At 46.0% G+C, this 53,071-nt stretch overlaps 1 protein-coding gene across 1 annotated transcript; it reads right to left on the reverse strand.

The window, feature by feature from the left end:
* Positions 1 to 37,033: 37,033 nt before the first annotated feature.
* LOC116198760 (vacuolar iron transporter 1) lies at positions 37,034 to 41,080 on the reverse strand. The gene is made up of 4 exons (XM_031528991.1): positions 40,721 to 41,080; positions 39,652 to 39,737; positions 39,303 to 39,417; positions 37,034 to 37,459 (listed from the first exon to the last, which is right to left on the reverse strand). Exons 1-4 carry the CDS (start codon positions 40,957 to 40,959, stop codon positions 37,165 to 37,167), a joined length of 735 nt encoding a protein of 244 aa, XP_031384851.1. The 5' UTR covers positions 40,960 to 41,080; the 3' UTR covers positions 37,034 to 37,164.
* Positions 41,081 to 53,071: the final 11,991 nt, after the last annotated feature.

The following is a 53,071-nucleotide window of genomic DNA, read 5'->3' on the forward strand; positions in this document are numbered from 1 at the left end:
ATCCCCGGACTTCGCGTCCGCATTTACTGCTTCAGGGACTCGAGTCCACGGACTTCGTGTCCGCATATACTGCTTTAGGACTTCGGGTCCCGGACTTCGTGTCCGCATGTAGTCCTTCAGGGATCCTCCGCATGTACTCCTTCAGGGACTTCGGGTCCCCGGACTTCGCGTCCGCATTTACTACTTCAGGGACTTCGAGTCCCCGGATTTCGCGTCCGCATTTACTGCTTCAGGGACTTCGGGTCCCCGGACTTCGGGTCCGCATTTACTGCTTGAGGGACTTCCGGTCCCCGGACTTCGCGTCCGCATTTACTGCTTCAGGGACTTCGGGTCCCCGGACTTCGCGTCCGCATTTACTCCTTCAGGGACTTCGAGTCCCCAGACTTCTTGTCCGCATTTACTACTTTGGGGACTTCGCTTCCGCATTTACTGCTTGAGGGTCTTCCGGTCCCCGGACTTCGCGTCCGCATTTACTGCTTGAGGGTCTTCCGGTCCCCGGACTTCGCGTCCGCATTTACTCCTTGAGGGACTTCACGTCCCCGGACTTCGCGTTCGCATTTACTGCTTCAGGGACTTCGGGTCCCCGGACTTCGTGTCCGCATGTACTGCTTTAGGGACTTCGGGTCCCCGGACTTCGTGTCCGCATGTACTCCTTCAGGGACCCTCCGCATGTACTCCTTCAAGGACTTCGGGTCCCCGGACTTCGCGTCCGCATTTACTGCTTCAGGGACTTCGCGTCCCCGGACTTCGGGTCCGCATTTACTGCTTGAGGGACTTCCGGTCCCCGGACTTCGAGTCCGCATTTACTGCTTCAGGGACTTCGGGTCCCCGGACTTCGCGTCCGCATTTACTGCTTCAGGGACTTCGGGTCCCCGGACTTCGCGTCCGCATTTACTCTTTTAGGGACATCGGGTTCCCGGACTTCGTGTCCGCATGTACTGCTTTAGGGACTTCGTGTCCCCGGACTTCTAATCCGCATGTACTGCTTTAGGGACTTCGGGTCCCCGGACTTCATGTCCGCATGTACTCCTTCAGAGACCCTCCGCATGTACTACTTCAGGGACTTCGGGTCCCCGGATTTCGCGTCCGCATTTACTGCTTCAGGGACTTCGAGTCCCCGGACTTCGTGTCCGCATTTACTGCTTAAGGGACTTCGGGTCCTCGGACTTCGAGTCCGCATTTACTGCTTGAGGGACTTCCCGTACCCGGACTTCGCGTCCGCATTTACTGCTTCAGGGACTTCGGGTTCCCGGACTTCGTGTCCGCATGTACTGCTTTAGGGACTTCGGGTCCTCGGACTTCGTGTCCGCATGTACTCCTTCAGGGACCCTCCGCATGTACTCCTTCAGGGACTTCGGGTCCCCGGACTTCGCGTCCGCATTTACTGCTTCAGGGACTTCGGGTCCCCGGACTTCGGGTCCGCATTTACTGCTTGAGGGACTTCCGGTCCCCGGACTTCGAGTCCGCATTTACTGCTTCAGGGACTTCGGGTCCCCGGACTTCACGTCCGCATTTACTGCTTCAGGGACTTCGGGTCCCCGGACTTCGCGTCCGCATTTACTCCTTTAGGGACTTCGGGTTCCCGGACTTCGGGTCCGCATGTACTGCTTTAGGGACTTCGTGTTCCCGGACTTCGACTCCGCATGTACTGCTTTAGGGACTTCGGGTCCCCGGACTTCATGTCCGCATGTACTCCTTCAGAGACCCTCCGCATGTACTCCTTCAGGGACTTCGGGTCCCCGGATTTCGCGTCCGCATTTACTGCTTCAGGGACTTCGAGTCCCCGGACTTCGTGTCCGCATTTACTGCTTTAGGGACTTCGGGTCCTCGGACTTCGAGTCCGCATTTACTGCTTGAGGGACTTCCGGTACCCGGATTTCGCGTCCGCATTTACTGCTTTTAGGGACTTCGGGTTCCCGGACTTCGTGTCCGCATGTACTGCTTTAGGGACTTCATGTCCCCGGACTTCGTGTCCGCATGTACTGCTTTAGGGACTTCGGGTCCCTGGACTTCGTGTCCGCATGTACTCCTTCAGGGACCCTCCGCATGTACTCCTTCAGGGACTTCGGATCCCCGGACTTCGCGTCCACATTTACTGCTTCAGGGACTTCGAGTCCACGGACTTCGTGTCCGCATATACTGCTTTAGGGACTTCGGGTCCCCGGACTTCGTGTCCGCATGTAGTCCTTCAGGGACCCTCCGCATGTACTCCTTCAGGAACTTCGGGTCCCCGGACTTCGCGTCCGCATTTACTACTTCAGGGACTTCGAGTCCCCGGATTTCGCGTCCGCATTTACTGCTTCAGGGACTTCGGGTCCCCGGACTTCGGGTCCGCATTTACTGCTTGAGGGTTTTCCAGTCCCCGAACTTCGCGTCCGCATTTACTGCTTCAGGGACTTCGGGTCCCCGGACTTCGCGTCCGCATTTACTGCTTCAGGGACTTCGAGTCCCCAGACTTCTTGTCCGCATTTACTACTTCAGGGACTTCGGGTCCCCGGACTTCGCGTCCGCATTTACTGCTTTGGGGACTTCGGGTCCCCGGACTTCGCGTCCGCATTTACTGCTTGAGGGTCTTCCGGTCCCCGGACTTCATGTCCGCATGTACCCCTTCAGAGACCCTCCGCATGTACTCCTTCTGGGACTTCGGGTCCCCGGATTTCGCGTCCGCGTTTACTGCTTCAGGGACTTCGAGTCCCCGGACTTCGTGTCCGCATTTACTGCTTTAGGGACTTCGGGTCCTCGGACTTCGAGTCCGCATTTACTACTTGAGGGACTTCCGGTACCCGGACTTCGCGTCCGCATTTACTGCTTTTAGGGACTTCGGGTTCCCGGACTTCGTGTCCGCATGTACTGCTTTAGGGACTTCATGTCCCCGGACTTCGTGTCCGCATGTACTGCTTTAGGGACTTCGGGTCCCCGGACTTCGTGTCCGCATGTACTCCTTCAGGGACCCTCCGCATGTACTCCTTCAGGGACTTCGGATCCCCGGACTTCGCGTCCGCATTTACTGCTTCAGGGACTTTGAGTCCACGGACTTCGTGTCCGCATATACTGCTTTAGGGACTTCGGGTCCCCGGACTTCGTGTCCGCATGTAGTCCTTCAGGGACCCTCCGCATGTACTCCTTCAGGGACTTCGGGTCCCCGGACTTCGCGTCCGCATTTACTACTTCTGGGACTTCGAGTCCCCGGATTTCGCGTCCGCATTTACTGCTTCAGGGACTTCGGGTCCCCGGACTTCGGGTCCGCATTTACTGCTTGAGGGTTTTCCGGTCCCCGGACTTCGCGTCCGCATTTACTGCTTCAGGGACTTCGGGTCCCCGGACTTCGCGTCCCCATTTACTGCTTCATGGACTTCGAGTCCCCAGACTTCTTGTCCGCATTTACTACTTCAGGGACTTCGGGTCCCCGGACTTCGCGTCCGCATTTACTGCTTTGGGGACTTCGGGTCCCCGGACTTCGCGTCCGCATTTACTGCTTGAGGGTCTTCCGGTCCCCGGACTTCGCGTCCGCATTTACTACTTGAGGGACTTCACGTCCTCGGACTTCGCGTTCGCATTTACTGCTTCAGGGACTTCGGGTCCCCGGACTTCGTGTCCGCATTTACTGTTTCAGGGACTTCAAGTTCCCGGACTTCGTGTCCGCATGTACTGCTTTAGGGACTTCGGGTCCCCGGACTTCGTGTCCGCATGTACTCCTTCAGGGACCCTCCGCATGTACTCCTTCAAGGACTTCGGGTCCCCGGACTTCGCGTCCGCATTTACTGCTTCAGGGACTTCGGGTCCTCGGACTTCGGGTCCGCATTTACTGCTTCAGGGACTTCGGGTCCCCGGACTTCGCGTCCGCATTTACTGCTTCAGGGACTTCGCGTCCCCGGACTTCGCGTCCGCATTTACTCTTTTAGGGACTTCGGGTTCCCGGACTTCGTGTCCGCATGTACTGCTTTAGGGACTTCGTGTCCCCGGACTTCGAATCCGCATGTACTGCTTTAGGGACTTCGGGTCCCCGGACTTCATGTCCGCATGTACTCCTTCAGAGACCCTCCGCATGTACTACTTCAGGGACTTCGGGTCCCCGGATTTCGCGTCCGCATTTACTGCTTCAGGGACTTCGAGTCCCCGGACTTCGTGTCCGCATTTACTGCTTTAGGGACTTCGGGTCCTCGGACTTCGAGTCCGCATTTACTGCTTGAGGGACTTCCCGTACCCGGACTTCGCGTCCGCATTTACTGCTTCAGGGACTTCGGGTTCCCGGACTTCGTGTCCGCATGTACTGCTTTAGGGACTTCATGTCCCCGGACTTCGTGTCCGCATGTACTGCTTTAGGGACTTCGGGTCCCCGGACTTCGTGTCCGCATGTACTCCTTCAGGGACCCTCCGCATGTACTCCTTCAGGGACTTCGGATCCCCGGACTTCGCGTCCGCATTTACTGCTTCAGGGACTTCGAGTCCCCGGACTTCGTGTCCGCATTTACTGCTTTAGGGACTTCGGGTCCTCGGACTTCGAGTCCGCATTTACTGCTTGAGGGACTTCCCGTACCCGGACTTCGCGTCCGCATTTACTGCTTCAGGGACTTCGGGTTCCCGGACTTCGTGTCCGCATGTACTGCTTTAGGGACTTCATGTCCCCGGACTTCGTGTCCGCATATACTGCTTTAGGGACTTCGGGTCCCCGGACTTCGTGTCCGCATGTACTCCTTCAGGGACCCTCCGCATGTACTCCTTCAGGGACTTCGGGTCCCCGGACTTCGCGTCCGCATTTACTGCTTCAGGGACTTCGAGTCCCCGGATTTCGTGTCCGCATTTACTGCTTCAGGGACTTCGGGTCCCCGGACTTCGGGTCCGCATTTACTGCTTGAGGGACTTCCGGTCCCCGGACTTCGCGTCCGCATTTACTGCTTCAGGGACTTCGGGTCCCCGGACTTCGCGTCCGCATTTACTGCTTCAGGGACTTCGAGTCCCCAGACTTCTTGTCCGCATTTACTGCTTTGGGGACTTCGGGTCCCCGGACTTCGCGTCCGCATTTACTGCTTGAGGGTCTTCCGGTCCCCGGACTTCGCGTCCGCATTTACTCCTTGAGGGACTTCACGTCCCCGGACTTCGCGTTCGCATTTACTGCTTCAGGGACTTCGGGTCCCCGGACTTCGTGTCCGCATTTACTGCTTCAGGGACTTCAAGTTCCCGGACTTCGTGTCCGCATGTACTGCTTTAGGGACTTCGGGTCCCCGGACTTCGTGTCCGCATGTACTCCTTCAGGGACCCTCCGCATGTACTCCTTCAAGGACTTCGGGTCCCCGGACTTCGCGTCCGCATTTACTGCATCAGGGACTTCGGGTCCCCGGACATCGGGTCCGCATTTACTGCTTGAGGGACTTCCGGTCCCCGGACTTCGAGTCCGCATTTACTGCTTCAGGGACTTCGGGTCCCCGGACTTCGCGTCCGCATTTACTGCTTCAGGGACTTCGGGTCCCCGGACTTCGCGTCCGCATTTACTCTTTTAGGGACTTCGGGTTCCCGGACTTCGTGTCCGCATGTACTGCTTTAGGGACTTCGTGTCCCCGGACTTCGAATCCGCATGTACTCCTTTAGGGACTTCGGGTCCCCGGACTTCATGTCCGCATGTACTCCTTTAGAGACCCTCCGCATGTACTACTTCAGGGACTTCGGGTCCCCGGATTTCGCGTCCGCATTTACTGCTTCAGGGACTTCGAGTCCCCGGACTTCGTGTCCGCATTTACTGCTTTAGGGACTTCGGGTCCTCGGACTTCGAGTCCGCATTTACTGCTTGAGGGACTTCCCGTACCCGGACTTCGCGTCCGTATTTACTGCTTCAGGGACTTCGGGTTCCCGGACTTCGTGTCCGCATGTACTGCTTTAAGGACTTCATGTCCCCGGACTTCGTGTCCGCATGTACTGCTTTAGGGTCTTCGGGTCCCCGGACTTCGTGTCCGCATGTACTCCTTCAGGGACCCTTCGCATATACTCCTTCAGGGACTTCGGATCCCCGGACTTCGCGTCCGCATTTACTGCTTCAGGGACTTCGAGTCCACGGACTTCGTGTCCGCATTTACTGCTTCAGGGACTTCGAGTCCACGGACTTCGGGTCCCCGGACTTCGCGTCCGCATTCACTGCTTGAGGGATTTCGGATTCCCGGACTTCGCGTCCGCATTTACTGCTTTAGGGACTTCGTGTCCCCGGATTTCGTGTCCGCATATACTGCTTTAGGGACTTCGGGTCCCCGGACTTCGTGTCCGCATGTACTCCTTCAGGGACCCTCCGCATGTACTCCTTCAGGGACTTCGGGTCCCCGGACTTCGCGTCCGCATTTACTGCTTCAGGGACTTCGAGTCCCCGGATTTCGTGTCCGCATTTACTGCTTCAGGGACTTCGGGTCCCCGGACTTCGGGTCCGCATTTACTGCTTCAGGGACTTCGGGTCCCCGGACTTCGCGTCCGCATTTACTGCTTCAGGGACTTCGAGTCCCCAGACTTCTTGTCCGCATTTACTACTTTGGGGACTTCGGGTCCCCGGACTTCGCGCCCACATTTACTGCTTGAGGGTCTTCCGGTCCCCGGACTTCGCGTCCGCATTTACTCCTTGAGGGACTTCACGTCCCCGGACTTCGCGTTCGCATATACTGCTTCAGGGACTTCGGGTCCCCGGACTTCGTGTCCGCATTTACTACTTCAGGGACTTCGGGTTCCCGGACTTCGTGTCCGCATGTACTGCTTTAGGGACTTCGGGTCCCCGGACTTCGTGTCCGCATGTACTCCTTCAGGGACCCTCCGCAAGTACTCCTTCAAGGACTTCGGGTCCCCGGACTTCGGGTCCGCATTTACTGCTTGAGGGACTTCCGGTCCCCGGACTTCGAGTCCACATTTACTGCTTCAGGGACTTCGGGTCCCCGGACTTCGCGTCCGCATTTACTCCTTTAGGGACTTCGGTTCCCGGACTTCGTGTCCGCATGTACTGCTTTAGGGACTTGGTGTCCCCGGACTTCGAATCCGCATGTACTGCTTTAGGGACTTCGGGTCCCCGGACTACATGTCCGCATGTACTCCTTCAGAGACCCTCCGCATGTACTCCTTCAGGGACTTCGGGTCCCCGGATTTCGCGTCCGCATTTACTGCTTCAGGGACTTCGAGTCCCCGGACTTCGTGTCCGCATTTACTACTTTAGGGACTTCGGGTCCTCGGACTTCGAGTCCGCATTTACTGCTTGAGGGACTTCCGGTACCCGGACTTCGCGTCCGCATTTACTGCTTCAGGGACTTCGGGTTCCCGGACTTCGTGTCCGCATGTACTGCTTTAGGGACTTCATGTCCCCGGACTTCGTGTCCGCATGTACTGCTTTAGGGACTTCGGGTCCCCGGACTTCGTGTCCGCATGTACTCCTTCAGGGACCCTCCGCATGTAATCCTTCAGGGACTTCGGATCCCCGGACTTCGCGTCCGCATTTACTGCTTCAGGGACTTCGAGTCCACGGACTTCGTGTCCGCATTTACTGCTTCAGGGACTTCGAGTCCACGGACTTCGGGTCCCCGGACTTCGCGTCCGCATTCACTGCTTGAGGGATTTCGGATTCCCGGACTTCGCGTCCGCATTTACTGCTTTAGGGACTTCGTGTCCCCGGATTTCGTGTCCGCATATACTGCTTCAGGGACTTCGGGTCCCCGGACTTCGCGTCCGCATTTACTCCTTTAGGGACTTCGGGTTCCCGGACTTCGTGTCCGCATGTACTGCTTTAGGGACTTCGTGTCCCCGGACTTCGACTCCGCATGTACTGCTTTAGGGACTTCGGGTCCCCGGACTTCATGTCCGCATGTACTCCTTCAGAGACCCTCCGCATGTACTCCTTCAGGGACTTCGGGTCCCCGGATTTCGCGTCCGCATTTACTGCTTCAGGGACTTCGAGTCCCCGGACTTCGTGTCCGCATTTACTGCTTTAGGGACTTCGGGTCCTCGGACTTCGAGTCCGCATTTACTGCTTGAGGGACTTCCGGTACCCGGACTTCGCGTCCGCATTTACTACTTTTAGGGACTTCGGGTTCCCGGACTTCGTGTCCGCATGTACTGCTTTAGGGACTTCATGTCCCCGGACTTCGTGTCCGCATGTACTGCTTTAGGGACTTCGGGTCCTCGGACTTCGTGTCCGCACGTACTCCTTCAGGGACCCTCCGCATGTACTCATTCAGGGACTTCGGATCCCCGGACTTCGCGTCCGCATTTACTGCTTCAGGGACTTCGAGTCCACGGACTTCGTGTCCGCATATACTGCTTTAGGGACTTCGGGTCCCCGGACTTCGTGTCCGCATGTAGTCCTTCAGGGACCCTCCGCATGTACTCCTTCAGGGACTTCGGGTCCCCGGACTTCGCGTCCGCATTTACTACTTCAGGGACTTCGAGTCCCCGGATTTCGTGTCCGCATTTACTGCTTCAGGGACTTCGGGTCCCCGGACTTCGGGTCCGCATTTACTGCTTGAGGGACTTCCGGTCCCCGGACTTCGCGTCCGCATTTACTGCTTCAGGGACTTCGGGTCCCCGGACTTCGCGTCCGCATTTACTGCTTCAGGGACTTCGGGTCCCCGGACTTCGCGTCCGCATTTACTGCTTCAGGGACTTCGAGTCCCCAGACTTCTTGTCCGCATTTACTACTTTGGGGACTTCGGGTCCCCGGACTTCGCGTCCGCATTTACTGCTTGAGGGTCTTCCGGTCCCCGGACTTCGCGTCCGCATTTACTACTTGAGGGACTTCACGTCCCCGGACTTCGCGTTCGCATTTACTGCTTCAGGGACTTCGGGTCCCCGGACTTCGTGTCCGCATTTACTGCTTCAGGGACCCTCCGCATGTACTCCTTCAGGGACTTCGGATCCCCGGACTTCGCGTCCGCATTTACTGCTTCAGGGACTTCGGGTCCCCGGACTTCGCGTCCGCATTTACTCCTTCAGGGACTTCGAGTCCCCAGACTTCTTGTCCGCATTTACTACTTGGGGACTTCGGGTCCCCGGACTTCGCGTCCGCATTTACTGCTTGAGGGTCTTCCGGTCCCCGGACTTCGCGTCCGCATTTACTACTTGAGGGACTTCACGTCCCCGGACTTCGCGTTCGCATTTACTGCTTCAGGGACTTCGGGTCCCCGGACTTCGTGTCCGCATTTACTGCTTCAGGGACTTCGGGTTCCCGGACTTCGTGTCCGCATGTACTGCTTTAGGGACTTCGGGTCCCCGGACTTCGTGTCCGCATGTACTCCTTCAGGGACCCTCCGCATGTACTCCTTCAGGGACTTCGGGTCCCCGGACTTCGCGTCCGCATTTACTGCTTTAGGGACTTCGGGTCCCCGGACTTCGGGTCCGCATTTACTGCTTGAGGGACTTCCGGTCCCCGGACTTCGAGTCCGCATTTACTGCTTCAGGGACTTCGGGTCCCCGGACTTCGCGTCCGCATTTACTGCTTCAGGGACTTCGGGTCCCCGGACTTCGCGTCCGCATTTACTCCTTTAGGGACTTCGGGTTCCCGGACTTCGTGTCCGCATGTACTGCTTTAGGGACTTCGTGTCCCCGGACTTCGAATCCGCATGTACTGCTTTAGGGACTTCGGGTCCCCGGACTTCATGTCCGCATGTACTCCTTCAGAGACCCTCCGCATGTACTCCTTCGGGGACTTCGGGTCCCCGGATTTCGCGTCCGCATTTACTGCTTCAGGGACTTCGAGTTCCCGGACTTCGTGTCCGCATGTACTGCTTTAGGGACTTCATGTCCCCGGACTTCGTGTCCGCATGTACTGCTTTAGGGACTTCGGGTCCCCGGACTTCGTGTCCGCATGTACTCCTTCAGGGACCCTCCGCATGTACTCCTTCAGGGACTTCGGATCCCCGGACTTCGCGTCCGCATTTACTGCTTCAGGGACTTCGAGTCCACGGACTTCGTGTCCGCATTTACTGCTTTAGGGACTTCGGGTCCCCGGACTTCGGGTCCGCATTTTCTGCTTGAGGGACTTCCGGTCCCCGGACTTCGCGTCCGCATTTACTGCTTCAGGGACTTCGGTTCTCCGGACTTCGCGTCCGCATTTACTGCTTCAGGGACTTCGGTTCCTCGGACTTCGCGTCTGGATTTACTGCTTCAGGGACTTCGGGTCCCCGGACTTCGCGTCCGCATTTACTGCTTCTGGGACTTCGGGTTCCCGGACTTCGTGTCCGCATGTACTGCTTCAGGGACTTCGGGTCCCCGGACTTCGTGTCCGCATTTACTGCTTTAGGGACTTCGCGTCCGCTTTACTGCTTTCCGGACTTCTCGTCCACGGACTTCGCGTCCGCTTTACTGCTTCTCGGACTTCGCGTCCGCTTTACTGCTTTCCGCGGGCTTCGGCCCTTCGCCTACCACTTCACATTCCCCAAATCCCAATCATGCTACTATCTCATGACAGGAGGGGCGAGCTACCACGGAGGAAGACGATAGAAGCGGTCGCCGGGACCAAAATAGGGTGCCTCTCATGGTCTTTGGCTACATCCTCTAACCGAGCATGCAACCAAAGAGGAGCAAGCTGTCAGCACCCCGTTTTGGCCCACCGGCTTCTCACACGAGGATTCCCAACCAAAGCTCGAGACGCTATTCACTATCCGGCAATCAGAGGTAAATGGGCGGGCACGGAGTCATGAACAATGGGAGAAGAGCTGGGTCGATTAGAAAAGCCGAAGAGAGCAGTCAGAAGAACGAACGAACAAGGAATCCCGAAAACGACGGAGCTGGCACTGTGCCACTATTCATCACCGAGTCACCGAAGCACCGAAAGGTTCCCGATATGGGACTCCAAAAATCCCTCTCAGTGCCAAAGTAACCAATGACACATCCGGGCGTGTTTCCGGGGCATGCCGCACAAGCCGGGACACCCCGATCTCTCACGGACGCCTTTTCTGACAGAGCTCTCGGGGCCCGCTCCACTGACAAGCAGACGACCCCCTAAAACGGGCCTACAGGCACCCAAGGACCATCAAGGTCATGGGACAAGCCTCATACGATCATTCGGAACTCTACGGGGCTTCCCGAAGGACGTTTCAATGGTAGCGAACGCCCCCGACGAACCTTCGGGGCACGTCCACGGAAAACAGAGACCGCAACGATCCCCGAGCACCTCAAGACATTCTGGGAATACTGAGAAAGCCCCGGTCAAAAGTCCCTAGGTCTTCCCAGGCCAGCGGCCTTCAGCCGGGGACGACGAGCCAACTGTCCCCAAAACGAACATTAAGATGCACGAAGAGCAATCGGGGACCGGGGACGCTCAATTCCACTCCGAATGTCCGAACAGGGCAAAACCGACCCTCGAAACGCCGAGTCGCCCGAACGTCCGTTCACACGACGCATGGCGATATTAGGCTCATTCAAATCCTCTTCGTTCAAGCATTCCAAATCAATAAATTAATTGGACATCGGAGATCGAATGCGAGCTCGATCAAGTCTCAAGCGTTTTCCGGCTTTTCTCTTAATCGAATGGGACCCACAGCTCAGCCAAGCCAAGCCACCAAGCCGCGGCTCAACCCCAAGCCACGGCTCAACCCCTCAAGACTCGGCTGGCCGCAATTAGCCGCGGCTTCCCCCCCATGGCCGGCGGCTCAAGGCTCCTTCCACCACAAATTTGAATTTCTCTCACATCCATCACTTCCCATCATCCATCCATCACTCCCATCACTCTTACCCTTGCTTCCCCTACACTCTAAGTGACTATTTCCCCTCCCTAATTGCCTTAAAATTTCGGCAGCCCTTGCTTAAGCCCCTAAGCCGTGATTAACTTCTCCTAATCGAGCCGTTAGCCACTCCTATAAAGCCCCATTCATCATTAACCTTAATCACTTCTTCATTCTCACTCTCTCTCAAGCCAATCTCTCTCAAGAATCCTCTCAAACTCCAGCCTACTCCCACTCATTCGTCCAGCCCGTCCCAAGGCCAAAACCGTCGGAAAACCACCCTGTTTTCCGGTAACCACCCGACCCGACTTAAGCCAAAAATCACCAAACTCCCTAGCCTACATATTTTCCATCCCCTAAGTCCATTTTCGGGCTTAGATTTCTCATTTGAAGCCTCCATCAACGCGTTTTGGCCGTGAGAAGAATCGGCTCCCTAGGACGTTATACGCGTGGACCGAACTTCAACAACGTGCCATTTCGCTCCACGACTTTGCCGAGTCGTGCCATCACGTTCCAAGGGTTCCTCACAACCCTCACCCTCCCTCGTGAAGAGGTGGTCACGATCCGAGAGCCGATCCACCGTGCACAACCACCGTTTCATCGTTTCTTCTCTTACCGGGTTATTTGCTTTCACACCGAACTTTCTCTCTCTGTTTCGGGTTCATCTAGGGCTTGGCACGTTCGGGTCTGTCCTCGGACGTCTAGATCTACCTCTTAGGAGTCCAACGAGCCCAACCTCGCACCGTGCCGTGGCCGGAGCTAGCGTGCGAACCTCGTTTTCCCCGACCTGCCGCGACTGCCTCCTCTCGGGTCCCTCAACCCGTAACGCCCAAGCCGAGTCTTACGACCCTCAAGGCCACTTCCCCGACTCTTTTCCTCGTGCATCGAGACTAGGTAACATCTCTTTACAACTTAGAGAAACTAGGATCCTTGATCTTTGCTTATATGAAACGTTGACATGATTTAGAGAACCTGAATGCATGAAAGTTTTTTTTCTTTCTTTCGGATCCGTGATGCCATGCACTCCCATACAACGTACGTTCTTTATTCCCATTAATATGTCCATGTCATGTATGTATGATGCTCGAGCTTGCGTACCATGACGGGACACGGCTCGGATCCGGAATGGGAGAGATCCTTTGGGCCATGGGTTGAGCCATAGGACTCACGGCCAAGTCTCTAGGGAGAGACCCGTGAGTCTCCTTGGTCCACCCGAGGCTAGGGCGGTCTCCCCCTTCCCGAAAAGGGTCGATTCCTATGTCTTTTTATCGCTAATCATATGTAACACGTTAACGTGACGGGAAATGTTCCGAATCGGAGCCGAAGAAAACTCTCCCGACTAGTGTGAGCCATGAAAGCTCACGGCCCTCCTTGATGGAGTATGGCCGAGAGCTTCCTTGGACCACACGAGTCCGGGAAGCATTCTTCCACCTCGAGACGGACCGGTTCCCGTGTTTTTGTCCATCTCCCTATTATTTGAGTCGATGCCGTCTTATTGCTTTCGTTTAAATATCTCGTGCGTGTGTATTTGTATGATTTTATGTGATTGTGGTCACGGCGGTATCGAGATGAGTAAAACACGTATTATTAACACGCTTGGTGTATTATGCATGCAAGGAATAGCCCGAACCAACGTGGGATACTACCCACGACCCAAGGCGGGTCAAGGAGGCCTCTCGGCCTAATCCCTCGGAAAGGGACCGAGTGCTCCTTGACCCCTCCCGGGTCTAGGGTGGTCTCCTTCGTCGTTTCGTGTTAGATCCTTGGAATTGAGTGCATTCATATTCGTGTTCCGTCACTAGATGCGTGTTAATCTCATGATAGGCGAATGGATTTCGGACCATTACCCATTAAACCAACAGTGCCGGTAACGTAAGGTCACCACCACTGAATAATCCCACGAACGGGATAAACGGGGCACATCATCCGGCTAATTGAATCACTTGGACTAAATAATTGGGTTAATCGATCCTTAATTCGTAAACGCATCGATGGTTCACGGAACGGCGAGAATGCCCTTTTCCATTAGAAGTTCACAATTTCAAAACACCGAGATACGTAACACGAGTGGATTTGAGGTCTAATGAGTACTCGCGTACCATGACTCGAGTCCGGGCCCGATTTGAGGCGACTCGAGTCGAGATGTGCGAGTCCTCCTTAGACTACTTCTTGTGACGTGGTCTCCAATTTGCATATGAACACCACAATTTTATTCCATGGGCATAATCGTCATTCCGTGACACACCGATACCCTAGGCGTTAGGGGGTTGGAAACACCTAGAGTTGTGGACGAGAAAGGGGCAACCCGTTTGGGTGCGAGTTTCATTCGCGTAACCCATTTCGTTCATTTTCGGTGTTTCCTTCTTCCTATCGTAGATTCGGTGGGGAGCATTTTTACTTCAGTTACAAAAACGCGAACAACCGGATTAATCGTACATTCGGCCTAATCAAACAATAGATAATAGATAGGCGGAATGATAAATTCCATTCTAGAGTCAAAATACGAGTTGGGCTAATTCGGTGAAACCGCAGTGTCACCTAACCGAATAAGAGTCCTAAAACAAATACACACATGTAATTGGCTTAGAACCGCACCCTAGCCCGTCCTCTATGCTTGCCTAGGTTAGATGCATTGTCTGCTAATCAACCCCGGTTAATAACCGATTAAATCACGTACATTCGACTTAATACACCACTTGTCCGTATTCATCGACAGTTGTCAGTTATTGTCTGTATTATGTCAATTTTATCAGTTTTCTTCTGTTTTTCCCTTGCCCATGATAATTTGTTGCGGTTCGGGCCCGAGCCCATAGGTTACGTGTTGCACGGGGTCCAACGCCCCAAACCGCCGAACACGAGGTCCAACGCCTCTTAACTCACCGAGAGCGTGCAACCCGAGTGCGGAATGGGATCTAGCCTCGAGTCACCATCGCACTCCAAATATGGCCTATGTGGAAGGCAATTTGGATTGGATGTGTGAAACGTGTTTAGATATCACCCGGGAGCTTGATCGATCCAACGGTTACGGTGGGAACTAATCGGTTCTCCCGCAAACCGTCGGTTCGATTGGACCCGGCCCCCGGCTCTTTGAGCCCGCGTTGCCTTAATTTACTTATCGGTTATTCAAAATACACGGTGAGCCGAAGCGGAATATTGGCCTAATGCAAACCGATCGGGATCCATTTACTTATTCAGTTATATCTTGTAATTAGTTGAGAGAATATTGCGAGAATTCTATTTGTATGTTCATACGTATAATTGTAAGGATCCCGATCGGTGAGCGAGAGGTCCGAGCGTCGAATTGGTTAAAGTTGGTCTATCCCTACCAAAGGATGAGTAATCTCGGATACTCGGGGTTTCGGTTCACGCAGGAAATCGACCCTCATGATTCGGTGAACTATAGCGCTAAGATAGTGAACAAATTCCCCGATGCACAAGCGTACTCACCTTTTGGACGTTCGGACCAACTTGATCAATTCATCGAACTTACGATGTCAAAACGGGCGAGTCAAGTGTGACCCTAAACCACGCGGTAAATAAACAAAACGGCAAGCCTAGCAAGCTAGAGTACCGAAAGGGCATGCGGGATATAGGCCCGCACGTCATAGAACCCCCAAATTCGGAGCTTTCGATCCCGCATGACCATTGCCTTAGCATTTAGGAGTACCCCGTACCCCTAGACCCGGGTAACTTGCCGACCCTCGACCTTCGGGTCGTAAAATGGCAAGTGGCGACTCCTTCTCATGTGCGTCCGTCGCGCGTCCCCGGGAAGGTGGATACTCCCAACTTGATCAATTCATCGAACTTACGATGTCAAAACGAGCGAGTCAAGTGCGACCCTAAACCACGCGGTAAATAAACAAAACGGCAAGCCTAGCAAGCTAGAGTACCGAAAGGGCGTGCGGGATATAGGCCCGCACGTAATAGAACCCCCGAATTCGGAACTTTCGATCCCGCATGACCATTGCCTTAGCATTTAGGAGTACCTCGTACCCCTAGACCCGGGTAACTTGCCGACCCTCGACCTTCGGGTCGTAAAATGGCAAGTGGCGACTCCTTCTCAAGTGCGTCCGTCGCGCGTCCCCGGGAAGGTGGATACTCCCAAGCCGCGTTTGCTTAGGCGCGCGCATGCGTGCCCCGACGAGATGAAATTCGGGTGCCCACAGTAGGGCCCGAGCTTGACCCGTGATTAGGGAGAGGGTTTGCCCGCACATTCGAGGCCTTAACTTCATTGAAGGAGATTTGCTTCGCGTCAATCATCTCCTGTATCTTCTCTCGAAGCCTCCAACAGTTGTCGGTTATATGACCCGGAGCACCCTGATGAAATTCACAATGGATGCTCTGATTCTGTACTGTTGGATCGAAGTTAGGATGCGGCGCCTCCGATCGTATCATGTTCCCTGCTAGAAGTTGTCGATAAATGTGGGACAAAGAAGTCGGCAGAGGAGCGAATTGTTTACGCTGTTAAGATGGGGTGGCATTGCCCTGTCGAGTCTGCGGAGCAGGAGTCCGCTGCGCCGGTTGAGGAGGTCTCGAAGCCGGGGCTCTGCTTTGGACTAGGGCCTGTTGTTGTGGTAGTTGCGGCAGAATAACGAATGGCGGGGCCGAATAATGTGTCTGTTGTGGCTGGTAGGGTGGAAGATAATGCACGGGGCGTGCATATGCTTGAGGAGCCGAAGGTGCAGGCGCATAGTTCACCGAAAATTGCTTCTGGGGTTGATGCCCCGGATTGACAGCACTAATGGTAGCATCCTTGGTCCTTCTGGAGGTACCAGCGGCTTGCTTCCTCGGTGCCTCCCCTTCTTTCTTAATGATCGGTCCCTCAATCCTCCCCAATTTGATGCCCATATCAAGCTTCTTCCCTGCTTCAATAAGCTCGAAGAATGAGGAGGCGTGAGATAAGAGGTGCGAGTAGTATACACCCTTTAGTGTGGAATGGAACAGTTGAACTTGTTGGATCTCACTGATCGGGGGGATATGCTTCGCCGCTTTTCCCCTCCACTCTGTTGCATAGGCTTCAAAAGCCTGATTTTCCTTCATCTCCATGGTACTAAGCTTTAGGAGCGTAGGGGGTGTCTCGGCACAGAAGCGGTACTGATCAAGGAATTTCTGAGAGAGGTCCGCCCAAGTTGAGATGTCCTGTGCTTTTAGCGTCATGAACCAATCCAATGCTGGTCCCATGAGACTGTCTTGGAATGTCTGGATTATGAATTCCTCGTAGTCCCAGTATTGCAACATTTTTCTTTGGTAGTGGCGGAGATGATGGCTCGGATCCTTGGTCCCGTCATATCTCTTAAAGTCTGGAATTTTGATTTTCAAGGGCAACCGCATGCCTGGGAATAAGTTCCAGTTGAAGTCACCATGGTCAAGACGGGACATGCCTGCTTGGAGGGCTCGGATAGTTTCCTCCATTCTCTTCATTCTTCTCTCCCACTCATTTTCAGGAGGAATATTTATCGGTAGAGCTGGAGGGGCAGCTTGAGTAGGCGTGCTCGGTTCAGTGGGGGGAATATTTAGAGGCGGTGGAGCTTGGTAGGGGAAGCTCATTTGGGGTTGTGGAGCTTGGAAGGAGAAATGGTCCGCAGTGGGAGCAGGGACTTGTGTGATCGCGACTGGAGGAACCGTCGGTGGTGGAACGGTGTAGATTGAAGGTTGAGTAGGTATGGTGAGCGGCGGCAAAGTGAGCATTGCGGAATCCGTTGATAGGAGCGCCACGGGTGGCAAAGGCATCGATGTAGAAGCCGGTGGCGGTGGCATAGGATCACTGATTGGACTGACTGCCAGCATATATGTCATTGCTGAAAAAGATATATCTTCGCTATCCGTCACATAAATAGGCAGGTCGACTGGATTCAGGTGCACGGTTGTCCTACGTTCAGGAGGTGAAGTGTGGCTCGAGGAAGCTCGGTTTTGATCCCGAAGCATAGCCATGAGCTCTGTCATATTGGTATTCATGTTGGCGGCCAACTGATTAACCATCCCTTCGAGCGCGGTGAAACGCACGGGATCGACAACATTGGATGGCGCCTGTGCAAGAGGAGGGAAGTGCGTTGGAAGAGCACCAGAATATGCCATAGATGCAGCGGGAGGCGACACCGCATGCATGTCTCGAGGAGGGGAGTGTGTCGGCATTGGCGGCGTGTCTTGCTCCGAGATAACGGGTTGTTGTTCTTCGGCCATTCTTCCGCGTGCATGAGTAGGATATCGATGCGACGCCAGTTGTTAGTACCGACATGTATGTGTCAGTGTATGAGTGTAATTGTTGTGTGTTGACCATCTTCAAGATATAAATGACAATGTATGAATGCATGAGATGTATGAGTTTGAAAACACTAATGCCATTACATCAGTTCGATTCACACTCCATAATTTACAAAGACAATCTGTTTGAAAGGAAACATAAACATTAAACCAACAACTATTACAACTCGTAGCTGAGTGGGCGCTACGCGGGTCCTATACGGGCAAAAATGCTCAGCAACCGATCCTAAGGATGGGAGATCCTGCGCGCTCTTGCCCGCGTTCGATCCAACGTAGCGTTCAAAGGCGCTATCTCCCTGTCTTGGATCACTACGCGTGCACGAGTTTGAGCCAACTCGCTTTGAAGCTCTCTGTGATCAGTGAGTTCTGCACGAATATCCACAAGCTCGCAGCGGAGTTGATCTCGCTCTGCTCTGATGACTTGCAGCTCTGTGTGCATGGCTCCTTGGACTGAGCTCTCTGCGTCTGGAATGTCTGCATGCGGTGTTTGTAGAATCTGTGGTATGCGTAGCCGACGAATAGGTGCAAATCCATATGGATAGAACTGCATCACATACGTTGCAGTAGCTGAGAAGCTCGCTCCTCGTCAGTGGGATGCTCCGAGAAGTAAAGCTCCTAAACGATGCGCGTGCCCCATAAACGTCAGAACTCTTTAACCCGTAGAACCCCATCGGGAAGTGCAGCTGTAGTGTCTGCCCATCTGAAGCGGTATGGAGTGCGATCTGCCTCTATAGGAATATCATGTAGGCCACCGAGTTGTCTGATGACTCGAGCTGGAAAGACAAGTGTGCTCCCTAAATGACTGATCAGGGGAAGTCCTATAACTGAAGGACATCCAATGATCATGGGACCGCCGGGATTCCAACGAGTGGTCCATAAAAACTGTGCTGGGGTGAGTTCCTCCATAAACCGCGTCCAGTCGGTGTAATTACGATCGGAGGGTCGAAACACATGGAGTAGACGAGCGATAAGTGAGCGCTCGTCGGTGATACATGGAAAAGGATGGGACAAGTCGAATGGCCTTAGGTGTGCTAGAAGCCAAATCTGAAGCTGATGTGGGGATCCTCTCATCCTGCCCCGTCGAATCTCTCGTACATAGTCAAGAGACCGAATGGTCTCAGCCACGACGACTTCCACGTAATTATGGCCTCCTACCACTTGGAGGATGACCTGAGCAAGTGCCCCGTTTATGAGGTTCGATGAGTACGGAAACAGCATAGTCCCGAAGATGAGTAAAAGAAACCCGTGACAAGCGTCACGCTGATAGGACTCTCCCGTGGTATTCAGAGCACGGGCCTGTATGAAGTCTATGAGCCATGTAGTCCTAATGCTGTGCTCCCCTCCACACTAAAGCTCGCGACGAATTTCTTCATTGCGGAGACTTAAAAGGACGGCTAGTCTACTCTGTATCGTGGCAAACTAGTTGGGCACCACGATGTCGTGAATCGGCATAGACCGCTGAAGGAGTGCCGCGTATTCCTCTACTGTAGGGGCTAACTCTGTCCCCTGAAAGCTGAAAACGACCCGCTGAGTGTCCCAAAAACTAATGGCAGTTCTGAGCAGGGTCCAATCGATGGGAGAATCGGCGAGTAATGGCAGGTCTCCTATGATGAGCCGGAGGAATGCACGGTCAACGGGGCGGAATGTGTTCCAAAGGCGAGTAATGTCCACAGATGGCGTGATGATGATATCAAGCCTAAGACAGGGACGCGAGCAATCCATTCTTACCTAAATGGAAAAGATGTTGGTTTAATGTTTATAAACAAACTGATGTAATGTCCTAGTTTGTTTTGAAAATGTGCATGCAGTGCAGAAAAATAACTATAACACGAGTTCTTTACATTGTACAACACTCATTCAGTGAAAACAACAAAAGGCTCGCCTAAAAAGAAAACTACGAGCCGACTCAAAGACTCAACTTTTGGGTCAGTTGGCGGCATGAAGGTTATTTTTGGTTCAGCATGAAGGTCCCTGTTTATGCATGGTTTCAGTGTTCTACTGAGAAAATCACTAACTAGGAATAGGAGCTCCCGATTCAAGGGTGTCAATTCCTTGAAATTGAGCGAGGATCTTTGGGGGTCGGTTCGGTGGTAGAGCCGACTCGATCCGTTCCCTTACTCGGAACCTCTGACTAACCTAGCTTTCTAGATCGGCGCCCGTGGGATTTCAGGCGTTTGGTACCTAAATCCGCTAGAATGATGCAAAGCGAGTGCATAAAAGTAAATGTGCGCAAAATAAATGTACGGAAAGCGATTAATAAACATGCAAGCAAGCAAACGAATCGAGCCTGAACCCACTAAGTATGTCTCCAGTGGAGTCGCCAAGCGGTACGGACCCGAATGTGGACTCTCGTCGGGGTCCGCATGCGCGCGACCTGAAACCGCACGGCTTGGGAGTGTCCACCTTCCGTGGGACGCGTGACGGACACGCGTGAGAAGGAGTCGCCACTTATCATTTTTCGACCCCGGAGGTCGAGGGCGGATAAGTTACCCGGGTCTAGGGGTATGGAACACCTAGTTGTTGTTAAGGCATTGGTCAATTCGAAACCTAAAAGTCTGAATTCGAGGGTTCACATTACGTGCGGGCCTATATCCCACACGCCCTTTCGGTACTCTGGTTTGCTAGGCTTGCATTGTTATTTTACTTACCGCATGAATTAGGGTACACTCAACTTGCACGTTTTGACACCGTGAATTCGGTGAGTTAAACGATGTCGATTGAGAAGCCGAGAGAAAAGTTAGCCTGCATGTCGGGGAATGGGTTCACTATCTTTCGTTACAGTTCATCGAACCATAACGGTTGACTCCCTGCATGAACCGAAACCACGAACTTTGAGATTTACTTTCCTATGAGCAAACGTTGAATCGATTCGATTAATTCGACTCTCGAACCGTTCGCTCACTGAATGGGATTCTTACATTGTAAAAATAAATCCTTACAATGTACTCTCATAATAAATACAATAAATTACAAATTATAAAGGATTGAATCCCATTCGGTTCGCTTTCGGTTAATATTCCGCTCAACTCACCGTGAGTTTAGGAAATAACCGAAAAGTGTAATCTAGTGGGTTCTCAGTGAATAGGGTGTTAGACCCTGTGAGTGATGTTTAGGGCATTGGACCCTATGAGTGATGTTTAGGGCGTTGGACCCTGTAATCGATGATTAGGGCGTTGAACCCTAATATTGTTCGGCCTAGGGATCACGCTCGACCCGTATGACAAACATGTGCGGAAAGATAACAAGCAACAGGTAAATAACAGACAATGTGTTTATATTCACCGAATGTACGTGAATTAGCAAATTTATTAATCCGGGGTATTTTGGCATGCAAATCCTACCCTAGACAAACAAGTGTGTGCCAATATTTTAGCATTCCGTTTTTATTGAGAACTTGACATATCGGATGTCCGTAGTCAAGCTTCCTGTGTGTGGATTGCTTTTACAGTTGTTCTGTATTGTGTCACTGAATTACCACTGAATTAGCCAAACTCCTATTTTGACTCTAGATTTGGAATCTAGAATTCCTCCTAACCATTATCTAGTGTTTGGTTAGGTCGAGTGAAAGGTTAACAAGCATTTTGCATGTTTTCTGACAGAGATAATCGTTCTAGTTACCCGATCTACGTTAGAGTGACAGAAACTCATCAATTAAATAGGAAAAGGCTATGTAGATGAACTTGCACCTGAACAGGTAGCCCGTTCTTATCCCTTACTGTAGTGTTTCTGCATGCTAACCCTAGGGGTATCGCTGAATTGTCAAAAGACGATTTTTGTTCATTTGAAAATTGTTTTCAGAAAAGGGGAAACATCGCAGTGCGGGCCACCTCGGCTTGTAGCCGGTGTCGACCAATTCCCTGGATCGTCCAGGGTTGTGCAAGAACCCCGAAAAAGCCAAAGAACTGTTCAATCTAACCGGAAGTGATCTAGAAAGATCTTCTGTATCTTGATCTGAGTTACCTGAAATCAGGTAAACTCAAATTTAGACACAGAAACCCTTTCTAGACGTCCATACTACATCGGACTGCACGTTTCGGGTTTTGAAATTGATAAGTTTTAAAAAGGGCACTAACATCATGTGACAACTCATCAAAGCGAGTTATTAGTTAACGGCCGATTCGTGTAAACTTTATCAGTGTAAAGTGGGTTTAATCAGGTGAGCATCCTGATTAACCCGTTCGCGAAATTACTGTTTAAAGTTATTACCGAATGCATTAATTATGAAAAACGATTCGTGCATATTGTTTGGAAAAGACAATTCTAATGCGAAATTCGTGATGTTATTGAAATTGCAATTTACACAAAGTTCGAGAACAGACTCGAAACGGGGAGAGGAAGCCTCGTGCAACTCATATAAATCCAAGGGACTCTCGGCCACTTCTCCTTAGAGAAAGCCTAGAGGTCTCATGGCCCAAATCGGGTTCTAAGAGATTTCCGCATCTTGTTTCGAATTATTTCTCGCATGCTCAAGCAACAATCATGATAAATAACACGTTTTCAACAAAAGCTGATGTTACCATGATTCGAATAACGCATTCAAACATGCAAATATTCACAAACATATTATTTAAGGAATCGATAAAATAACACAGGCTTCATGCATTTGAGAATAATAAAATAAACTCGGAAACTAACTTGGATCGGCAAAGGAGAACGATCTTAACCCGGAAAGAGCAAATTAAGTCTCGGCCATCTCATCTAGAAAGTTGGCCGAGAGCTTGCTTGCCATTTCCGGGTCAGGATGGTCTTCCGAACGACGATCCAAACCTTTTTCCGACATGCTAGCAAATTATAAAGTAGTAAACATGCATAACATAACATGAAAGTGCATAAAATTAAGTCTTGTAAGTTAAACATGCATAAAACGCCGTATTACTCCATAGCCATGCAAAAATATGAAAAGCCCTAACTCCTCTAAGTCAAGAATATTATACCTAGCCTCGGAATACGAGGAAATAGTCGGGGAGGTGTTTGAGAGTTAGGTGACTCGGTGGAACTCTTGAAAAAATATTCGGGTGCAAGGGTGGACGTGCAAGAGCGCGGTCAGGAGCGATGATGAGTGTCGAACACGATGACAGGCGCTGGCAGGCACGATGACGGGCGCTGGTGATGCTGGTGACGGGCGCTGGCGACGCTGGTGACGGGCACTGGCGGTGCGCTGGTGACGGGCGCTGATGACAGGCGCGTGCGTGTACGGTGGCGGATGCTGGGCGTTGGTGACTAGCGCTGGTGACGAGCGCTGGCGTGCTCGGTGACGGGCGCTGGTGTGCTCGATGACGGGCGCTAGCGAGATCGGTGACGGGCGCTGGTGACGGGTGACGAACGCTAGTGACGGGTACTGGGCACTAGTGACGAGCGCAGGTGACGGGTACTGGCGTGCTCGGTGACGGGCGCTGGCGTGCTTGGTGACGGGCGCTGGCGTGCTCGGTGATGGGCGCTGGCGGGCTCGATGACGCTGGTGACGGGTTACTGTTCACCCGAGAGATCGAGTTTCACCCGAAACGACTAAAACGACCCAAAATGATGAGCGAATGACTTCAAACTGAAAAACTGAGTTCAGGATTGGAATCCTTGGGTCCAAAACATGTGGTCCATAAAGTTTGAGGAATTTTGAATATAAGTCGGAATAGTACCCGCTATGGATTCCGACCTAAACTCTAAGGATTTTTGGCTTGGTTTTCGGTTTTCCTTTATTATCTTTACCTAACTTTTCTAAACCTTTTGAGATTGAATGTGATGCTTCAGGTGTTGGTATAAGTGCAGTTCTCATGCAGGAAGGACGACCAATTGCTTACTTCAGCGAAAAACTAAGCGAGGCAGCCTTAAACTATCCAACTTATGATAAAGAGTTTTATGCATTGGTTCAAGCTTTAGAGACGTGCCAGAACTACCTATGGCCTAAGGAGTTCGTGATTCACACCGATCATGAGTCCTTGAAACACTTGAAGAGCCAACACAAACTAAACAAAAGACATGCACGATGGGTGGAGTTCATTGAGACGTTTCCATACGTCATTCGATATAAGCAAGGTAAAGAGAATGTGGTCGCCGATGCACTTTTTCGCAGGTATGCATTACTCTCTACACTTGATGCAAAATTGCTTGGTTTTGAGCACATTAAAAATTTATATGCTGATGACCATGAATTTTGTGAGGAATATCGGACTTGTGAGAAAAGCCCTTGTGGTAAGTTCTTTAGGCATGATGGGTTCCTGTTTTGAGAGAATAAGTTATGCGTGCCTAATTGTTCCTTGAGGGAGTTATTAGTGCAGGAATCTCATGGTAGGGGATTAATGGGACATTTTGGAGTTGTAAAGACTTTAGCGATTTTGCAAGAACACTTCTATTGGCCACATATGAAAAGAGATGCTGAGAGAATTTGTGGCAAATGCATTACATGTAGGCAAGCTAAATCTAGAGTGTAGCTTAACGGTTTGTATACTCCTTTACCAATTCCTAGTGAGCCTTGGATTGATATTTCAATGGACTTCGTGTTAGGATTGCCTAGAACTAAACGTGAGAGAGAGTCAATTTTTGTTGTTGTTGACAGATTTTCTAAGATGGCACACTTTATTCCATGTCACAAAACGGATTATGCTTCGCATATTGCTAATTTGTTCTTTAGAGAGATTGTGAGGTTACATTGCATGCCTAGAGCAATTGTTTCGGATAGAGATGATAAGTTCTTGAGCTATTTTTGGAAGACTTTGTGGTGTAAGTTAGGTACTAAGCTATTGTTTTCTACTACTTGTCACCCACAAACTAATGGTCAAACTGAAGTAGTAAATAGGACTTTGTCTACTTTATTGAGGGCAATCATTAAAAAGAACATCAAAACATGGGAAGAGTGTTTACCACATGTTGAGTTTACTTATAACAAATCTGTTCATTCTGCTACTAAATTTTCACCATTTGAAATTGTTTATGGATTTAATCCTTTAATTCAATTGGATTTATCTCCTTTACCTTTGACTGAGCATGTTAATTTAGATGACAAAAAGAAAGTTGAATTTGTCAAGCAGATTCATGAGAAAGCAAGACTTAATATTGAGCGAAGAACGGAGCAGTATGCAAAACATGCCAACAAGGGGCATCATAAGCTGATTTTTGAACCCGGAGATTGGGTTTGGTTGCATATGAGGAAAGAGAGATTTTCGGCGCAAAGACGTTCCAAATTACTTCCGAGAGGGGATGGTCCTTTCCAAGTCCTAGAGCGTATCAATGACAACGCTTACAAACTAGATTTACCTGGTGAGTACAATGTAAGTGCTACTTTTAATGATGTTGATTTACATCCTTTTGATGTAGGTGATGATTTGAGGGCAAATCCTTTTCAAGAGGAAGGGAATGATGCAAATCGTAGCACGACTTCAAGGGATCCAGCTCAAGTTCCAATTGGACCGATTACACAATCACGAGCAAAGAAGTTTAAAGATGAGTTCAACGGCCTGATTCAAGAGGTTTGGGCTCAAGCAAATTCGTGGAGGCCCATTGGACATGAATCACGTAATTCACAAAGATCCATCAACATGATTCAAGTTATAGAAGATTCCAGAAAAGGCTAAATTCAGCAAGTGTTTGAGGAAACTTCTAGAATATTTGATGTTCAAGAGAATATATCATCAGATTTGTTTAAAGTTTAAATCTCATGGAGATATTCTCGGGATATTTAGATTTCATATCTTTATAGATTATGTCATATCTCTATCGACATTTTAGGCTTTATTTTCCTTATCTATAGGAGGAGATATGGCCAGATTAGAATTAGTTTATGTCTATATATATTCATCTTTGTGAATTTTTAATAAAAAAAAGGAATATTCAGAAAATTGTGAGAGTATTCTCTTTGGTTCTTAAAGAACTAATTCAAACTTATTGGAAGTTTCCGTGGCGTTCATCATCAATTTATCAAACGGCTTTCCACCATCGTTTGTGGCGTCTTCATCGACTTATCAAACGGCTTTTCATCACCGTTTGTGGCGTCTTCCTATATACCGAGGTTCTTGTTTCGCAATAAATAACTGGTTGAGGTCAGTTATACTAAGGTTCTTGTTTATGTTGTAAACAACGGGTTGAGGGTTCGTCAATCAAATCTGATCATGGAACGATCTTGGGTTCCTTTAGTTGCCGGGTCTCGTTATTCTTGGCGGGAATCGCATCATACCGAAATATTCGGAACAAGCCTATCTGCCTCCAACGCCTCGTCTATCACTATTGCCCGTGAAGATAAATCCCTCAACGTTTTCAACCCATCAACCACGGAGACCTCTGTAGAACCGAGAGACGGGGGAGGGATCTACGGCCTTCGACCTCTTCCAGAACCATTCATTAACAACCCAAAAAAAAGGAAAATGATCGTCTCCAGTCTGAATCAGCTGGTGTAAATCGGTCGACTGACCAAGGATGACTCGATCGAAGTTTAAAAGAAAAGTATTCCGGCCCACCTCTACTGCTGGAGTAAAGTTCCTAAAAATACCGAAATACATCTAAAGAGTAGGAAAGCCCACGGAGCCTCCAAGTTATATATACAGTAAACCATATAAGCAGAGCCTTAGGGGTTATTTGCATAGGGTCTACGTCGTAAAATCGACACATATCAACGATATCAGGATGAAGGGGAAAACGTGACCCTTCGAGGATCTGTTCAGGATGGATAACTAATTCCCCCCTTCTCTCATCACAAACACGTTCATCGGATTCAGACTTATGTGGATTAAAACTAGAGGACAACAAACCTTTTTCCACGGCAAGCCTAAAATTTGCTACGGAAAGATGACTTATCTTCGATTATTCCGAGAAAACCTGAAAGCATCCGTACCGTATCTCGATCAACCATTGGGGGATCCTTCCGGTCTACCAAGTGGACGCGGGAGAAAAGAGAATGAATCGTGTTCTAAAAAGAAGGAAGAGTCCAATTTATATAAAAGACAAGAGGATTGAGATGAATCCGGTAAAGTCTCCACATAATACTGTAATTAAATACGGTATAATTAGGAAAAATCTCATGGAGGCATAAGTGTCTTCAATTGGATATGAAAGCTGTGAGGAAACAGTTAAAGCAGATTAAAAAAAATCTCTGATACTAATTAAAGAACACAATATTTCTTATTTTTTGACTTTTTACAATAAAATATAATTAAAATCAGCTACTCACAAATTATTCTATACATGAATCTTGTAAAATATTAGCTTATTTGGTTTGCAAATGTGATTTTAAAATTATAACTTTAATTTAATTCCACCCACAACAAAACAAAATAATTCATACAAAATCAAAGAATGGGTCTCATTTATACCACTTATTTTCACAACAAATTAAAATAACTCATACAAAGTCAAAGGATGTGCTCAATTTATACCACTCTTTTTCAAAATCAAAATCTGATTTTAAAATTCTATTTTAAAACCAAACGCAGCATAAATGCTCTCGGGTCAATCACCCGAGATCTGGGGGTACAAGTGACGGGCTCGAGCCTACTTTATAAGGGATGGGCGATCAAGATCTGAAAGCCCTCTTTTTCTCAACCAAACATTTTGGCCCACGGTCCCTAAAAGCCCACTTTGATCCCAAGATGTCTTCTATAAGTACTGCACATGGGGAAGGGAAAGATGCATCTCCTACCACCCTCCGCATCCTAGAATTCCATTGATAGCAATCCTTCTCATTTGAGGTTGCGATAATCCCTGGTATCGTGCCCATTGGCCTTGTGGTACTCGCAATAACTCCCTGGGCTTCCGCCTAGATTGCCTTTTGCCTGCGGAATAGGGGGCTTGGCTAACCCGAGGCGTTGAATCTCGTGAAGTACAACTGTTCGCAATGCAGTTATGGGCGTGTAGCTCTCGAACAATGCTGGTCGTTTGGCCTCGGTTCGTTTTATCTCGTTGATGGTGGTTTATCTTTTTTCTCATCTGAGGCTGCCCCTCTGCCATTTTACTTTGGCCTCTTCTAAGGTCAGGAAACGTTGAGCGCGCTACGTCAGTTCACCAATGTCCTTGGCGGGAGTAATAATGAGGCTAGATGCAAGTTCACTTTCAGTGGTACCATTCCGGAAGGCAACCATCGGCTCCCTATCCGTGAGTCCTTCTATCTTCGCTGCCATATCAAAGAACCGACTATACCCATATCAAATGGTTTCCTGCCTATCTCGCTTCATCATAAAAATCTCGTGAGGCTCTTTTTTTCACCTGGCGCACTCTTGCAAACCTTGCTAGGAGCATGCCCATAAGGTCCGCAAATGAACATATCGACCCTAGCAAAAGCGAATGAAACCAATCTAAGGCGGCGCCAGTTAAGGTACCAGAAAATTGGGGGCACTTTAATTGATCTGAAGCTCCTCTTTCTAGTAAAGAGGTGGTGTGTCACCATAGATGGTGTACAGGATCCGTCCGACCGTCGTAAGCTCCAATGGATGGGGGGAATTGATTCGATTCCCGCTAAGAATGACGAAACCCGACAACTAAAGGAACCCAAAGTTGTTCCACGATCAGATTTGATTGACGAACCCTCAACCCATTGTTTACAACATAAACAAGAACCTTGATATAACTGACATCAACCCGTTGTTTATTACGAAACAAGAACCTCGGTATATAGGAAAACGCCACAAACGGTGATGGAAAGCCGTTTGATAAGTCGATGAAGACGCCACAAACGGTGGTGAAAAACCGTTTGATAAGTCGATGATGAACGCCACGGAAACTTCCGATAAGTTCGAATTAGTTCTTCAAGAACCAAAGAGAATGCTCTCACAATTTTCTGAATGCTCATTTTTTATTAAAATTCACTGAGATGAATATATATAGACATAAAGTAATCCTAATCTGGCCATATCTCCTCCTATAGTTAAGGAAAATAAAACCTAAAATATCGATAGAGATATGATATAATCTATAAAGATATGAAATCTAAATATCCCTAGAATATCTCCATGAGATTAAACTTTAAACAAATCTGATAATATCTTCTCTTAATCATCAAATATTCTTGAAGCTTCATCAAATACATGCTGAATTTAGCATTGTCTAGAATCTTCTATAACTTGAATCATGTTGATGGATCTTTGTTGATCACGTTATTCATGTCCAATGGGCCTCCACGAATTTGCTTGAGCCCAAACCTCTTGAATCAGGCTGTTGAGTTCATCTTTAAACTTCTTTGCACATGCCCGCGTAACCGATCCAATTAGAACTTGAACTGGATCCTTAATTGGAACTTGAATTGAATCCCTAATTGGAACTTGAACTAGATTCCTTGAAGTCGAGCTACGATTTGCATCATTCCCCTCCTCTTGAAAAAGATTTGTCCTCAAATCATCACATACATCAAAAGGAAGCAAATTAGCAATATTAAAAGTAGCATTTACATTGTACTCACCAGGTAAGTCTAGTTTGTAAGCATTGTCATTGATGCGCTCTAGGACTTGGAAAGAACCATCCCCTCTCGGAAGTAATTTGGAACGTCTTTGCATCGGAAATCTCTCTTTCCTCATATGCAACCAAACCCAATTTCCGGGTTTGAAAATCAGCTTATGACGCCCCTTGTTGGCATGTTTTGCATACTGCTCCGTTCTTCGCTCAATATTAAGTCTTGTTTTCTCATGAATCTGCTTGACAAATTCAGTTTTCTTTTTGCCATCTAAATTAACATGTTCAGTTAAAGGTAAATGAGATAAATCCAATGGAGTTAAAGGATTATATCCATAAACAATTTCAAATTGTGAAAATTTAGTAGCAGAATGAACATATATGTTATAAGCAAACTCAACATGTGGTAAACACTCTTCTCATGTTTTGATATTCTTTTTAATGATTGCCCTCAATAAAGTAGACAAAGTCTTATTTACTACTTCAGTTTGACCATCAGTTTGTGGGTGACAAGTCGTAGAAAACAATAGCTTAGTACCTAACTTACATCACAAAGTCTTCCAAAAATAACTTAAGAACTTAGCATCTCTATCCGAAACAATTGTTCTAGGCATGCCATGTAACCTCACAATCTCCCTAAAGAACAAACCAGCAACATGCGAAGCATCATCCGTTTTGTGACATGAAATAAAGTATGCCATCTAAGAAAATCTATCAGCAACCACAAAAATTGAATTTCTCCCACGTTTTGTTCTAGGTAATCCTAACACAAAGTCCATTGAAATATCAATCCAATGCTTACTAGGAATAGATAAAGGAGTATACAAACCGTTAGATTGCACTCTCGATTTAGCTTGCCTACATGTGATACATCTACCACAAATTCTCTCAATATCTCTTTTCATATGTGGCCAATAGAAGTGTTCTTGCAAAATAGCTAAAGTCTTTGCAACTCCAAAATGTCTCATTAATCCATCACCATGAGATTCCTGCACTAATAACTCCCTCAAGGAACAATTAGGCACGTATAACTTATTCTCTCAGAATAGAAACCCATCATGCCTAAAGAACTTACCACAAGAGATTTTCTCACAAGCTCGATATTCCTCACAAAATTCATGGTCATCAACATATAAATTTTTAATGTGCTCAAAACCAAACAATTTTGCATCAAGTGTAGAGAGTAATGCATACTTGCGAGAAAGTGCATCGACGATCACATTCTCCTTACCTTGCTTATACCGAATGACGTATGGAAACGTCTCAATGAACTCCACCCATCGGGCATGTCTTTTGTTTAGTTTGTGTTGGCCCTTCAAGTGTTTCAAGGACTCATGATCGCTGTGAATCACAAACTCCTTAGGCCATAGGTAGTGCTACCACATCTCTAAAGTTCGAACCAATGCATACAACTCTTTATCATAAGTTGGATAGTTTAAGGCTGTCCCGTTTAGTTTTTCGTTGAAGTAATTGATCGTCCTTCCTGCATGAGAACTGCACCTATACCAACACCTGAAGCATCACATTCAATCTCAAAAGTTTTAGAAAAGTTAGGTAAAGATACTAAAGGAGCATTGATCAACTTCTCTTTGATTAGTTGAAACGCCTTCTCTTGTTCTTCTCCCCATCTAAATCCAACGTTTTTCTTGATCACTTCAGTAAGTGGTGTTGCTATGCTACTAAGTCCTTCACGAATCGCCGGTAGAAACTAGCAAGTCCATGAAAACTATGAACATTACTTACACTTGTGGGACTGGGCCACTCTTGGATTGCACGTACCTTCTCTTTATCAACTTGTATACCTTGTGCACTAACAACAAATCCCAAAAATACAAACTTATCGGTGCAAAAAGTACACTTCTTCATATTAGCAAATAACTTTTCCTTCCTAAGAACATCTAAAACAGATTTCAAATGTTCCTTATGATCATCTAAGTTTTTACTGTAAACGAGTATATCATAAAAGTAGACAACAACAAATCTACCTATAAATGCACGCAAAACATGATTCATAAGTCTCATAAAAGTGCTTGGAGTATTAGTCAAACCAAAAGGCATAACTAACCATTCATACAAACCATATTTTGTTTTAAAGGCAGTTTTCCATTCGTATCCTTCTTTCATTCTAATCTGATGATAACCACTCTTTAAATCAATTTTAGAAAATACGCAAGAACCAAGTAGCTCATCTAACATATCATCTAAGCGAGGAATAGGATGACGATACTTTACCGTTATGTTGTTGATTGCTCGGCAATCAACGCACATTCTCCACGTCCCATCCTTCTTAGGTACAAGTATAACCGGAACGGCGCATGGACTCATGCTCTCCCTCACATACCCTTTCTCCAACAGCTCCTTTGTCTCCTCAGGATTGCTCCTATAGGCTGGTCGGTTTGAAATTGTCGAACCGGGAACAAAATCAATTTGATGTTCAATCCCTCGAATTGGAGGTAACCCATGTGGTGTTTCATCGGGAAAGACATACTCCTGCAAAAGAGAAACAACAGAACTAGGCAGAACGATGTCAAGTTCATTAGTATTGAAAAATGTCTCTTTGTACAAAAGTACAATCATCGGCTGATTTGAAAACATTTCTCGCTTAATTTCACTCATTTTTGCATAGAAATTCTGTTGTTTTCTCTCTGATTTTCTCTCAATAGACGAATTTTGATTTTCTTTTTCTCTCTCATTTTTCTCGACCTCTCTCTAATTTTTACTCCTTTTCTTCTATTCACTCTCTTTCTTTTGATCACTCTCGTTTTGCAATCTCACTTGATCCTCGTATACTTGCTGCGATGTCAATGGTACAAGAGTGATTGATCATTAATTAAGTACAAAGGAGTATTTGTTCGTAAAGCCGTCATGCTTCACGTGCCTATCAAACTGCCATGGACGCCCTAACAATAAGTGTCCTGCTTGCATCGGTACTACATCACACAACACTTCATTTTCGTATTTACCGATTCGAAATGCAACTAACACTTGCTTGTTCACCCTTATCTCACCACTATCATTCAACCGTTGCAGCTTGTACGGCCTAGGGTGCTTCAACATGAGTAGTCCCAATTTTTCCACCATTGTTGCGCTTGCGACATTAGTACAACTACCACCATCAATAATCACACTACATACCTTGTCTTTGATGTAGCACCTAGTGTGAACGATGTTCTCCCGCTGCACTTCTTCAACTCCTTTTGTTTGCAAGCTCAATGCTCTCCTTGCCACCAATGTCAATGCATCTGGAGCTAAATATTCCTCCTCGGGAACGTCCTCCAATGGAGGCATGTCATCGGTGTCGGAATCTTCAGTGTTGGTCACAATGTCACCATTGTCTCGCATCACCATGACCCGCTTGTTCGGACATTGATTTGCTATATGTCCCCTACCTTGGCATTTAAAACACTTAATGTCATGATTCCTGGAGGTAGAAATGTCGGTTTTACCTTGAGGAACATGGCTGGTTGCATGTTGATTTTGCTCAATTTTCGACTTCGACGTGGATTGCTTCTCATCTTTCTTCCACTGATTCAGTTTCCAAGTAGATGTGCTTGGACTTTGGCTTACACGTGTATTGCCTCTCCTCTTGAACTGGTTCTCAATCTTGATGGCCATGTGCACCATATCCTCCAACTCCACATAATGTTGTAATTCAACGGCATTTTGAATTTCCCGGTTCAATCCAGCCAAAAATCTTGCCGTAGTAGCCTCTCGATCCTCCTCTACATTTGCTCTAATCATGGCCACTTCCATCTCCTTAAAATATTCTTCTACACTCCGGTTACCTTGCCTAAGACTTTGTAACTTATTATACAGCTCCCTGTAGTAATACCTAGGAACAAATCGCTTTCTCATCACCCTTTTCATTTCCTCCCACGTATCTATAGATGGCTCTCTATTTCTTTGCCTATTTATCACCAATTGATCCCACCAGACAATTGCATAATCCGAGAATTCAATTGCTGCCAATTTGACTTTCTTCAGCTCGGAATAACTATAACAATCAAATACAAACTCCACCTTTTTCTCCCACTCAAGGTATGCTTCGGGATCACTCTTTCCTTGGAACAATGGGATTTTCATCTTAATACTACCTAAGTTATTGTCTTCCCGATTCCTATCTTCTCTAAACCGCCCTCCATGTCTCCTATTACTAACAACCGAATCTCGATCATCTTCTTCATAAAAACCAGCCCCATAATTCTCTTCATCTTCAACCCACACTTCCCTCGGTTGAACTCTTTCCCTCCTACTTGCATTAGGAGTGTTTCGTGGCTGCTCCACACGTTTATTCTCCATCAGATCAATCCGTTCATGAACCTGCTCAAACTCCAACCTCATCACACGCCTCATCTCACTCATCATGGCCTCTATAAGTATTTTCGAATCAGTCAATTCCATAGCGCCTTCGGGAATACTCTTAAACTATTGTGAGACATGATTGCTGCAAAATAAAATTAGAAAGAAAGGACCTCACAATTCTCTCCCTTACGTGTTTACACTCAAGAATGTGAATCACTCTACACTCGTGTTTTCACTCAAACAAACGTGGCTTTTAACCTTCTAATGTTCCCACCACTCCTGCATGTTTCCACTCGATAATTCTCTTTCAGATCTCTTTAAACAAAACGAACAATTCCCCAAAATTTCCAGCAGCAATTTAAGGAAGAAAGGAAACAAGAGAGAAGGCAACTACTATGAAGGATTAAATAAACCAGAATGTTATATGTAATTTTGGGAACAGAATCAATGTAGATCACAAAGAAAGGGAAATAACAACTTTAGAATGGTCTGATGCAAATAATTTGGATCAAATTGACTACAACAGCTTCTTTCTTTTCTTTTTTTTTCAGCTCTTTTTTTTGCCGATTTTTTTTGGTCGATTTTTTTTTTTGGACTAATAACAATCCAGAAAGAACAAACTTGACAAAACGAAACTCAGCAAATTGAAACGAAAACCTGATTTGGAGCCTAATACTCTGATACCAAATGATGCGATTCCCACCAAGAATGACAAAACCCGACAACTAAAGGAATCCAAGATCGTTCCACAATCAGATTTGATTGACGAACCCTCAACTCATTGTTTACAACATAAACAATAACCTTGGTATAACTGATCTCAACCCGTTGTTTATTGAGAAATAAAAACCTCGGTATATAGGAAGACGCCACAAACGGTGATGGAAAGCCGTTTGATAAGTCGATGAAGATGCCACAAACGGTGGTGGAAAGTCGTTTGATAAGTCGATGATGAACGCCACGGAAACTTCCGATAAGTTCGAATTAGTTCTTCAAGAACCAAAGAGAATACTCTCACAATTTTCTAAATGTTCTTTTTTTATTAAAATTCACTAAGATGAATATATATAGACATAAAGTAATCATAATCTGGCCATATCTCCTCCTATAGATAAGGAAAATAAAACCTAAAATATCAATAGAGATATGATATAATCTATAAAGATATGAAATCTAAATATCCCTAGAATATCTCTATGAGATTTAAACTTTAAACAAATCTGATGATATCTTCTCCTGATCATCAAATATTCTTGAAGTTTCATCAAACACTTGCTGAATTTAGCATTGTTTGGAATCTTCTATAACTTGAATCATGTTGATGGATATTTGTTGATCACGTGATTCATGTCCAATGGGCCTCCACGAATTTGCTTGAGCCCAAACCTCTTAAATCAGGCCGTTGAGTTCATCTTTAAACTTCTTTGCACGTGCCCGCGTAATCGGTCCAATTGGAACTGGATCCCTTGAAGTCGAGTTACGATTTGCATCAGGAATGAACTTCCTAGGTACTTTAGTTTGAAGGATGAATTGTGGCAACAGAGAGGACGAGATGTCACCATGGAGTCATTTTTTGTGTGGTGTCACGACTCATTGAGGATCGCTTCCACTTGTACTCTAACCTATCGCTGAAAGTTTTCTTGCGAATCAGGCATAAGGGACCATGTCTCTGGTCTCATTGCCTGCCTGTTGGCATTCTGATGACGTGCTGTAGCACGGGCTTCAGCAACGGTTGGGAGATTTTGAACAACAACCTCTTCAAAAAGAGGGCTAGTTTGGAAATTCCTCGTCGAGGTCGTGTCTTCATGAGTCATGCGGTCAACTACCGTAGCTATTCTCTTTTTAATAAGGGCCTCGATAGCTATACGTTACTCTGGGGGAATGGATTCAAGGTCATCAACCAGACACTTTTTCTCCAGCCTCCTTGATGTCTCCCAACATCCTGAGTTTCTGGAGGAAATCAAATGAATCCGCGTTCGGTAACTGGCGTATCGGCGACCAATGGGACGGCAAGGGCTAGGGTGATGGTTGGTATGGAGACGGTCGTGCTGCAACATCATAAGTGGTTGTGGTAGGCACGGTCGTCATAAGCGCGGTGATGGGTGACACAGTTACGCTTGGCATGGTGATGATCGGTTGGGTGACAGTTGATACAGTCATGGGTGGCGCGGCTGCTGTCGATTGTGTAGCTAATAAGGCCCTAAGTGACCCAGCCAGCGTAGTAATGACTGGCGGGGTGACAACTGGAGTAGTTACGGTTAGTGTGGTTGTCACTGGGCTGGGGTTGGTCGTTGCCCCCGGTACATGAGTGGTTAGCTCGAGAACAGATGTGGTTATCGTGATCAACGTGGTCTCATCTTGCGTGGTGGTTTCTCCAATTAATATGGCTTGGATGTCAGGATGGTTTGCTCGAGAGGCGGTCGTCACCATGGCTATTGCTGGTTCCCATAGACAGTGCCAATGATGGATTCAAATGAGAAGGATTGCTATCAATGGAATTCTAGGATGTGGAGAGTGGCAAGAGAAGAATCTTTCCCTTCCCCATGTGCAATATTTATAGAAGAAATCTTGGGTTCAAAGTGGGCTTTTAGGAGTCGGGGGTCAAAATATTTGATTGAGAAGAAGAGAGGGCTTTGAGTTCAGGCTGGCCCATCCCTTATAAAATAGGCCTGAGCCCATCGATTATGATGTCTCAATCACTGGGCACTTCAGTTATGATCCATTTGTGTTCCAAGTTACCGGTTTTTTACTAATTTACGTGTAAGGCAACATTAAATTGTATAAAAACATCTTCGGAGAGAAACCGGCGACTCGATATATGTTATGCAATCGAAAAAGGGCAATTACCGAATTTTTTCGGGGAGAATGTGATGAAAGTAATACAGTTACCCAAAGGGCCTTCAGATATTGGTGGAGAGAAGGAATTGACTGGGGAGACGAGATCGATTTGTGACTGAGGTGGAAGGAAAAACTAATAACAGGGTTCCATTAGAAGGGAGAAATTGGAAATTGGGGATTTGTCGACATTTTGTCCATTTTCTGAAAATTATAAAATTCAAAGTTATGGTTCTGTAAACTGACATGTTCGGTTGGAGTATAATGCTAACCGGAATTCAAGTAGCATGACAAGGGTGGCCTTTCCTAGTTGGTCCATGTTATTAGCTCATCCTTAGGTGCACCCCAATATAATAAAAATATATCTGGCCGCAAAAAGTATATAAAGAGAGAATTATGAACATGAGATTGTTATGGCCAAAAAAAAAATGAGATTGTCATTTTCTATCGGCTCATTGTGTACGGATGTAAATTTTCCAACGAAAATCTATCAGCATAGAAGTTGTCACCGACCATGGTTTTTTTTTTTTTTTTGCCGATCACCCTATAATTTTCGTTTTGTTTAATTAAATCAACTGGCAAAACAAGTGAAAACCTCTTTTCTAAGAATGGTTTTAGGCATATTGGTGAAGGAAACGTCCCACACAAAATACAAATTATTTGTTTTATAGAATCAACTTGAGAAAGAAATCCCTCTTGGCCCCCCACACCCATTCCCCCCCGCCCCTCATTGAACAGCCTTCGCCATGCCAAAAGCAGCAGCGGAAGCAACAGCACCGATAAGGGCCGTCTGGAGGGCACTCCTGAAGGGCTTATCTCCAGTGAAGTAGCCCTTGGCATACCCGAATATCAACAGTGCCACCAGCGTTAGGATGACTGATGCTACCACAGCTTCACTTGCCCTGGGTATGAACATGTATGGAACTAAGGGCACCATCCCCCCCAGTACGTACGCAATCGCTATAGTCAGGGCACTGTGCAGGGCCCTCCTCGGGTCCGGCTTCTCCAATCCCAGCTCAAACCTGCAAATATCAGATCAGGTATTCATATGGATCGGGTCCTGCAGTGAAAACATTTTTTGAAGAATTGAAGCCATAGTTGGCTGGCTGCCTAAAAAGAATCAAGCAAGTTGTGTGGCTGATTCTATTCCATTTTGTTCCATTATTAATCTCTAACAAACAAGACCTGAGGGGATTGAATCCATTCCGTCGTGCAAATGAAGCCAGAAAAAGCCGGGAATCATTTGACACCATTGATCATAACCATTTCCTCTATCTCAATCCAATTGCTTCTCCGTTTACACTTTTATTTTCTCCTTGGGACCAAAAAAATTGACGAAATTGAGAGAGACTATGATGAACCAGCCGGCCAAATAAAAGAGAGCGCGATATCGAATAAAGGCATGAGGGAAATTCAATTGTGCAGTGAGGACGCCATGCCACCCGCCCCTTGTACCACAGTACCACTATAGGGAGAAAGGGTGAGAAAGGGAAGGAGTCGGGACAACGGAAGGCATGGTACCCCGAGGGCACGATAGAAGCTCTAATGGCATGAAGACATGGGCAACTGAGAGAAGGGAAGCCAGACCCGACTTTATAAAGTAAACCATGTTGTATGGTATTGTATTGGTCAGGGGGAAGAGCCCACCTGTAATAAAGGCAAAAGAAGTGAAGAGAGTAGATCATGTCCCAGTCCCGAGTCCACGTTTGGACTGTTCAATTTGGCTTTTGCCTTTGTCACTGGCCCAACCAATTAGACCACTTGTTGGTTATCATGTTTCAACTTTACATGTTGGGATTGAGATTTGTTTCAGTCAGGTTAATGTCCAACGAAGCAAAGTTCAAGTAATCTTTCCATGAGATGCCGATAAATTTGGAACCTTTATTGTCATGAGGAGTTGATAAGGGCCCGGTATCTATTCGATCAATACTTAAGAGTGAATCCCATGATAAGCAAATGGACAGAACAGACTCAATACTATTTGTATAGGCTGGATATTAGAATGGGAAATTGAGTTTGAAAGACAAATAAAATATTAGAAATATATCTGATTTCAGGTTTGCCAATGTAAATTTTGTATTTTCCTATAAAATAAGGTCAATAAGAAATGGGAAGACAAGTGAAGGTGAGAAGTGAAAAATAATGTTTTTGAAAGTGACAGGGCTTCCTCGTGGCTAAGACCTAGTCCACGTCCGAACACGATTACCGCCAACTAATAAATTAAAGATATTCGTGTTAAAAAAAAAAAGAAACAGTGAAAGTGAAAGTGTATTATCTTTTTATATAAATCTGAGAACTACTTTGTTGATTTTAAAAAATTTCAAAAGTGTTATATATATTATTTTAATCTTAAACAAGCAACTTAGAAAATTGTTTTCCAGAAACATTTCTTTTAGATAACTTCTGAAAACAAAATTGAGAAGAATTCCAAAAAATTATGATGTATCTTCACGAAACCTTCATCGGACCCACAAGAAAGAGAGAGTAAAAAGAGACGAGACAACACTTGAGAATCAAGATGCCATCACTTGTCAAAAATCAAAATAATATTTCGTTTTTCTTTTCTTTTGTTCTTCTTTTTATTTTTATTTTTTTTAAGTAGGAGGTGCTCTCTCTCTCTCTGGCTCAGTATACTCAGGAAGAACTATCGCAGCAGCTGTTGCTGCTTGCTGGCCAAGAATCTTCGTTAATAATTCATAAATGTCCATCCAGAGAGAGACCTTTTCTTGTATATTTATTTTTTCAAATCTGAATGCAAGTGTAGTACCTACCCTTCAATGTGCATGATCACATGATCAATGCAAATGGATGGGATTATATCTATCATGATCAGACTTCAATGATTAACTAAAGCTATCAACTTACTTCATCATGAAATCAAGCCAAGCTTGGGGCCTCTTCCTGAGGGCGCTGACGACTGGTCCATACTCGTGCGGCTCTATCCCAAACTGTGCTAGTATCTCTGCCACCTCTGCTGCCTCTGCAATAATCCTACGACTTTCATCATTCTCTAAGACGCTGTCACACAGAGTCTTAATTCAATAAGTGCAAGTTATAGCTGTTTGATTATAGACAATGGCAATCGATCAATTGACACGCATGAATCCCGATACTAGGTCATGTTCTTCTGTTTTATGGATCAATTTGAATCTATTGCCAATGTCAAATGATCAAAGCAAGCATAAATACATGAGTAAGGCAAGTGGTGCAGAACCTGTATCGGGGACGGAGATAATCTCGTCCTGTTCCCGTTTGAGCTCTCTCACATAGTGGTCAGCCTCGCTTTTAGCTGCAAGATACCTGCCAGCCAACCCCTCACTTATCACGTCACATCACATCACATTGCGAATATGCATAATATATAAGTCACCTGAATTTGTCAGACAAAATTATAGGCTTTTCTTCAATATGGATATGGACCATAATTAAATAAGAAATCGCTTAATCAGATAATAGAGACTTGTTCCAAGATAAATTACTCCTTGTGGGCACGCTTGAGGATAGAGGATATGAAATACAGTAAACCCGTGATCTTTTCAATTAGGGGGACAAAAATATCAATATGTAGCATCAAATCAGACAATATAAAGAAATATTAAAGCCTAACGAGAGAGAAGGCTTTCATTTTCCCGAGAAACAAACATACGCATGTTCATGACTTGACTTGATCAAACCCCATGCACAGAGAAACTTTTCACTCATTTTCTCGGGAAATAGCACGCATGACCGGCACATTTGACGTCTGGCATTCCAATTCACGCATTCGATCACTCATAGATCAGCGTCCATATGCATATTTATTACGTCACTACGGGATGCAGAATATACACGTATGTAGACACATAAGAAAGGGTCCAGAAGGTGATGGTTAAAAACGCATGGAAACCTATTAAACCGGCCACAAAGTTGCAGAAATAAAGCTTCCCGGTGGACGATGCTGCAGACAATATTGATTTCGATTGCCGATTGAAAAGAATTAAAGCTTCCCGGTGTCATGATATGTAAAGTTTGCTTCATGACCTATTCCCAGCAAGTATCTCGAAACCCCAACGTAGCCGAAAGTATTAGTCTAGTAAATGAAGCCAAGAACTGATAGCCAGTCCTCGTCTTCCGTTGATAATCAAAGTGTTACTCTAACATAATAATTCGGAAAAAGCTATCGGTATCTGTAAAGGTTGGAGCCGTCAGTGACAATCAATCGACTAGGCATAAGTTGAAATTCTTTCTGCGAGTAAACATAGGCCTGATCAGGAATGTATGAAGGTAGAGAGTTTGTACACTACCCGCCGAGGCCCATGGAGATGGCGCCGGCGGCGACCTCGGCGATACCGGCGGTGAGGACGATGGAGGAGGTGGCATTGGCACCAGAGAGGCCGGCGGCGAGGGCGAAGGGGACGGTGAGGCCGTCGGAGACGCCGATGATTATGTCGCGGACGACATCGCCGGCGGTGAAGTGGGTCTCCTCGTGGCTGTTGAGCAACCGCCGCTTCTCCGGTTCGACGCCGTCTCTGCTGTCAGCCATTGAAGCCGAAGGAAAGGGCAGGACTTACACCGACCGAAACGACGAAGAGAGAGATAGAGAGAGAGGGATTTGATTTGAACTTTGTAATGATTAAAGAGTGTGTCGGCATGTAAATAAATAAACGAAGGGAGAAAGGATTTGATGTGGGCGAGTGACTGGACCGAGTGAGAGCAAGACACGGCAGATTCCCCGAAAAGGTCAAGTGGAACAGAAAAGCGACATCGTTTTTATCCGCATTGGATATTCCCCCCCCCCCCCCCCCCCCCCCTCCGCCCCCTTTTGTGGCCGGGCATTGGATTGGATCAGTTGGCCAAAGGAAAAATAATTAAGATTAGTAACTAAACAAAATTGTTATGGACTGTTTACTGATACATAAAACACGAACTAGAACAAAAGAAATTGTCAACCAAAAGGCCAAGGAGGTTCACATCCGCGTTAAGGGATGATCGGATAGTTCCGAACAATAAAGTGCCATGAAATGTTTTTCTATAACGGTTAATATTCGAATGAAGTTTATTCATCCAGATTTTTTAAGCGCCGAGATTCTATTTGATTTTTGTGTAATAAGGGGGACACATGAAAGAAAGAGGCACTAGGGTCGCCATCCGTAACACATGGGATCTGAGATTTGATGATCCGAATCTTCCGTTTTTTGTTTGCTCAAAATCATGATCCGAATCTCATCTTTCTATTTAACAATGTTCGGATTTTCAGCAATTGGTAAGGAAATTCTTTAATCAACGAAAGAAAAAAGAGAAATTATTTTGGCATTGGAAGAAAGAGGATCTCTGGACCCCTAATTTGATAGGGCCAGCACACGATTTTCTATTTTTCGTATGAAAAATTATTACAATAATCTTTTTCATTTCAAACATAATTTTATTGCTAAAAGCAGCCACTGTAGGAATAAGCTTTTTTATTTATTTATTTATTTATTTTCTTTAAAGTTATGAGGATTTATCCAAAACTGGAAAGAGCACATCACAAAATCTTCAAGGAAACAGATACATAATAATTGGAGGGATCCTCCTAGGCAGACTAAATCTAGCAGCATTATGATATTTCGATCAAAATCCTCTACTGTTCCACATGTGCCCGGTAAAAGCCAGGGGGAGGATCCTCAAGGCATAATAATTCCATGTAGATGCTAGACATTTGACGCGAAACAAAGCAAGAGTCTTTGATTGCTAATAAAATTTTGTATGAGATATCAATTAAAAAATTTGACAATTTGTTATTAGTGCCTAAAATTTCCAAATCTTCAAATCCAATTACAAAATCTTTCTTTGTCAATTAAGTATGGGTTACTCAACTAAGTAGGACCAAATTTGATATTATTAACTTTTACTAAGACATATAAGAAAATTTTGGGGGCAAAAACAAATCTTGAAAAAAGTTAGGCGGGGGAGGAGGGAAGGGAAGGAGGGGATGCATTTCATAATTTACGAGGAAAAATCTTCAAGTATTTTTTATTTTAATTAATGAGATGTTGCAAACTTTCAGCGGGGGCATCCCCCACGCGCAGGCGCCTCCGTCCCTGCACGCATGTATATTTTGGTTGCTGTGCAGGAAACTTCCATGCATAAGCTTTTGCATACTTCCTTTTATAATTACTCAAGATATATGGATACGACCACGGATGAATCGAGGAGTGCTGGTGGCAGCACTTTCCCCGTAAACGATCTTATATTATTTGCTCTTTCTAAGTCTAAATCCTAAGACTGTCCCTGCACTCTACTACCCAACTTATTAATAGCAGAAGGTACACCAATCGAGTAAAATTACATGACTCCTATCATACTGCATTTCTTTATGAGATGAGATTGAGGTTATAATTGATAACTCAAATTAAGTACTGAATTTAATCATTCTGCATTTAATTGAGTTAAGTTTGTTTGATAACACAATATGAAAATTGACTCAATTTAATGAGTAAGTCAAAAAAATGCTCAATCATTTAAAGTAATCCAATAGCTACTTATTCATTCTAGTCTATTTGTGTTCTATCACTCAGCAGAGGCGACTTTTGGCTTATTTACAGCGATGCCCCTGAAGTATTTTGATTTTGCAATCTGGTCCATTTCCCAAATCTTGGCCAGAATGTTAGAGAGAAAGAAATAAGGGCACGGAGGGGTTCGAAACTCGATCAAAGGCAAGGTGATGCGAACCTCGACGAACCTGCCATGAGACCCAACAACAATAGAATGAGATCAAACCCGGGATCGTCCAATGAAGGTTTCAAGGATAGGGAATATTGACCCGATGACTATAAAGAGTCACAAACCAATATTATAAACGAAATATTGACTCGCTAACTATAAAGTGCTAGAAACTAATATTATAAACGTCGGGAATCACAAGTTGTCACACTTGCAATATCTGCAAAGTTGCTGAACAACAGCTCGGAGAAAATTTCTCTCACAAAATTGAATGAAAACTGATCTATCTTCTCTAGAGATACCACATGCCTATTTATAGAGAGATACTAGCTGATAACCTAATTGGGCTAATGGATTGGGCTAAAATAAATATTAAGTGTAATGAGCCCAAAAATAAAATAGGCCCAAGTAATTGAAAAACAACTAAATTCAACTCTTTGAACTGGGATCATTTTCTAAATAGATTTCTAGGATATGAACGGTCGTGACTTCTTATTCCACATGCAGCCCGTCTTATAGCTCGACTTCTCCTCCATGGACATGCAATAACAACCTTTGCATGACTTGTTGGATTCGCTTGGCTCGCGCTCTTGTACTTGCTCTAGCTGGCACATGCTTATCCCAAAGCTCGCCTTCATACCTGACCCTATCATATTGAGATTCTTCCTCATGCCCCTGCGAAGGGTCCTCTAGCTGGATCATATCACAAGGGGTGGTAGTGGCCTTGATCTCGGCCACCACTGCCTTAATCGAGATTGCTAGCGACCTCTGACTTTACCAAGGACCTCAATTAAGGCAGTTATGGCCGGGATCGGGGACACCGCCACCGCCCCTTGCCTTCGATCGAGCTTTGCGTCATTCATATATTTTTTTTTCCTTTCTAAACTTCTTCGATCTAGAGATCGGGATGTAGGGACTCCAATGTCGACCCCCCACCGCCGCAGACAAGATCGTCGGCGACCTTCATGCTGGGAGCGGTGGGGCCGGCATCGGAGCCGCCATCGCTCCGACCATCTCTAGCTCAAACCTTTTTTTTTATTTTCAAAAATTGTGAAAGAATTAAATGTTGGGGGCAAAAGTGAAAAGGAAAGAAACTATAGGGCTGACACGTTAATTCAATCCAAAATTTTTTCAAATTTTTATAGAATTTGCTTTCCCAAATAATTTTGACGTAACCTATTAAGCACTTATTCCATTGAGTACTTACAATTTAAACATTAGATTTTTAACATTTAAAATTAAGTCTAAACAAACACAACCTGAATTCCACCGACTTACTGCCTAAGCCATGTAAAGCTAACTTAGCCTTGTTCATTTATTGTGGATATGCGCCCTCGAAGGGCGGTATTCAGTAAAATGTTGGTTCTCATTAGTGACAAAATCACGAGTTATCGGTTTTAGTTTTCAAAAATAAGATGAGACTCTTTTTTGGTACAGATGGGACATGTTTCGAAATTCTCATTCGAAAGCATTAAGAAAGTTTTCATCTCAACCTTTACTAGCAAATACCCTATGAGATAGTATGATATCGGGGAAAGGATTTAAGACCCTTTAATTGTACTGCAGGACGAGTATATGCTCTATAAATTAATTGTACTGCAGGACAAAAAAAAACACCTAATTGGCGACATGTAGGGATGCCATGCGTATCATGGAGCAATCCCAAGTATATTGACGTGCCACCAGCCGGCCCCACTAATACAGAGCATCGTGCCACGTCCTTGAGAGTTCGTAAGATTGAACGGTGGCTGAATTTCAAGTAAACGATGTCGAGAAACCATACACTCAATTCCATCACCCATAAGTTTTCGATTGTCCTGAGATCTTGTCGATGTTTCATTTCTTGTGGGGTTTTAGCATGCCCTCGAATAGCTTTGTTCTTATTATAGAGAATCGCCATCTTCGTAATGTGGAATAGGCTTATTTGTCCATTTTCTAGCTTTAGTAAGATCCTGTTAAAAAGGAAATAGCACCAAGTCCAATTCAAGAGAAAACCAAACTGTGAATAATACTGGCCGTGACCCAATTTGGTCGGTATATCTTGTATATATAATTAAAAAAGATACAACAATGGTGTTCCAATACATAGTGAGTTATACAAGGTAAGAATATTTTCGAGATACAAAAATATATTCTAATACACCCCATCAATTTGTTGAGGGCGCAAATACTGACAGATTGCGACAATGGGATTGGAAGAGGGATACAAATAAGTTTATAGTGAGGATATCAAGCAACTGACTCGACGTCGGTACATAGCATACAAGAAGATTTCCACGTTGAAGTCGTTCACGCATGAAGTGATAATCCACTGCTATATGCTTGGAGCGCTGATGCTGAATTGGGTTGGCTGGAAGGTAAGTGGCACTTATGTTGTCACAACATGCAATAATGGGGCTCGGAGAGTGACGGGGCAATGTCCTGAATGAGTTGACGAAGCCAAAGTGTCTCTGCAATAACAAAAGTTAAGGCACGATATTCAGCCTCCGTGGAGCTTTTAGACACAGTGGGTTGTTTTTGGAGTGCCAGGAGACAAGATTTGGTCCAACGAATATAGCATAGTCTATTGTTGATCGTTTGGTGTCCGGACAACCAGCCTAATCAGCATCCAGGTAGGCAATAATCTGGAGATTAGAGGACTTGCGTAGTGTAAGCCCATGAGAGATTGTTCCCCAGAGATAACGCAGAATTCTCTTCGCAACCTGCAAGTGGGTTGTCTATGGGGCATGTATAAATTGGCTAATCAGATTGACAGTAAAACAAATGTCAGGTCTAATAATTGTTATGTACTGTAGAGTACTAACTATACTCCTATATTTAGTAGGGTCACCTAACAACTCTCTATCAGTCAATGACAAAGTACAACGAGATGGTAAGGGTGTCTTAACTGCAGTCAAGTTTGCAAGACCAAATCTAATTAGGACATCTGAGATATATTTTTTCCAACAAAGAAAGAGACTATTAGAGGAACGTTGGACTTGTATGCCAAGAAAGAAATACAGGGGACCTAGATCCTTCATTGCAAATTCATCCGAGAGAATTTTAATAAATCGGTTTAGAAGAGAAAGAGTTGCTAGTGAGGATAATATTATCAACATAGAGCAGTAATAAGAGTGTATGGAGACCATTACGATAGATAAATAGTGAGGAATCAATAGGACTAGATACAAATTGAAGAGAGTGAAGGAAAGAACTTAATCGAGTGAACCATGCTCTGGGAGCCTGTTTAAGACCATACAGAGATTTGTGAAGATGACAAATGTGATTAGGAAATGAAGAATGAATAAAACCAAGAGGTTGATGCTTGTAAACTTCCTCATGCAAGTGTCCATGTAAGAATGCATTTTTGACATCCAACCGACGAATATCCCAAGAGGAGGAATGAGCAAGGGAAAGAATTAAGCGAATGGTAGAAGGTTTTACCACGGGACTGAAGGTCTCATGATAGTCAATGCCCGGTTGTTGACGGCAACCCTGAGCAACTAAACGAGCTTTATATCAATTGATACTTCCATCAGTCTGATACTTGATTCGAAACTTCCAAGTGCTACCAACCACATGGGCTCGAGGAGGCGAAGGTACAACACTCCATGTTCAATTATGAATAAGAGCATTGAACTCTTCCGCCATTGCATTTCGCCAATTTGGATCTTTAATATCCTGTGAATAACACGTAAGTTCCGTGACCGTAGTGGGAGACGTGGCTGTCAGCACCCCATTTTGGCTTATCAATTCAAGCAATGCACGTTAGTAGCAATTAAGGGCATGACTTGAGCATTAATACAGAAGAAGGCTCTATAAAGTAGCGAATCACTAGTCATCCTTAAGTCAACAAAGAGACGCAGATGATTTAAGCACACGACATAAGAACTTCCAGGATCATCCAGCGATATTCAGAGCAAACAGAGAGCGAGCCTAAACAGTTTCCAAACTGGCATTTTCAAAATACAACACTAACAGTACTATTTTCCACTAGCTCACTCGACCATCATAAGATAGTCAATATTGGGCTTCAAAAATCTTTTGCGGTGCCAAACAGATGAAAAATGTCTCATAATATTTTTAGCAGATCTTCTCCTCCATACAAAGCAATTTCTGACAAATACAGACAACTTTTCAGAAGAAGTTAAAAAATGTCAGTTCGTTAGACAAATGCTAATGCTCGATGTCAGACACAGTCATACCTCGCGGTTCTACAGATCATGAGCATCGCTTCAGATTACTCCTCAGAAGTCACGCAAACTCCTCGAATGACTCCCGAGTGACAGAACAAGCACACCTTTCGACGGAAATGCATAACCGAAAACTGGTTTGACGAAACATCGGCAAACAAAGTTAGCCATGTATTGTCCCCAAAACTACAGCGAACGGACGCAAATGGTCAAATCAGACTGTATAATCCCTTTCAGTTTCCCAAATGATCTCCAAGGAGCAGAAAATGTCATTTTCAATGGAAATCCATAACCGGAGGTCCTTTTGGCGAAAACTTAATGCTGGATGATTGGCCAACACAGCGCTACTTATCCCAAGGCTCAATGTGGAATTCTCAGATTGAACTGCATAAGTCATCTAAGCCTCATAATGGTTCTAGAATGATTCCAAATACCCATCGACAGTACTTTGAGATCTGTTTTTGACAAACAGAGATCGTAGCGATCTCCGAATCACCCAAGCAACTCATGAAGTAATCTGAGACTCATAGGACGTCTCCGGCTCCACATTTGCAATACCGGCTTAAGAGTCAATTATTTAGTCTGATTGACAATGCATATCAAAATGACCAACGGGGAATGCAGACACGAGATACGATATCAGAAACGGCTAACTTTGACATAATCTCCTAAATCGAGCAAACAAAAATCAGCATTTGAGCCCCAAAACCACTCAAACATTTTCTTATGCAAAATGGGCAATCTTGGGCTCGTTTGAATCGTTTTCGAGCGCACATCGACAATTCGACACTCATATGTGCCACGAGCCTCGAACACGCGATCAATCGAGACCCGAACTTCATCCCGACTTTCCCTTACAACTCGTGGGACCCACGGCCACCCTTGGGCAGCCGCCCCCTTGCCCTAGCCGACCCTTCCAAGTCTTCTTACTCAACTTGCCCCAAAATATTTTTAGTCTTTCAATTAGACACTCCAACTTCAAATCCATCCTCATTAATGTTTTATCTCTTCTCCATCAAGTCAATCGGGGGAATTCATCCTTATCTTCCATGAGCAAAATCGTCCCTCTCTAATCCTTGCCCTAATTGCACTTTATTTTCCTTAATTGCACTTAAGCTTTGCCTATATATACTCTTTAGATCATTAAGCTAATCATTCACCTTCATGCACTCTCTCTCTAGCATTTATCACTCTCCAACTCCCTTTAGCTTCAGCCCACCGAAACCAAGAAAATAACAACCCTCAAACCAAGCAAAACCCTCAAAACTTAAGTCGGAAACACGGTGATCATCATCACGACTTAAATCCAAACTTGACCAAACTTCATAGCCCACATATTTTCGACCCCCTTAGTCCATTTCCAAAGTTAGATTTTCAGTTTGGTCTTTCTCGGGCCGATTTTTTTCATTCCGGGTTTACAAACCTTGCGGGTCGGGTTGAGCTGCCATAACCCATCAGCCACCCTCACATACAACCTTAGAGTGTCTAGGAGTCAAGAAATCCTGAGAAAACCCGTTGGTTTTGATCCAGCAAGAAGATTCATCCCAACTGCCTAGTCAGGTTGGATTTCCTGACCATCCTTGCTTTTCCTTGCAGATCGAGTTGACCCGAGACCTTTCTTTTCAAGCAGCCACCACGGTCACCTCCAGGGGTCCCTTAGCCATCGTGGACCACCAACTTTGCGGCCGAAAGCCATCGGGAGCCACCGTTATAACGTTTTATCTGAAACTTGCCCAGAGGGTCTATTTCTGGAATTTCTATGTTTTGTCCAATTTTGCAAGGCTATACGGGTCGACCCAAGACTCTTCGCCCAAACGACCACCACCACCACCTAGAGGGGTCCCTTGGCTGTCTAGAGCCGCCGTGACTTGATGCGGAAACCGGCCGAAAAGGCCTGAACCGGCTTGATCTTTTCGGGTGCCCAGTCGAGTTTGTTACTTCCATTCGGGTCTATGCAAGGCAAAACAGCCCAAACCCGACCCATCAGTGGTCCAACCCGACTTTTCCCGCATCCCAGGACTAGGTATAACCATTCTCGACTTAGATTAGTTAGGACTTTTACATTATCTTTGTGTTTGTTGGGTGATAAGGCTGTCCCTGACCGGTTACATGTAATATTACATTCCCTTATATGTTTTGCATGCAAGTTATCATTTTTATCCATTTTTACATCGTGTTATGCATGTCTATACCGTATAGCATGATAACATATCGGGAAAAAGCTCGAGTTGGAGTCAAGGAAACCGCCTTGGCCCAGAAGAGCCATGGAGGCTCTCGGCCTTGCCTCCAAGGGAGGTGGCCGAGAGCTTTCTTGGTCTTTTGGGACCAAGAGTGGCCTCCTCCTCCCCGACTTAAGTCTTTTCTCGAGCTTTTTTTTTATAGTTTTCCACATCCATGAAGTCGGTATCGTTTTATCGATTCTATAAATAACATGTTTGTGCATGTTTGCATATTTAAATGTGTTTTCCAAGACATGGCGATACCGAATTTGTAAAACCATGTTATTTATTGTGTTTAACGTTTGAGCATGCGAGAAATAATAGAAATCGAGTTAAAGAAACCGTCTGAAAGCCGAAACAGATCAAGGAGACTCATGGCCATCCTCAAGAGAAAAGGGTCAAGGGCTCCTTGACCTTATTCGGGTCAAGAACAACCTCTTTATCTCGATGAAATCCATTTCTCGGATTTGTGCAGTTGCAGTTTCAATATTGTCACAAAACTCGCATTAAAATGCCTTTTAAAATGTTATTTTTCAAGCAACATGCATGGATTTGTGTATCGGTGACTTTTGCAAGCCCATTAGAATCCGAGGGTATTTTGGTCATTTTGATCAAATTTTCCTCGACCTTCCTGGACCCATCTTTGTCGCCAAGTCACGAATCGTTTTCATCAAATTAAGCTTTTTGGGTATTCAGACTCCATTCAGGCGATCAATTCATGATATGTCTGATTGTTTGTAACCACACATTTACTGTTTTCGACAATAATTCATGAGCTGTAATCCCACAAATGGATTAATCGAGATGTTCACACGATTAAATTCACTTGGCATTAATAAGCTTGCATGAATTGGCCATTGACTGATAACTCGCGTCAACAAGTTGCAAAATGACGTTAATGCCCTTTCTAAAACTTGCATATTTCAAAATCCGAAATGCGCGGCCCGATGTAGCACGGGCGTCTAGAAAAGACTTGTATATCTTGACTTGAGTCTTTACCTGATTTCAGGTAAATCATGTCAGAATACAGAAGTTCTTTCTAGATCACTTCCGGGCAGATCGACCGGTTCTTTGGCTTTTTCGGGGTGCTTGCACAACCCTAGAGGATCTAGGGAATTGGTCGGCACCGGCTACAGGCCGAGGTGGTCCGCACCACCTTGTTTCCCTTTTTTTCTGAAAACAATTTTCAAGTCAAGGGCAAAATCGTCATTTGGCAATTTAGCGACACCCTAGGGTTTAGCTTGACAAAAACACAACAGTATCATGATAAGAATGGACTACCTGTTCAGGTGCAGGTTCATCTGTATAGCATTTTCTTATCCAACTAATGAGTTTCTGTCATCCTAGCATAGTTTCGGGTATTTAGTTGGGTATTCTGGACCAAAACATAATTACCTGACTAAGCATGCATTCGACTTAAACATACATGGGTAAAAGTAGGTTAACTCCTTAGGTTTTAGGCTTTTCAAATAAAAGGAATTGTTCTGTAAGCATTACAGTGTCGCAATACATAACAACTCTAAAAACAATCCACGCACATGAGGCTTGACCACACACTTCATGTCTGTCAGGTCCTCAAAACAAAGCCGAATGCAAAAATGCTTTACGCGCGTTTGTCTACTTAGCATAGGAAATTTGCATGCCAAAACACTTCAGTTAATAACTTATTAATTCACATACACTTGGCAATAACAAACATTTTGTCTGTTATCTGCATGTTGTTTGTTACTTTTCTGCTCTTACTTGTTCATGTGGGTCGAGCCCGACCCATAGGACGGATTGCACTTGGGGTTCAACGCTGTAACCATCGATCATGATGTTCAATGCCCTATTCTCTAAGAACGCAGTTGAATTTCAGGTTTTAGTCTTTTTCCTAAACTCACGGTGAGTCTGAGTGGAATAATAACTGAACGCAAACTGACCGGGATTCAACCATTTGCAATTTGTCTTATTTTGAGAGCACATTGTAAGGGTATTTACTTTGTACATTTATTTTTGTAAGAATCTCAATCGACAAGTGAATGATTGGAGTTTTGAAACGATCAAGTCGGCCTAAGCTTACCTGAAGAAACGTAATCCTAGACTTCGCAGTTTCGGTTCACGCAGGGAGTCGACCGCCAGGGTACGATAAATTGTAATGAGAGGATAGCGAACTGATTCCTCGATGCATAGGAATACATTACTCTTGGTTTCTCAATCTGCATTATTTAATCCATCGAATTTTCAGTGTCAAAACGTGTAAGCCAAGAGCAGCCTAATCCATGCGGTGAATAAATAAAATGGCAAGCCTAGCAAGCTAGAGTACTGAACTCGGATTTTTCGGTTCCGCAACAATCAGTGCCTTAGCAAAACTAAATGTACCATTTACCCATAGACCCGGGCAACTTACCTGCCTTCGACTTTCGGGTCATAAACAGGTAGTGGTGACTCCTTCTCACGCGTGTCCGTCACGCATCCTCGAGAAAGTTGACACCCGAAAGCCACGCGATTCAGTTGTGCGATTCAGTCACACGCATGCGGGCCTCGACGAGAGCACATTAAGGTCCGTACAGTGGCTAGAAGAGAAAATTTGGGATTTGGTTTTATAATTCCTAACTTTCCACGTGTGACCATGGGATCAATTTTTGGGCCTCGGTTGAACAAAATTTGTGGGAGGAGGTTGGATTGGACTGGGTGAAGAGGAAGCAGTTGGGTTGGATAGAGAAAATGTGCGCTGAGATAATGTCGATTTGGGCTTGGGCTGTGTAGTGGGCTGAGGGAGCGTCGGACTAGGCTAGGTAGTTCGCTTGGAGAGGTAGACATGCAGGCCACAGAGTTGGATGGGCCAAGTTTTTCCGAGTAAGCTGTGTTTGACGGTGGGCTTGGATTCGCTAGTTGTGGGCGTTCTATGTTGATGGACCGAGGCCAAGAGATTGAATTTTGGACTGAGCTAGTGACATTGGGTAGAAGTCGCACCTGCGGAATGGACACCGAGAAAATGTTTGGGAGAACAATAGTTTTATCCGGGTTCACGACAAAATGAGAGTGTGCAAATGGAAAATAAGATTCATTAAAACGAACATGCCGAGAAACATAAACACGATTTTTATGGAAATCAAGACATCGATAGCCCTTATTTTCTTTTGCGCATCCTATAAATATACATAGTTTGGATCGAGCCTTGAGTTTGTTTGAAACATAAGGCATCAGATTAGGATAGTAAGTACACCCAAATGTACGTAAAAATATGTAATTCGGTATTTTGCCAAACAAATTTTCAAATAGAGAAAAATTTTATAAGACCAAGGAAGGACGTTTGTTTATCGTGAAAACCAATGTAAGTGAGGCATCGGCCCAAAATTGTTGTGGAAGATGACTTTGAATAAGAAATGTTCGAACCATATTGAGAATGTGACGGTGCTTTCTCTCCACAACACCATTTTGCTACGGAGCATGTGAACACGACATGCTAAAAGTAATACCCGACTTATTGAAAGATTCCTGAAACTTAGAATTGTTAAATTCTGCTGCGTTTGGTTTTAGAGTTGAGTTTTGATTTTAATTGGGTTGTAATGATTGTGTT

The sequence above is a fragment of the Punica granatum genome, chromosome 3 (assembly GCF_007655135.1).
Source record: "Punica granatum isolate Tunisia-2019 chromosome 3, ASM765513v2, whole genome shotgun sequence".
NCBI lineage: Eukaryota > Viridiplantae > Streptophyta > Magnoliopsida > Myrtales > Lythraceae > Punica > Punica granatum.

What these genes read in the sequence shown, in the direction of transcription:
- LOC116198760 (XM_031528991.1), bottom strand. Translation starts at nt 40,959, where the DNA reads ATGGCTGACAGCAGAGACGGCGTCGAACCGGAGAAGCGGCGGTTGCTC. An exon ending in ATCTCCATGGGCCTCGGCGG is followed by an intron (nt 39,738 to 40,720) that starts GTAGTGTACAAA and finishes GTTGGCTGGCAG; the next exon opens with GTATCTTGCAGCTAAAAGCG. An exon ending in TATCTCCGTCCCCGATACAG is followed by an intron (nt 39,418 to 39,651) that starts GTTCTGCACCAC and finishes GGATTATTGCAG; the next exon opens with AGGCAGCAGAGGTGGCAGAG.